At 45.4% G+C, this 69994-nt stretch overlaps 1 protein-coding gene across 37 annotated transcripts; it reads right to left on the bottom strand.

The window, feature by feature from the left end:
- Positions 1-9605: 9605 nt before the first annotated feature.
- TPM1 (tropomyosin 1) lies at positions 9606-38964 on the bottom strand. 37 transcript variants are annotated; one of them, XM_003827933.4, is made up of 10 exons: positions 38623-38900; positions 37732-37857; positions 37411-37536; positions 24427-24560; positions 21865-21982; positions 20606-20676; positions 19757-19832; positions 19269-19331; positions 18901-18970; positions 9606-10440 (listed from the first exon to the last, which is right to left on the bottom strand). In XM_003827933.4, exons 1-10 carry the CDS (start codon positions 38734-38736, stop codon positions 10358-10360), a joined length of 981 nt encoding a protein of 326 aa, XP_003827981.1. In that variant the 5' UTR covers positions 38737-38900; the 3' UTR covers positions 9606-10357. The 37 variants fall into 37 exon arrangements, with proteins under 37 accessions (XP_003827981.1, XP_003827978.1, XP_003827977.1 ...); XM_055098191.2 differs by lacking the exons at positions 9606-10440; positions 19757-19832; positions 37732-37857 and adding exons at positions 15449-15646; positions 17355-17481; positions 20272-20347 and having other exon boundaries at positions 38623-38934; XM_008953259.5 differs by lacking the exons at positions 9606-10440; positions 19757-19832; positions 37732-37857 and adding exons at positions 15449-15646; positions 17403-17481; positions 20272-20347 and having other exon boundaries at positions 38623-38934.
- Positions 38965-69994: the final 31030 nt, after the last annotated feature.

The raw sequence follows: 69994 nt of genomic DNA, 5'->3' as shown, positions 1-69994 counted from the left end.
TTCCTAGGTTCAATTGATCCTAGGCTCATTTCAGCCTCCAAAGTAGCTGGGACCACAGGCGTGTGCCACCACACCCAGCTAATTTTTCATATTTTTTTTGTAGAGATGGGGTTTTGCCATGTTGCCCAGGCTGATGTTAAACTCCTTGGCTCAAGTGATCCTCCTGCCTCGGCCTCCCTAAGTGCTGGGATTATAGGCATGAGCCACTATACTTAGCCAATGCCTTTTTTTGAAATATAACAAAATTCTGTCGCTGTGTCTCATTCTTTTGGGTGCCATGCTTTTGTCTATGCACGCAGTACAAACCCTCGTAGGATAATCCAGCTCTAATGAGTGGGGAGCTGACCTCCTGCTTCCTTTTAATCCCAGATCCGAGGCCAAGGGATGTTTGCTCAGCTAGTGGAGGTGGCAGTGACTCCTCCACCTGGAGCAGCAATGGTGTGCACCATTGTTAGGGAGGCGAGTAGGCTAAAAACTCACGTAGTCACTTCTCTAAGGTTAATTTCTGGAGTGCCCGCTATCCTCATTCCTGGGCTCTCAGTCAAGAATGTAATTGAAGCCCCAGGACAATGGAGTGTGAAAGGAAAGATGTTCCCTGGTGTCAGATGCCCTGGCCAGCCAGAACCAAAAGCATGGAGTAAACGCTTGGCTTTTATTCCTGGTGTTGGCTGGGTCCCTGTGTCCTGCCCTATTCCTGAAATCCTCTTTAAGCAAAAGGCAAAGCTAACTAGGAAGCTCCAGCTTGGGCCTCCTCTGGCATCGCCAGGACCAGCTGTGACAGAACAGCTTGCTTCCTCCTGCCAACCCCCTTGTTTAAAGGTTAAACATACAAAGGCAGGAGCCGCAAGCCCAACAGAGGGTACCGCAAAGCAGCCCCTCAGATGCTAACGATTTCACCAGACGACCAGGATATTATTATTGTCTGAACTCAACTTCTAAGTGCCCTAGGAAACCTTCTAGTGGCTGAGAGTACGATCAACAAGGAGGTGAGCTAGGTTTTCACAGTGTCATTGAGAAGTCCCCAGGAAACCTAACCCCAGTGGCAAACCCCAGTGTGCCCTGGGGAGACACAGGACCTGGGCACCTCTTCTGGATGCCACTGGGCAGGCACTTCCTGGAGAGCTGATGAGGGTCAGTCATTGGGGTCTACTCGAGGCCCCTCCTCCCACACTGGAGAGGGGCTGTTCTTACTGCTCACCAATGCCGGACTTTAGTCCTGATGGGCAGCTAAGTGTGCTTCCGTCAGATTTCAGGGGAAGATCCAGCTGGGCTATCAGGCTAACTCGCCACTGGCCCTGACCCATCCCGAGGAATCATCCTGGTGAAATGAACATCAGAGGCAGCCTTGAAGGAGAAAATGACAGCACACTAGGGCAGCCTGATAGGTGAGTAGGGAAGAGGTGAGGGGCGGCCTTGTCTTTGAATCCTGGGGAGCGTGACTTCTAAGGGCTGATTGCCGGGATCTAAGACTATTTAAAGAACAGGGCAATAGAAGTTGTCTATCACTGAAAGTTTGCTATGCCAGGCACCATACTAAAACTTTTCATGCAGTATCTTAGTTATTCATGCCCTGAACGTTATGATGTTGGGTACTATTATTATTATCCCCATTTTGCAGATGGGGAAATAATTGCAGAGAAGTTGAGCAGCTTACTTTAAGTCACACAACCAGTACGTGGCAGAGGTGGCTGTTAAATTCTGGTCTAATTTCAAAGGCTGGGATTGTACATACTATCTAGGCTGCCTCTTTAGCAGGGCAGTTATGTTTTCTATATGGCTGCTTCCTTCTTCTGTCACTGTTCATCATCCAGTAATTAAGGGTCTTCCCAGAACTGAGGCCCGAGGCAGTGCCTCTAAGCCCACACACCCATCATTCACTTTTATCAACTCTAGGTCTAGACAAGGGGTACAAGAAAGAGCCGGGTGGCTGCGGTGAAGGCATGTCTTAAAGCTCAAGTTTGTGTGTTTTTGTTGGGGGAGCAGCACAGATGAGGGAGTGGGAAAGGGATAACATGTGGAACTAGATTTCTTTTCCTTTTTTCTTTTTTTTTTTTGAGGTGGAGTTTCGCTCTTGTTGCCCAGGCTGGAGTGCAGTGTCTCGATCTTGGCTCACTGCAACCTCTGCCTCCCGAGTTCAAGCGATTCTCCTGCCTCAGCCTCCTGATTAGCTGGGATTACAGGCATGTGCCACCACGCCCGGCTAATTTTGTATTTTTAGTAGAGAAGGGGCTTCTCCATGTTGGTCAGGCCGACAGGCCAACCTCAGGTGATCCACCTGCCTTGGCCTCCCAAAGTGCTGGGATTACAGGTGTGAGCCACTGCACCCGGCCGGAACTTGATTTCTTAAAGGCTTTACCACACCAGTTTGGGAAAAGTTGTTTTGCTTCTCTTTTAAGAACCTGAGGCCTGGAAATCAAAAAAGGGCTATCCAGGCTGGAGTCCAGGCCGGAGCAGGAATCACTACATAGTTAAGAAACAACTTAACACTATATTTAGGGTATGTCTGTGCTTAAATGAAATAGTTTTTTTTTTAAGTGTATGTTTTCATTTCTTACATGTCAGAAAATATCCGTATTACAAAAAAATCTCCCATCAGTCCTAGTTGTGAGAACAAAAAATTAGAAAAACCCAGTGATCAAAAATAGGAGAACAAATTATGGCACATTAACCAGAAGACTAGGTGAAGCAACACAGGAAGATGTTTATGCAAAATTTTTTGAATAAAAACCAAAATTTTGAATAAAAAGCCTTCCATAAACACACAGGCAAAACATATGGAAAATAAGTTTTTTTTTTCCAGTGGTGACCTTTTTTTCCTTCATAGTTTTTCTCTATTGTTTTTATAATGCTTTGTGACAAATAAAAAATGTACACAATTATATGATGGCATGTACCTTATGTGTACATTTTGCTTATTTCCCTTGCAACCCTGTATCCAAATGTGCCAAATAGCTTTTCATTTGAACTTGCAAATTGCCGCGTGAAATTTAAATATTCCTTTAAATACACAACCCACATCAATTGCTGTTATACAAATTGGAATGAATTCTTCAGGTTCAAGTAGTTTTTATCCAAATTTAATTATCCATGTTTATCAGTAATACTTTATGTTTCTTGGGTGGGAACCAAAACAAGGAGAGCAAAAGGGGAGCTCCCAGCCCCCAGCAGTTTACATAAAAACAGCACTGAAACCCAATTCTCTCTCGCCCACTGCCCCACTACTCCTCTTTCTTGGAAGGCTGGAAAATGGGTTATCTGGAGACACCCAGGGCTCCTAGCCCATTAGGATTAGGGAGGCTCTGAACCTGGCTGAGGCTTCTGAAGTCTGGCAGCCTGAGCAGATCAGGTCGCTGTCTGCACTAGCGACTATAGCAATCAGCCTGGGGAGGCTTCGCGTGGGAGAAGTGAATGTTAGCGGTAATCCTCATCCATTTGCTTTACCAGAAACCAAAGGCTCCTTCAGACCTCCCTGGTGGAGTAGGAAGCTGATTTTATAGGCTCTAAGAGTATATGTGTGCATTCATTTATGCTCTTTCCTTTAAAGCTTAACAGATGCTCTAGGATTAAAGCAAAGGTATGGTAAGACCAAAAGTTTAAAAACAAAAAACAAACAAACAAACAAACAAACAAACAGAACACAACTACATGGCCTACAGCAAGGAATGAGAGGTGGGTAAGAGGGGAGGATTTTAAAATGAGAATTTGGTAGAAAAAAGCTACAATAATGAACAAAAAATTTCGTAGCCAGAGTAAGTAGTAAAACCAAAGCATTTTTAAACTAGCAGAGCTCTTGTTTCTAAGATTTGAGAGGCCGGGGTGAGTGGTGATTTGCCTGTGGCTGGAGTACCCCTGAGAAAATTATAGAGCATGCCCAGGAGAGCCTTTTCTACTGGTTTTAGATGGTTAGAAATCTACCAGGAAGGGGGCATGACATCTGTTTCCATGTAGTCTTGTATCATTTACTGTCTATTTGCCATGTAATCATATCCTGTTTTATTATTTTTTAGTGCGTTTGTGCACATATTCAGTTGCTTCCATAGACTCCTTGAGGGCAAGACGTCTATTATACTTTGTCTGTATTGTCCTACAACACCCAACCTTGAAAACAGACCAGGATTTGCCATCATGATGTTTGCTGGCTTCTCAGCCCCCAGCCCCACAGAGCATCCGCCAAGAGGAGCTGACTCTTCTACTCCTCCGGCCCATCTGAGCCCAAAATACAGTCCCCAAAATACTGTAAAACATTCTTAAATGGAAATACAATTTGTCTTGTAGGCAAAATTATGAATCTTAACTTTCATAATTTTAGTTACTAGAAGACAATATGGAAGCTCTGGGTCTGAGAGAAAGTGAGCAGAACAAGAGATTAGAGTAACAAAAAATTGTAGCCAGAAGGGAAGAACGAAAGCCAGAAAAAGGAGGCGTGGCGGATAGGAAGTTTTCAAGTAGAGGGTTAACAACTTAAGAGAGGTGAACAGTTTGGCCAGGATTTGAGCCTAGCAACTCTTTGTTGAGGCACATTTTCTTGACATTCCTATTCTTAGGCAAATTATTCTGCCTTTGCTCTTTTTAATTTCTCCGGAAGGTGCTAGGCAGACAGTCCCGGAGTGTTCTGGAAAGGAGTGCTTTGTGTGAAGATAGCAGGAAAACAAATCATGGGAATGACAGGCTTCGAGCTGAGTAACCCAGGGGTTAATCACTTCCCGCTGGCTCAGGCTTCTGAGATGCAGGTATGCTTTGGCCATTCCTAGGAAGCCAGCATCCCCTTCAAAAACAAAAGCCCCTACTGCCTGGGTGTGGGTTCCCATTTCTAATATTTATATCACTGGGCTTTGGGCAACCATACTTAATCCTTTTGGGAATAGTGATGGGGCTCACTTCAGATAAAGGCGTCCTTGACCACAGCATGATTCAAGCAGTTCCTTGGCAAGTGTTTCATTGTGAAGGGTGGTTTTCATAGAGGAAGTGGACTTTGGGGTGAGCTGGGGGAGTGGAGGTGCAGGATGTGGGCAGCCCATGGAATCCCAGCTCACCAGAAGGCCGAAGGGCTATATTATACCAGTGCAGGCATCTGGGAGTTTAACACTGGAGTCATGAGTCTAACCAAGAGTTCCACTGGAAAGGCAGCATTCCAAATCCTTTCTGAGTGTCTCTGGAGTTGAAAACAGACCAAGATTTACCATCATGATGTGTGCTGTCCCCTCTGACCCCATCCCCATGCAGCATCCGCCAAGAGGAGCCGACTCTTCTGCTCCTCCGGCCCCCCTGTGCCCAGCCGGCCCCTCCGGAGACACAACAACTGCTTCCCTGCCACAGACAAAGCATTTTTCACCTTCCCGGTCATTAGCTTCCCTCTGGAGACAGTGGATTCCACTGCTCCACAGGATCTGCCTCGTGGCTCCTCTAGAATAAATAAGGGCTGAACTGCCTTCATTTACGTCCGATGCCAGGCCTAAGAGCAGTGTTCTGTTGGCTTCCATGAAGCAACAAATCCAAACGCAGTTTGAGAATGGAGTAACAGAAACTTACAAAAGAGCCAGCCATTAGCTTCCATGTGAGATTTGAACCTACTACTTTGAAACATTCTTTGCCTCCTGTGCGCAGGTGATTAACAACTCAAAAACAAACTTCGAAACTGTGACTTGAGCTTTCTTTCCGGGCCACTTGTGGGGTACCATGGCCTTGCAGTGACTATCCTCCCGGGCAGTGGTATTGGGGATTTTCATTTCAAAAGGAAAAAGTTACTTTCAGTTTCCCTAAGGACCTAATGCAGGTGAAAAAAAAAGGATTGGGGCTAAGGAACAGAAGAGGGACTCTACACACATTGCCCCATTCGGTTCTCAGCCCTGAGGAAGTGAGTGGGCACGTGGAGAGGGGCAGTGAAACCACCTCCTTCAGGGATGGAGAAATCAACGCCCAGATGGCAACATTAACCTGGGCCGGTCTGTGAGCAGGGAGCAGATGCAAAACCAGTGCCTCTGGTTTCCAGGCCCCACGCTGCACTGCCCGCCTTGACGGGGGCTGGATGACTCTGAGCAAACCACTAAATCTTTCTAGGTCTCGTTTTTCTCTGTCCTCGATGATCTTAAGGCTCCTTCCAGTTGTGAATCAGCGTTTTCAGTTTAGGGCAACAGCCTTGGCAGGCCCTGATATGGCCTTGACTTGACCCTTGGTTCTCCATGGATTTGGTAACAAATGGAAAGAAAACTCTCACAGGCAGCAGAAAGCAGCCTTTTCCTCAGGGTTAATGCCCATTTGTCAAAAATTTGGCAAAAGTTACATTCATATTAGTGAACTCTCAACATAGTTTCATTCATTGTTTGACACACAAAATTTATGACATCTGTTGGAGGAATGTAGCTCTGAAAACCCTCAATGTCAAAAAGTATATATAATGGAAGGAACACTTCTTGTACTGCCCAACATTTCTATTTTCTTTCCAAACCTTTGTCTCCAATTCTGGAAATGATGGCTCCCTGAACGCCCTAGTGCTTTTTGTTTTGATTGGAGAATTCGGATTTTTTTTCTCCCTGTATATATATCTGACTGTAGATTTAAAAAAAAAACCAGCTACAAATAGTGTTGACAAGTTGAAAAAATGGTTAACACACATTCAAATACTTGAGTAAGACATATCTATATCTGTATCTATATATCTATATATATAAATATATATAATTTTTTTTTCCTGGAGAAAAATCAGGCCCAAAGTATTGAACCCTGGAGGATACAAACCAGCATATGCAAAAATTAGATTTTGTTTCTGTTAATGACATCTCTAGGAACAATAAGGAGGGGAATTGTTCTTTTCAATGTCAGTCTCAAAAAGTTCTGAATGTATCCACAAAGCGCTTTTCTTTTTTCTCTTAAGAACTGATTGTAGGCCGGCACAGTGGCTCATGCCTGTAATCCCAGCACTTTGGGAGGCCGAGGTGGGCAGATCACTTGAGGTCAGGAGCTCGAGATCAGCCTGGGCAACATGGTGAAACCTCGTCTCTACTTTTTAGAGTACTTTCTTACTCTATTTTTATACAAAAATTAGCCAGGCGTGGTGGCATGCACCTGTAATCCCAGCTACTCGGGAGGCTGGGGCCTGAGAATTGCTTGAACCCAGAAGGTGGAGGTTTCAGTGAGCTGAGATCATGGCACTGCACTCCAGCCTGGGCAACAGAGTGAGACTCTGTCTCAAAAAAACCCAAAAAAGCAAAAACAACAATGACAACAACAACAACAAAACAAACTGTAGAACTCTCATCATTATTTTTTGAAGATGCTTATGTTTTTGCCTGTGTCCTTTCTCTCTGGAGTTCCACAATGTTTTACTCTGAACAGGGCAACTGTTCAGCTGTTCATTCTGAAATCTGGGCCTGCTAAGTTTCAGCAATGGAATTTAGAACATGAATCTTGAATTCTCTCTCTACACCTCATGGTTCTCTAAATGGTGACCATCTCAGCTTCCAGCCTTGGCCTTTCCATATTCAAGAGTCCTAATCTCTGTACCTTGACCTCACAGAGTGGCATGTTCAGAGGTTATCACACCCGGTCATACCCCAGGCGTGTACCATGTAGAGACAGAGCTGTTCTCCTTTTTTATATTAATCTGAAAGATTAGGTAATCATTCTTCGAATTGGCATGATGCTTCGTAATTAACTGATCTTGTCTGATCCCTGGAACCCAGAGGGGAAGTCAGATGTTAAACCACTCCCACACGGTTGTGTCAGCTGCTAAATGGTTGACTCCACCTCCATCTTCCCAGCCTCCTCCTCTCCTAATTATACCTGCGGCTTCATCTGTTTTCATCTATTATCTAGAAACTGTTTTTCTTCTGCTGTAAAGCATTTGAAACAAGGGGAAGGAGATTCCAGACAGGGCTCAGGAGTCACACAGGGCCAGAGTTTGAAGCCCAACCCCACTACTTGGGAGCTACTGAACTGAGTATCTGAGCCTCAGTGATGTGAGGCTTAAGTGAAATAACCCTTGTGAGTACAAGTTCTTTAGCACACATAAATGGGATCCGAAAGTGTTAAAAACCATCATCATAATTTGGGGTAAGGTTAGTCCCCCCTTAGCTTCACAAGGATGGGTACTATCTTCTGTGATGGTCTTTGGAGCACAAATGGCAAGTTGAGGACCACAGCAGTTAACTTTTTTTTTGAGATGGAGCCTCATTCTGTCATCCAGGCTGGAGTGCAGTTGTGTGATCTTGGCTTACCGCAGCCTCCACCTCCCGGGTTCAAGCGATTCTCCTGCCTCAGCCTCCTGAGTAGCTGGGATTGTAAGTGCACACCACCATGCCTGGCTGATTTTTGTAACTTTAGTAAAGACGGGGTTTTGCTGTGTTGGCCACGCTGGTCTCATTCAAACTCCTGACCTCAAGTGATCCACCTGCCTTAGCCTCCCAAAGTGCTGGGATTACAGGTGTGAGCCACCATGGCTGGCCGAGCGGTTAACTTATGGAACAAGCCCTAGGCGCCTGGTACTGTGCCGTGTACTTGAAGTGGTTATAGATTAGACTCCCACAGTTATAAACTATGAGCTAGGTGCTAATCTCATCTCCATGTTAAAGATGGAGCAGCTCAGATTTAGGGACTTGACAGGTTAGGCGTCTAATAAAGGTGGAGTCTGGATTTGAAGCCGGATCTGGCTCTCCAAGTGAAAGAGGACCAGGTTTAGGAAAGGCTTCCATGACTAGAGTGATGCAGAGAGGGTTTTTTCCTAGCTGAGGACTGGCAGAGGTGAGGCTAGGGGTCCTGAAACTGTAGAAAGGTTGAGACCTGTGCATTTATTTGCCGTGAGCAAGGGGACAGCTTTTTGGAAGGAGACCTAAAACCAGGCTCCGGGACCCTGCTTGGATTCTTTGCCTTACAGCCTTTGTCTTTCTGTGGAGAAGAGATTCCTGATTAAGAGACATGGAAGTACAGTTACAGAGACATTTAATACTTCTGAATGAAAATATATCTGCATCCAAATGAGTTTTCATTTATTTCCATTCTGTTTGCTTTTGGTGAGAACATCCTTTTTTCTCCCTGCAGCACAGCTGAAGCCAGTACTGTTTGTAATCTATTTTTGTTTGCTTAGAGTCTTCAAGAGCTAGGGAAATGACTGATGACATTTTTAGTTTCCAAGTCTGAGTAAATGGAGACGTATTGGAATTGAGAACTCATGAGCTGGGAAGCAGAAATTCATAAAGACTCGCTAAAGCAGTAGTTTGAGTCAAATCATATCGCTGGGGGACAACAGCAGATTTGGCACATTAACCCATCATTTGTTCTTGTGTGGCTATGCCACTGCTAGAGGCTTAGCTAATATGTCAGGAAGAAAAATCCTCAAACCAGTAAAGCCACTGCCAAAGTCCTACATGTATGTGCAGGCATACACAAATAACATTGAAAACAACATTTGGAAAGGGTCTCTCCTGCTTGGTTATAACTTTAACAGACCAAAATAATGCTGCCTTTAATGTTTCTGAGAAGGTAACACGTGAAACCCAGTTTCCCCTGGACTGTGGGATATTGTTTTGAGAACCTATTTGTGGGGGAAGGCAGGTCAGTCTCATGATCAAAAGTTCACAAATTAAGAACATACAAATGACAGGACCACCAAATTTAGAAAATGTCCTACAATGTGCATTTTATTCCATATCATTATACAATGTTTACATATAGTTAAAACTCTCAAGAAAACGTCCTTTACCAGTTGTATGTGGTGTCTAAATCTTTCACTTTAACATGAAGGACTGAAAAGAGTGGAAATCCACACTGATTGTTATCCTACAGATTGTCATGAGCTGCACGTGTGCCAATCAGAAAGGAATGGAAGTCTCGGAAGAGCAGTGTGGCTTACAGACCCTTGGCTTTAGTGAATTCAGGCATGCGGGATCCATAGTCTCATCTTGTAGTAAAACTCAAGACAAAATAAATTAGTGTTGGACAGAGTTCTACATTGTACAATGTTGAACAAAAGACCACAGGGGGACCTTTTGTTTAAAGTAGCACCAATCCACACCTGATTGTGTTTCCAACATTCACCTTCCTGTTGACTCTATCATTGGCACTCTGAATGGAACTTTTCTGCTTTAGTGAGGATTCCTACACTGACTAAGCACACTGTGTTGCTAAACTCTCTACAAAGTGTGGCAACATCAACCCGGGAAATGGCACATTTAAACCATGATCGCCCTGACATGGGCTTGCCTTTTTGTATGTGTTTTCCCCACCCCCCGACCTAGCTGGTATCTTGTGGATGTTTCTGTGACAGTGGTAAAAGTAAATAAATTGCATTGTAGGGGTAAGCGGTGTTTAAAAACAAAACAAAACAAAACAAAATGAAAGAATGTGGTCGCAGCTAAGGAGGTTTTCACATGTTGTTTAACTCCAGTAAAGTCTGATCCAGCATCTGATGCATACTAAGGTTTTCTTCTTTGGCATGAGCCACTTTCTCTGTGGTGAGATTAGAAAATTAAGTCATGAATAGCTGTGCTTTGGACACAATGGTGGTTTGTACATTTAGGCAGGCAAACATCAATCACAAACACAGGATGAGATGATTAGAACTAGGCATGCTTGTAAGACATTACTCATTTCTAGACAAGAACCTAAGACGGAGGGGAGGGCATCTTTGACCCAAAGCAGCCATGGCACGGATTCTCACAGAGCAGTCAGGTGCACCTCCACCAACAATTCACTGAGGATAAAATGCACGTGGGGTTTGGTGAAGGTTCACTGACGGTGTGCCGTGGGAACAGGGAGAGGTAAAAACCAAATACAGCTGCAGCACTGTTATACAAACTGAAGAAGTTACGAACAGCAGACATTTCCGAGGTACAGGCAGTTAAAAGTCTGGGAGTTGTGCGGTAACACAAACTCACAAAAGCAAAGATGACATAAATAGGTTTTCTGAGAACTTTTTAAATGATTTATTTCTGTTGCTCATAAAAAACTGTCAACATGTTTCATGCACACTTCATTAGGACATTCTCTTAATATTTTTATAGTGTTCTATTTATTAGCATGACATTCTCCCCAGACTCCAACAGCACCATTAGACTGAGTAAAGCATACCTTTCAGACAACCAGGGGCTTCTGGCATGAGTTCCTGTTTTCAAAAGCTATTTTGCCCAAGCATAGGTACATTTAATCATATTTCGAACACTACACCAGATATTTAGAAGTTAGGAATATGAGTATCTGATAGGAATATATATACACACACACACACACACACACATATATATATATATATATATATATATACATACTTAAAGTAGGACTCATGGCTGTCAGGAAATAGAAAACATTTTTTGGGGGGGCTCCTCATTATTTATCAGTTCAAACAAGAGGACTTGCTATTTCAAGGAGCAGTGCTGAATTGATATAAGTATTCTACCATAAAAGCTGTTTTGTGATTAAAGAGAACGTAATTATTCCAGCCATATAGAGAAACAAGCAGGCAAGGCCAGCCTTTCAGCCAATTCCTTGCATTTGCATTTCTGCAGAAAGCAACTGTTTTCAACTCTATTAGTTGAAGGTAGGACAGTCTTAGATTTTCTGCACATGGGCTCCACGCCTAGAATTCAGCCCAAGTTTTTTCACTCTTAAGTTTAATCCTCATTCAGGGCCAGCTTTAGTTCATTAGTGAGGCGGCGATTTTGCTCAAGTTGCTGGTAGAGTTGATCTGTACAGGTCAGCAAGCAGGTTAGCAGAAAAGAGGCAGAAGGAAGAGAGGTTAGCAGACTCGGTGAGAGGCAGTTAATAGAGAACACGAAGAGACCTCAAGCAGGACAGCAACTGGTCACTTGCTGAGTAGTTTACTCTTACCCCATAGTCACCTGTCCTGTATCCAGGAAGGGTAGACCCTAAAAAGCTTGGTAGACTTAGGAAGTGTCAGAATTTCTCTCTTGGTGAGGAAAGGAGGGGAGGAGGAGCAACAGGATAAGAGGAGGAAGAAGAGTGAATGTTCCTCTTATACCTCACTAAACCACTTTGTGAGCTGAGCCATACATGGTTTCTGGCAATAGATTTGGGAATGCAGGCCTGGCTGGAGGCGAGCCCAGCGTGACATCCACCCCTTCCTAGGGCTCAGTGTTGAACTTAGGTGAAACATCAACCTGCCCAGTGCTGCCCACCTCTTCCAGAACCCCTTTCCTCTCCGTTCACAGGGCAGGCTTTCCCCTCAGGTAGGACCAACTGGGGGTTACTGCTTTTGCTGCACTGAAATTTTTTGAAATTTGGAATTAAGTCTCTGTCCTTCCCCCAGTCACCACGATACAGGGTACACATTCTGACTCCCGTCTAGCTTTGATAGTGTTATCCATTCAAACAGCAAAAGAACAAGCACTTGTCACCACTCAACATTGATTTAGAATTTATCTGCTTGCTTTTTTTTTTTTTTTTGAGACTGAGTCTCGCTCTGTCCCCCAGCGTGGAGTGCAGTGGCGCGATCTCGGCTCACTGCAAGCTCCACCTCCCGGGTTCATGCCAATCTCCTGCCTCAGCCTCCCTAGTAGCTGGGACTACAGGCGCCCGCCACCACACCCAGCTAATTTTTTTGTATTTTTTTAGTAGAGATGGGGTTTCACCGTGTTAGCCAGGATGGTCTCAATCTCCTGACCTCGTGATCCACCCACCTCAACCTCCCAAAGTGCTGGGATTACAGGCATGAGCCACCACGCCCAGCCCTATCTGCTTACTTCTTGAAGAGGATGGCATTCATGTGTGGTGCTAATGGATGTGTATAAAATGAACGAAACTTGCAACACCTACATGAAGACCAGCGTGACATACATTTTACACACTGACACGTGATCTGCTTACGGGGGAAAACAAGCGCAGGAGTCAGTCTGTATCTGATGATCCAGGGGACATCCAAGCTATGACAAGCAAGAGCCCGGTATGCACTGGGAACAGCTGGAGGATGCACGGTGGCTTTGAATGCTGGTGACAACTTGGACCTAAAAATACTTCATGATCTTGAAAAGCTAACAGACCTACCCCTAGGGAAAATGTGCCTGCAGCCCCCAGGTCTGTCAGGAGACTGAGCAGTTCTCACATTAACATTCTCTCATAAATGGTAGGACATGGGAGGATGCTATGCTCGTTATGTTTTCTTGCTTGGAATATCTGCTGCTCTGTCCTCTTTGCTCATCCACATTTTTTGAATATGCCAAACCCCAGTCAAATGTCCGCTACCTCCTCCAGGGAGCTCCCAGTCAGAATGGTTCTCTCTTCCTTGTTGCCTCCAAATACACATGCCTATTAGTTCGGACTCGCTTCACTCCTCTATCTCCCCACCAGATGGCCAGCTTATCGAGGACAAAGAGCCTTTCCAGCCCATCTCTTTACCACACCCCCACTGCTTCCCACGGTGTTTTGCACGTGACATATGCTTGGGGGTTCCAAGACATAAATCCCATTACTACATTCATACTATGGACATAGGAAGTGTCGCCATGGGTGGGGAGCTTGTCTCAGTTTGCTGAGCCCAAATGTTTGGCCAGGCTAGAATGGAAGAACTTTGGAGAAAATCTGGAGAATCCAGAGGGTCAGTATGAATTCAGCAGGAAGGACAGTGGTCCCTCCGACAGCCTCCTCTAGATCTGCTCTGCTTCAGCTGCTGTGGAGCTGGTGTGCATGGGTGGCCCAAAGGCAGGGACAAGACATGCTCATATCCTTGGAAGTGTTTTCCCTTCTGGTTCTATGGAGACTCCCAGCTGTCTGAAACTTCAAGTGCCCAAACTCAGTGATGCTTTTGGTTTGGCCCACCAGAGCAGCTGTAGCTATGGCCTGGCCCTTTGAACCAGAAGCCTGGTTCAAATCAACAGTTGAACAAGAAATCAACAATTTCTTGATAAACTTGAGTTTATCAAGTTTTCCTCTTGCACATGCATACCTTGGGCTACTCCTGACCTGCCCTCCCAGTCCATTAGTGCCCCACTACCCGTTGTAGAGTGTACTTATAGAAAGTGCAAAAGTCTCTGGAAGGATTTCCAAAACACAGATGTGCCTCCAGAATTACACGAACATCTGCTCAGCAGAACTTTCAGACTTGGCATTTTGTCTACATCAGGAAGCAGGATTTACTCAGAGAAGGGTACACTTCTCTTATTCTGAATTTAAAAAAGAATGAGGAAGGAATCATAGTCAGAAGCAGACCCAAGGAGCCTTAAGAAAAGAAAAACATGAAATCATGGAAGACTTTATAAACTCAAGGGAGAGACACTGTCCAGAATCTAAAAGTCCACCATACTATGACTAAAATACTTTAATTCACAGCTTTCTTTAAAAGAAAGTATTTCCTCTATGCTTTGAAGTCTCTGTAGAGTGAGAATGACACTATCTTCTGAGTTTGTCCAAATTTATTTGAATATGGTGGTATATCAGCCCTCTTGGGCTAAAAAAACTATATACAAAACATGCAGATCATCCGTGTTAAAAAAAAACAGGAGAAATATACAGCTAGATTGTTGAGGAAGGAGAAATGTTGGGAATTATAACACTAAAGTCCGTATTAGTTAAAGTTCTATTTTTTGCAATGTATTTTTTTAAAAAATCACTTAATTGCTGTTTGTGAAATAAAACAGAAGCCCAAATGAAATACACTTGTCTTCTGAACAATTTCCACCAACTATCTTTTTGGGAAAAAAAAAAGAAACTTTCATTGCTATATTTTAAAAATGTCCACAAATGAAAACACAGCCATTGAACACAAAGATTATGTACAATCCCTCCCAAAGAGTATGTGCTAAAAAGCACAAAACAAATCACGACTAAACAGAGTAATCATATTTAGAAAACCTAAGATGTTATTTTCATGATCAAAATAAAGGTGGCTGAGTCATGAATATACTTCAAAAAAGCTTGAACTTTTCTTTGTGCTATAAAAGGATGATCGAAAATAACCAAAACTTACATTGTTTGAATCCAAGTTCTTTTTCACCCTTCTCAATGTATAACTTCCTAGTAATATGGGACAGCTACAGAACCATTCATCATGAGCCTTTCATTAGTTAGCCAGGTTCTCCCAAGTAAGGCCACCGAAATAATCAACACAGAGGGGTCACTACATCCCGAGCTAAACCTCCAGCAAAGGAAGACACTGATCAAGCCAGACCTTTCAACTCTCAACAAGCAATGTCCCCTGTGTGACCCAGACTGCAAAGCAGAGCCATCACAATTCCCCCAAAACCCCCCCAAGATGTCCAGACCTCATTCTAACCTTTGAAAATCAGAACTCTGAGAGGGAATGCAGGCCTGGGTATTGTTCTGAAGTTCAACAAGGAACTACTGCTTTAGAAACTCCTGATATAATTCTGTATAGTGTTCAGAATTTAAAAAGAAAAAGCAGCAGCCAAACACTAACCCTCATATGTGTGAAGCAGCTTTGTAGTTTTATTCAATGTTGAAACTAAAATGTCAATAAATAAGAAGTAAAAAGAATAGCAAACAGAAATAGCTTACACAGTGTTTATTTGACACTGAAACGAAGAGCTTCTGTACAATAGAAAGCACAGTGTGTGCCTGGCTCTAAGGCAGGATGCTAAGAGAGAGAACCAGGGTCAGCTGGAGAACAGACAAATGCAGAGCTCAGAGAGGTGGGACATCCAGCTCGACGAGGGAGTCTTGGGAGAAGTGAAGCAAAGAAACTTATCTGCGTGAAGATAAAAAGGTGGGAGGAAAAAAAAAGTGGCACAATGAGAAAAAAAAAAAAAAAAAAAGGAAACCAAACCAATAGATGAGAGCACTTGAAACACAGACAAGAAGCAGTCATGCAAACCCCACTGCCAGCCACACCCTTGGAAGGACGTCCATCTTCCCACCTGAGGCCGTCACAGGCCGCCTTTCGGCAAGGGTCCATTTTAAGAAGACCCATGAACAGAATTTAAAAACAAAACAAATTTTAAGCTACACTCATCTTTCAGAATATTTAATCATACCTGATGCAAAAAGTTTTCCCCAAAGAATCACCACATTTTAGCACTGAAAAAGACCTTAGAGACAGATGATCTGCTCCACCCCCTCATTTACAAATGAGGGATGAGAAGACACATTTTCTCTGGTTTCCATGGCAACAGTCATGTCTCTAGAGGCTTTTTTGTTGAGTGTGGGGATTCTATAACCTCTAAGAGGCAGCAGGCACATGCCACTCTCTTCAAGTTACCATTTTTTCTGCATGGGTAAATGAATGACAGGTGGGCTTGGAAAATGACATTTCCAGCTTCAATGGAATTCAGGGTGATGATAGAATGAAGAACTCTGAAACATTCCAGGTTAGAATTTAAAGTAGTAGAAAAAGTTTAATGTTTAAGTTTGGTTAGTAATATGTAAATTAGTTATATCTGTTCAAGTTTCTTCTCATGATAACAAGACTACCTACTCCAACTCTTACTGCCTAACAGTAAAATCTGGGCCATTAACTCCCAAGCTCACATTGTACAATCTGTGTTTAATTTCCCATTTCTTTGACACAGGTTGTGGTAAATATTTATCGTGGGTATTTTAATTCCTTTCATAAAAACACAAAATTAAAGGCTTGGTTACTCAGCAGAGGGTTCTTTTTACTCTACCATTCTTTTTTTTCTTGAGACGGAGTCTCGCTCTGTTGCCCAGGCTGGAGTGCGGTGGTGCGATCTCGGCTGACTGCAAGCTCCACCTCCCGGGTTCTTGCCATTCTCCTGCCTCAGCCTCCTGAGTAGCTGGGACTACAGGCATCCACCACCACGCCCGGCTAATTTTTTTTGTATTTTTAGTAGAGACAGGGTTTCACCGTGTTAGCCAGGATGGTCTCAATCTCCTGACCTCGTGATCCGCCCGCCTCGGCCTCCCAAAGTGCTGGGATTACAGGCGTGAGCCACTGTGCCTGGCCTACTCTAGAATTCTTAAAAGTAAAAGAGATGATCTTTTATAGTACCACTGTTAAGGCTGTATTGGATCATGCCAATTTCCTTATCCTCAGATTCTCAATAACCTGACACTTTAAGGGTTCCTTCAAATTATATTTAACGAAAATGATTATGTTGTACTTAGTTGAATTTCAGGAAACAAATTTTGATATTTTTTGAGAAGTTCCTGTACAACAAACGGCATGGCCTTCTAGTTTTACTTGAGTTTAGCTTAATTTCCCAAAAGGACAGTGCTCAAGGTCACTCATTCTAGTTCACTGCTCTAGTTCAGCGTTTACAAAATAAACGGATTCTGAAAAGAAAATGGTTTGTATAGACAGACTTAATCTAATTGGCCTTTATATTAGTAGAAAGTGAAAAAACAATGACTATTCTAGGTTATGACAAAAAGGGTGAACACAAGAGTGCAAAGATGGAGATTAGGGAGCAAGGAAGGCATGGTGGTGAGTTTATTACATTAGCATGAGGGCAGGGTGTAAGCAGGCAGAGTGGATGAACGTTTACATGGAAGTCATATCGTTGAGAGCGTGGTCCAGCTCCTCGCTGATGGCTTTGTACTTCAGTTTCTGAGCGTACAGCTCGTCTATGACCAGGAAGTGGAAGGCAGAGGTGCAAGAACATGGAGAGTGATCAAGAAATGGAGGGTGAGTGAGGGTGGTGCGCGCACCATCCCAACACAGCAGCAAGAAAAGGGCAATGCATGAAGGGGTTGGTGCCGCAGCAGGTGGCCAATGCAGGAGGCGTGCGTTTTGTTTTAAGTAAATTGAAACAAAAACAAAGAGAACAAAACCCATTAGAAAATAAAATGAGAAAGACTCAATATGAAAATCATAACAAATATGGTAGGTATATCAGTAAACCATGTTAAATCCTAAACGAAACCACAGAAGGCTGTCTCCTGGTGAGGGGAGGCAGGGGCTAATGGAACATCTTTCTTTTGCAGAGCTATATTTTAATTACACTGGAGTAGTCAGCCATCTGCAGCTATAAACAATGGGAAAAAAATGCAAGGGCAGTGTTTTGGAAGAACAATTTGTGACTACAGCCTGTAGTCCTTATCTGGTTCCACCTTCAAACCACTGACTTCCTGACCACACTAGACCACTGGGATAGCAATTTCTTAGTGCCATTTAAGCTACTCCTGTGGTCTTCCCACTCAAGCTGCCTATTACTGGTCCAGGAGGCTTGAAAAGCAATGGGCGCCACACTTTATATGGCAAGTCTGCAACTTAGTTTTTGTAATGCTGCAGGTTTCATACTTTGCTGCACTTTGGCAGATCATTTTGCAACCATTTGTCATTCTCTCTTCTCCACTATTTTGGTTATTATCTGCACCAAACACTAGTTCCTTCTCTAATCCCTTCTGTGATGTAGATATTTGTCTTTTTTCTTTCTTGTTCACAGCTAATCCTTCACAAGCTTCAAAGCTCAACATTTAGGATATCTGTGAGATAGAGTGGTTATTACTAAAATAAAACCTAAGTGCCTTAGGGAAGAAATGCTTAAGTATAATTTTTCCCTCCTCCTTCAGGATATAAAGTATTTTGATAAGATAATATATGACTTAAAAAAAACCCCTAAATCCTTACTTTGAATTCATACTTGGAAGAAGATGGGTTCTTCTAAAAACAAGACCACAATCACCACATCATTCCCAATTTAATTAGGAAGTAACACTAAAGATATAAAATATACTAGAGTCATTCTCACCAATAAGCACCTCATTCACAGTGAAAAATAAACCTGCCACACTTCTAATGAGCATGAAGTCAAGCTGGATGGCATTTGCCACTATGGCTGGTGGCTAACTAGTCACCTCGTGAGCAGAAGACTTAGGTTCATGAGTTCAAGAGCCACAGAGGAAAACCCCAGAGGACAGACAGGAAGAATGTGCAAGTGCAAAGGAGCGTATCAATGTGGATGCCCTTGAATTGGAAAATTGTTTTGCCAGATTGGTATTCAACCATAAGGATTAAACTAAAAACACTACTTAAGATCTTACCTTCTAAGTCATCAATGCTTTTCTCCAATTTAGTTACCGACCTCTCCGCAAACTCAGCCCGAGTCTCAGCCTGTAATGATTTATTTGAGTTAAAGTTGGGAAGTTTTATGTTTCCTGTAGCTACAAACATAGGGAAAACTAGAGGATGAAAATGAAGCACATCACCTATAAAATGGATCAGAAACTACTTGTCAGTTTCAGTCACCTCTGTGAGAAATGGCAGTTAGCACAGTACATAAACTCCAAGGCGACCTTTGAATATTCCTGACTTGGATCATTGGAACTTTAAAATGAAAAGGCCCTGACCGGTTCCATGAAAACAAACTCATTTAAAATCCAGTTGGCTTCATCCACAACTCTCATATTACCTCCTTCAGCTTGTCGGAAAGGACCTTGATCTCTTCCTCGTATCTGTCTTCCTTCTGCGAGTACTGTAATTAGAAAGAGCATTCCAGATGTCAGGCTGCAGCTCAATCTACTCATGGCTTCTCATGCAAAGAACTCGCCAGCCCAGCCAACAGATGTTAAGGATCTCTTAGGAGGTAATGGAACCTCTGATATCAAATGGCACACTGCAATACATTCTCTGCTTTCTTGCCTATTGTTTTACATGGGATAACAACAAGATAACTTATCCACTTGGCACTTGGTTTAAATTAAATTGATGCCTCATATCCCTAACATAAAATAAATTCTCTAGTTAAAAAAAAGAATTTGTTATCTAGTAACTCTCCAAAAATCACCTCACAATATTGCCATTCACTAAAATGTCTACTGTAAGTGTTGCTTTCTGGCAGGGCCTCTTTTGAGCAGCTCTTAAAAGATGCCTTTCCCCCACACCATCCTCCTGGCCTACCTTCTCAGCCTGAGCCTCCAGTGACTTCAAGTTGTTCGTCACAGTTTTCAATTCTTCTTCAAGCTCGGCACATTTGCTAATGTTTTCGATCAGAGGCAGAAAGGGTGGGAGACAAGCCAAAGGAAGGAGGAGAGAAAAAGGAGAGGGATGGGAAAAAATGAAAACTGAGTCCTAGAGACGAAGGGCTGCCTTAAAGTAGCCAAATCATCAGGTATTAAAATGTTTAGTTTTGCCAGGAACACTGCCCCCCAACCTCGCAACAGCAGAAGGCAGGGTGACCAAATCCAACAACTTTGAAGTGCGATAATTTGGCTCCTTTTTTGGCTGCCCAAAGAGCATTTATGAAGGGAAAACAAAGGAGCATAAAGGACCAAGGGAAAGCACTTAAAGCAAGATATAAATAGCAGAGGGTGAAGTGAAGGTGCAGTCGTTATACCAAACGAACCAGGAGGCATTGGAAGCTGAAAGATGTCTGGGTTGCAGTTAAACCTAAAAACCACACGAGCCATCAGTACCTTATCCTCTGCAGCCATTAATGCTTTCAAGGTCTGATCCATTATTCTTAATTGTTCTTCCAGCTGTCGGACTTGGCTGTTAGTGGACACAGGAAATGCACAAGGCCATTCACAAAATCAGTGTGCAGGTAAGGCATGCAGTGATACACGCATTCATACATAAGACACCCCACACGAGTCCTCCATGTTCCATACTCGTGGCTCATCCACATCAAATGAGCACAAAAGGAGCCCGGAGCTGAAACAGGTAATGTGCAGCTGCCAGAAGGTCATGCTGTTTAGTCACTGCTCTGCAGCACCCCATTCGTGGCCTCCTGGCGCCGGGCCCGCTTACCCTTCTGAGAGCTCAGCCCGCTCCTCTGCACGTTCCAGGTCGCTCTCAATGATGACCAGCTTACGGGCCACCTGCAGCAGGAAAACACAACACACACACCATGGGTCTTGCAAGCTTTGTGTAACAGAAGGGCATGGGGGTAGAGATCAGATCCCATCAGGCCCTAAGGGTTTTGTCTACAAACAATATGATCCTCTTTCTGGTAGACCAGAGAGAAGCAACTCTCTATTAGGAGTGCCAGCAGAGAGGAGATCAGAGGCTTCTGCTTTGACTCAGAATGGTTAGCTGTGATTGGGCAGTCTCAATTGGAAGTCTGACCTAGGTGAACCGGCAGCCAGACCAAAATGCGGAAGGAGGGATAAAATACACATTCACAATCTCAAAAACAGCAGTAGGATGAGACATGTACTAAAAAGGTGGGGGCTGCCAGGAAAACAAAGTAAACCTAAGAACTCCATCAATTTGATGGCTGATCTGTGCATCTACCTCCTTACTGCAGTGGAAGAATACAAGAGACACTAACGTGAGACAAGTTGGTGAGATAACTGACAAAATCAAATTTGTATTTAGTGGAAGAACCAGAGAGAGGAAGGGAGCCTCTGAAGCAGATCAAAACTTGTGAGCATAGTGTAATCTGAAGGTAATAATGGTAATAAAAAGGAGGGGCAATGCTGTTTCAGGATAGCCACAATGTGATCCAATAAGGAAAAAACAGAAACCTTAATAATCATGTTGCCTCTTATCACAGGAGGCTGTTTTCATGGGGACACGACCAGGAGCAAATTCTGCTGAAAACCTGCGTTGATAATAGTTTTCTACCACCCTTGAGGAGAGAGGCCTCTGTGAATCCACTGAGAAACTGTCTGTGGTCTCTAAGCTGCCCAATCTGGATGTGCCAGGTCACTCTGGGAAGAAATGACTTGCACCATGACAGCATGAGAGCCTCCTTTCACAAGACACAGGGCCCAACTCTCCCTTCCGGCCAAAGATCTTTTGTCCAGGTCTTTGTGGTTGGGGGAGAGGAGTTTTGGTCCTTCTTCCCAGTGCTACTGATCGGCTTCCTGAAAAAGCCTGGGATCCCCTAGCAGGATTAAAATTAGAACCGTTTTCTGGACACAAAGGAACTCTGCTTCTCAAAACCACCCATTTCTGCCAACAAAGCAGATGGCCTCACTCGGGAATCAAGACTGTGCATTGCTCCCTGGCTTCCTGAAGGCCACTGCTGGGAGTCCACAAGGCTTTGGGCCCCAGGATCTGACCTCTTCATATTTGCGGTCGGCATCTTCAGCAATGTGCTTGGCCTCTTTCAGTTGGATCTCCTGAATTTCCATTTTTTCTTCATCTTTTTGGGCTCGACTCTCAATGACTTTCATGCCTCTGAAAAGAAAGACAAGCAAGAAAACCCAAGATTTAGAGCTGAACTTCCCAAATGCACACTGCACTGCTGTGGCCTGTGAGGCTTAGTGTAAGTGGTAGACCAAAATAGAGCACAGAGCTACTTTTATTTTCCAAACCAGGAAACAACAATTTCCAGAGCTAAAGGTGGAAAAGAGAGACACATTTCTCTCTGTTCACTGTGAGTGAACTCTCTCACTTTGAGTACTGATGAAACTATCAGGTATCTAACATTAATGATGATGAAAGGTACCATGTCAGGAATCTGTCTGAATCTTGGGGGTATGAAACCGGAAAAGCCAATATGCTTTACTATTAAAAAGATAATGAGATTTCTTGCCTTTCCTGTGGGAAGCCTCAGCTTGCACATGAACCAAAGCTAGAACAAAATCAAACTTATCTTTATATACCTCTTTCTACAAAGAATCTTCTTACCCTGCCACCCATAAACAAAAATATTAGACTTAATGTTAGATTTAATAAACTATTAAGTCCACAAAAAATGCTGATATTTGACCATTTCAGACAAGTAATAATGGCAATTTCCTATGGTTCAACTGAATGCTTCAAATTAAGTTTTACCTGTAATGGAACCCTTTCATGACAGCAATGCTGGGAGACAGGCCTGACACTGTCCTCTACACTGAGTGTATTAGGGTCCTATGGCATGGTGTATATTAGGGTCCTATAGCATGGTGTAATGTTTCAGAAAAATACTAACTGACCTATGATATTTTACAGATATATGGAATAACAAGTCATGTAAAATGGAATTCATTTATCAAAATTTAAGTAGGCAGTATAAGTGAACCACTATTTTTTTATTTTTATTTTTTGAGACAGAGTCTCGCTCTGTCACCCAGGTTGGAGTGCGGTGGTGTGATCTTGGCTCACTGCAACCTCCACCTCCTGGGTTCAAGCGATTCTTCTGCCTCAGCCTCCCGAGTAGCTGGGATTACAGGTGTGCACCACCACGCCTGGCTAAGTTTTGTATTTTTTAGTAGATTTAGGGGTTATGCCACGTTAGCCAGGCTGGTCTCGAATCCCTGGCCTCAAGTGATCTGCCCGCCTCGGCCCCCTAAAGTGCTGGGATTACAGGTGTGAGCCACCACATCTGGCCCACTATCTCTTGATGAAGCATTGGAATACAGTTGAGGAGATCTGGGTCGGAGTCTTGGCTTAGCCACAAATATGCTGTGAGCCTTGGTGCAAGTCACATCAGCCTCTGAGCCCTACTTTTCTCATTTGTAAAACTAAGGGACTAAATGATCCCCAAGTCCCCTTTACTCCGAAGTCTAACATTACCAGACTGCCTTTAAGGCACACTAACAAGTATATTTCAGAAAGAAGTCAGCCACAAAACTGCTCTTATGCGTATACTGTAAGATGCTTAGTCATCTTAAAGAAGTCCAAAATGCTTGGTTAGCGAAGAAACACTAAGCAGCGGTGAATAATGGCCTAAAAAGTTTAGCTAAAAATCTTCTTTAATCCTAAAGTCTGAAATCACTCTTTATACCTGGTACCTGGTGGTAGGGTCACTTCAAAGAGTAAGAAATGGACAAGGTGACTGACTGCATTCACTTGCCCAGGTCACAGCACAGACAGATACACATTCAGTGCTCTGAGCCCCTTCATGCTATGCCATCCCTCAAGCGGCAGAACGCTCTCTCACCTCATGGAGTCTCTCTTGAAGTACTTCTATGCAATATGGCAAATCCTTACTTCCAACAGTTGAGCATAAGGGAAAATGCCTTTTAGACCACACAAGGCTGTGCTGGTCTATACGAACCATGCTTTCCTTTACTACCACAAAGCTGAATCTGAGTAATAATTCAGCTACAGCCAGATTACAGTGGAGGTGGGCTCAGAACACACGAGCATCTGACTATTTGTGTGCATGTGTGTTGTGTGTATTACTAACACCAAGTCCAAAATATTTTACTTTTGCAGACCATGTTTCTGCTTTGTGTTTTTTCTTCCACCTATTTGTTAAGCTATTTTGACAACCGATAGTCCACAGTTCCTTTATTTACACCTAAGCCTCCTTGTATATTATAAAATAAAGTTACACTTTAAAAAATGCACAATTGCTCTGTGGTCAGTAGGAGTGAAAGGGCCAACTTGTATCCCTGACATTTCTCCTTTACATGTCTGTCTCCCTCATTAGATGGTGAGTTCTGTGAGGGCAGGAACAAGATCATCTTCTTCCTTGTAACCTTAGGGCTTAGGACAGTGCTTTGGACATAGTAGGTGTTTCACTAATGCTAAATGAACAAAACCAACCGAGTTATACCTGGGATCAATAGAGGAAATGATCCCATCACCAGGGGACTGAAAAATTCTTAAACCTCAAAGATCACAGGAGCCCTCCGGTTTATTGCACCAGGAAAGGCAGCTGCAAAAGATGGCTGATGAGGCATTCTCACCTCTCACTCTCATCTGCTGCCTTCTCAGCTTCCTCCAGCTTCTGCAAAGCTGTTGCCAGACGCTCCTGGGCACGATCCAACTCTTCCTCAACCAGCTGGATGCGTCTGTTCAGAGAAGCTACGTCGGCTTCAGCCTAGGTAGAGAGTGAAAAGCATTTCAGAGTTGGGGAGAAAGTGAGGGTGGTAGCTTCAGGAAATGGCTGGGACTGCAATGCTGATTTCAGATAGGAAGACTGTCTTGTGGTGAGCTACCTTTAAGTGCATTACAAGCCCTCATCAACTCTGGAGTTCTCGGACACATTTACACATTGATTTATACAGTGAACATCCATATTTGTGTATACACAAATCTATACACACAATTCTCATCAGACAGACAGATCATTAGCAAACGCTCTTTCACATGGTTCCTTTCTTCCGTAGATTTTTTTGTTTTGTTTTGTTTTTGAGACAGGGTCTCGCTCTATCACCCAGGCTGGGGTGCAGTGGCACGATCTCAGCTCACTGCAAACTCCGCCTCCTGGATTCACGCCATTCTCCTGCCTCAGCCTCCCGAGTAGTTGGGACTACAGGCGCCCGCCACAACGCCCGGCTAATTTTTTTGTATTTTTAGTAGAGACGGGGTTTCACCGTGTTAGCCAGGATGGTCTCGATCTCCTGACCTCCTTATCCACCTGCCTTGGCCTCCCAAAGTGCTGGGATTACAGGCGTGAGCCACCGCGCCCGGCCCACTTCCGTAGATTTCAACACCCTGGCTTTACTTGCCTGTTAAACAAGAGTGTCATCACAGCCACCTCACTCACTGGGGGCCTGAAGTGTGAACTGAGACAAGACTTACCCAGGCTCAGCCATGTAAGACAATAGCAGTACAGCCAGAAATCGGACTCAAGAGTTTCACTCAACTCTTTCCTTCAAGCCACTTTATCATAGGATCCTTACAAAGGAACTTAAATAGTTTAAAATTCAGTGGTTCTAAAATACACCACATGAAGGCCCAACACAATCCAGTAACCCCTTTTAGAATAACTGGCCTCATTGGAACACAGCCAAGACAAATTTCCCAAGTGTTTTTGATGTAAGCCTATGATTTTTCTTTGAAGTCAAGGTTAATACAAGAAAAGTATCAAACTCCTAAAAAGAAAAATAATACAAGTACTGTTTTTACTTGGTATCTGTCACTGAAATAAAATGTTGGTTTCTTTGAGAGGCAATGATTTTTTTCCTGTCATAAGAAATTGTTGCTATGAGCCTCAGAACACTTATAAGACTATGATGGTCCATTATACACACTTGCACTGGTGGCTGTTTAAATATTGTGCATGGAAGTGGGAGATGGAATTTACTAATCAGGTAAAATATCCTCATCCACTTTGAATGTATGTTCACTAAGGGGTGGTGGGGTTTTCAGAACACTTAGGAGTTTTCTAGAAATTACAATACACACTTAGGGACCCATGGTAATAGGATAACAAATTTCTCTACACACAGCCCTGTCTTTGTCATTGAACTGTAAGCTGCTCACATCCAGAGAACTCACAGTTCTCTGCACAGAGTATGGGCTCAGTAAGATGAGTAAAACCAACCTAATTTTAATAAAAGCAACGTTCTCAGCTTATGGATCCACAATACAGAGTTGGAAATGCAAATGTAGTTAGAAACTGTGGTCATAGTCTTTAATCAAAGGAATCTGAGAACCTTCAGCTCTTTGCTCACCTAGATTTGTAAGATTTTAAATGCCAAGTCTTATCTGGGAAGAGAGGTGAGTAGGGCATCTCCAACCACGGTGAAGGACTCTATAAAAACATGTAAATACACTTTTATCTTGACAAAAATGTAGTAATTGGTTGATGGAGGCAGGGAGCAGGGCAAATGTGAAATAAATCAGAGGAAGAGCATTTACAACTGTACTGCCTACAAAGTAAATGATTATCAGTGCACAGCTGGTAACTGGACCCAGCTAGGAATTACTGGCAGATGACTGTTGTTTCTGGTGTGTGTGTGTATTGAAGGGTGAGGGTAATAGGATAACAAATCTCTCAATTATAGGGAAGTGTCTTTTAAAAACCATTAGGCTTTTTTTTTTTTTAATTACTATTACTGGAAGGATGTATATATTAAGGATATACTTTTGGGTCAGGTAAGATTTCTTCACTTTTTTATATTTTCATTTTCCAGTAAAATTCTATTCCTTTTGAGGGTGGGGGGGAGACTCAAAGCGGAAGCAAAAACAAAGGGCAAACAAAACAAAACAAAATTTAAAGCCACACAAAAAAACCAAGCACACAAACCAAAAGCCCTACAACAACAAAAAGCCTCCATAGAGTGTCTAGGTTATGTACTCAAAAGCACTGTACACTTTCTTTTCTTTCCCCCTTTCTTATCATTTTCAATATGATGGCAAATAACCTTGTTACAGAGGCTATGGCCTATTAGAGAAATGCCAGCAAGATTTTCAAAACCTTTTTGAAGCTACCAAGTTCCAAGTTCTCTGCTCTGCTTTAGATCTGGGCCTAAACCTCAAGGACTTTGTACTCACAGAAAGACGACTGTTTATGCTTTGGGGAAAGAACCCTCTGGGTGACAGGTCTCTATCCCCAGCTCCACACACAGCCGAGTCACCAGAAAGGAAGGAGACAGCACCTCATGTTCATTCCAGCCTTGCACATGAGATCTTCCTACCCAAAGGGCCCCTACCAATCCATCCGTGTCTTCCCTCCGATCACCCCCACCCCCATTCTTTCCCTTAGCTCTTGGCACTGTGTTTACAGAATGCTGTTGTCTAAATGCCACTCCTGTTTCCCCAGGGGCATTCTGTAGAACCTCAGACTCCTGGACATCAGAGAATATGTCCTACAGGAATACCAGCCAGCAGGGCTTCATACAGGGTGCCCCAGCAACGACTGGGCATGGAGACCAGTTTCTAGGTGCCAGTTTGTGATATAGTGGGAGGAATGGTAGGCCACACACAGCAGACCTGAGAGTGGCTGCCCCTTCCTGAGGAGGCCCTGTAAATCCAAAAAATAGGGTCTCAATTTTTTAGCTAGAAGGATCCCTAGGCATTGTCCAGATCAGCAATTCCCACAAGTGGCTGAGTGTCAGAATCAACTCAGAGATGAGCATTAAAAAAAAAACTTTCAGCTGGGCGCTGTGGCTCACGCCTGTAATCCCAGCACTTTGGGAGGCCGAGGCGGGCAATCATGAGGTCAGGAGTTCGAGACCAGCCTGACCAACATGGTGAAACCCCGTCTCTACAAAAAACACAAAAATTAGCCAGGCATGGTGGCACATGCCTGTAATCCCAGCTACTCAGGAGGCTGAGGCAGGAGAATTGCTTGAACCCGGGAGGCAGAGACTGCAGTGAGCCGAGATCATGCCACTGCACTCCAGCCTGGGTGACAGAGCAAGACTCTTGTCTCAAAAAAAAAAAAAAAAAATTCAAACTTCCAGGCCCTGTCCCTAGAGATTCTGATTCAGGAGGTCAAAGGGGGAGGGCAGGAATCTGTACTATAAATAAACAATCCCCTTTGCCACCACCCAAAGAAGCTGGCTATTCTTCTAGCTCTTGACTAAAAACAGGCGGCAGGAGGGAACTCTGACCCTGGGCACAGAAGTATGTGGAGGCCATACAGCCATCAGTGGGAGACAGGATTAAAATCCAAGTCACTAGGCTCCCAGCATGCCGGCTCTCCACTATGTCACTTCTCCTGGCTTCCCGGAACATCACGGAAACCTTGGAACTGGCAGTTCTCACTCCTGTGTCTTTATCTCTCCTGAGATCAGATTGAGATGTTCTCCGGCCCCCACCCCAACTCCCCAAAAAAGGCCTCAGGCACAGATCCTAACCAGGACTGGGAGAACAGTTGCTGCAATGCAAATCATCTGCTAAAGTGATTATCACAATCTTTTTGAAATTAGGCAGGATATAAAATTGAAAACTTCATAAAACAATGCTAATGGGTAATAGGAAGCTCACATAAGGACACGGAACATTTACTCCCTAGCCCAGAAGTCAATGCCTACTGCCCCAGAGGTTTCAGAGCAGGACAGGCAGAGGGGCTTTGAGGTTAAAGCCAGGACCTAGGAGTAGTATCTGAGGTACACCTATCTTTATGGGAAAACCCTGAACCCATGACAGGCTCTGCAGGCCCTATTATACTGGCCTAGCAGAATTTTTGTTTGGCTCGTTAGAATTCAAGATATGCTTAATTTTATAATTTAATCGGGGCCACTTTTTTCTCTTTCTTATTTTTACTTTTTATTCTGATTTATTACGCTCTATGTTCCAAAAGCCCCACACCTCTCACCTTTACTAGCTTTTATTTCTGGTATTTTTTTTTTTAAGTTTTGAGATTATTTCAATATTTTCTAAGGTTCTTTTCATCATGGCACTTGGGGAGTCTTAAGGACCTGCTGTTGCCTCTGCCGGTACAAGCCCATAGACACATGACCATCTGCTATCTAAAAGCAGAGATATAAATAACAAGGCATTTGGGGAGGGTCAAGACCCCAGACACAAATTATTTGCAGGCATGTAAATCACTCTTAGTGTACTGAGTTAGCTTTCTTCTTCTTCTTCTTTTTTCTTTGAGATGGAGTCTAGCTCTGTCTCCCAGGCTGGAGTGCAGTGGCATGACCTCAGCTCACTGCAACCTCCACCTCCCGGGTTCAAGCGATTCTCCTGCCTCAGCCTCCCCAGTAGCTAGGATTACAGGCATGTGACACCATGCTCGGCTAATTGCTGTATTTTTAGTAGAGATGGCATTTTGCCATGTTGGCTAGGCTAGTCTCGAACTGCTGACCTCAGGTGATCCACCCGTCTCGGCCGCCCGAAGTGTTGGGATTACAGGCATGAGCCACTGCACCCAGCCAAGTTAGCTTTCTTCTAACAGCAGCCCATGTGCTGACTGCCAGTGAAGTCTTTCAATCTGGGATGCTAGTTTCTTTTATTTCAAAAGTGCTATTGTGTTCTAACAATTAATGAACTACTCAAAAAAGAGACTGCTGTATTAGTAAAGGCTACCAATGTCCTCCTGCAGATGTTTTTAAGTAACTTCCTGGTGCTCTGTACTTGAGGTGCCTTACAATGCATATGACCCTCCTCTAAGGGCAGGCACCCCATTCCCCCACCCCAACATGGTACTATATAGAAATCAAGGGCATGCCCACCCCACCATAGTATAATATTATCCCAAATCAGATTTGAAAAAAAAAAAAAAAATTTTATGAGGCCTAGATTTTCATGAAATCCAGATGTTTTAGCCAATACAACAACAGAAAATTAAAAATGGCAGTGACTTTTACTTTTTAAAAAAGTATTCCAGTTAAGGTTATTAAGAAAAAATACTGGTGGGAGAATATTACACTCTAGAAATCAATCCTCTGGAATATGTTTCCAAAGTCCTGACTGAACTGGAGTGGAACTTGGGATGATCAAAGGTCAGGTCTTTCTATTTCATGCAAACTGTAGTTATACGAAGAAGGTTTCACCCAACTTGCTGTGTAAGACCAAGTGACCACAGCCAAGCTAAACTTCTGCCCTTATATGGTAAGGAAAGGGGGGGAAAAAAAAAACACTGATGACATTAAGGGGCACTCCCATGGATAACAGATAAACACAACCTCCTGTGTGTGTGCCAAAGCCCATAATTTATGAGGCATATTTGTATAATGAGGGAGAACAGACATGAACAAGGCATTGTAGTGCCTCTGCCTTGCCTACATATGAAAGCGGAAATCGAGAGTATACATTCCAGTTACAGCCACTCTGGGAGTGCCAATGCAAGCACAAAATGCACCCTCGGTTTTCCTATCCCGGAAATATTTACCAAGTGTAAAGAGGGAAAGTGCTGGGAATTTTTGTAAATTGGTTATTTCCCATGATTTAATCATGTTACTAATTAAGAACCTTCTGGCCACAACTCCCTGTCTCCTTGTTTGCTGGATACTACTCAGAAAGGAAGATTCTTCCTGCCTTTTTCTTTAAATAATGAAAAAAAGCAAACATAACCCTAGTGGGTCACAAGATCTGGAATCAATCATGTCAAGCAAAGTAGCCTCATTCCAATATTTTGAAGGATCCACACACCTTGGAAACACAGACTAGGAGGAAGTAAGGGATGGCTGCTTTTTCCAAGGTAAGGGCTGGTTTAATAGGGCCTATTAACTACAGTCTGAGTATTTGAATTTAGGCCAACTCTCTGGTCAAATATTTTTTGCAGTGGCTCATGGTTTTGTCACTAAACCTTTATCTTGGCTGCCAAAAGAAACTGTTACTGCTAGCTTAACTCACAGCCCAAGCTACATCTAAATACCTAAGTTAGCTACATTTAAGTTCCAATTTCAGAAGTTAGGAACAACTTGCAGCCTGAAAGTCTCTCTTCAATGGTCTGATCCAGTCCTCAAGTTGCTGTCTTAAAAGGTTCTGTGTTCAATCAATCACCCAGGTAGACTGTTTGCAAAGATTACTTAAAAAAATTGAAACTACTTAAACCACTTTTGATATAAAGCCGTGAAAAGAACGAAAGTATTATCTTTAGCCAACTGGCACAGGAAGAGTTCTGTTATAAAAACGATGTGCAAAAGAGAAGGTAAGAATAAAAGTAATAATGTGCCCTTCATAAAATTTATCTTTTGTGTCTAACATCAATCACTAGGCCAGGAGCCAATACAAGGCTCTCCCGCATAGGGTCACACATACTCTTTCTTAGCAGGGTGAGGAGACCTCAGACTTCTACCACTGATACCACTTCAACCTATCAAACATGCCTACCAGCCCGCCCACTTCCTCTTCATTCAAGCCCCCCGCCCCAACAAATGTTGATTAAAAGCAGTAAATGAAGTGTTTTATGATGTCATGAAATGAGCAGGCCATCTTTAAGACCCCTTGCTGGGTAGGGAACTGAAGGTGAAGGAGCACTGGGCTGCCAGGGCTGTGCAGTTTTAATGACAGCGGGCACACAGCACTTACCCTTTTGCGCCAAGCATCAGTGTACTGTCTTTACATAGTAACTCCTTTAACCGACAGGTAGATGCTGTTACTATCCACACTTTACACACAGGGAACTGAAACACAGAGATTAAGTAACTTGCCCACTGCTAGTAAGTAGTGGAGACAGGATTCAAGTTCTGACAGTCTGGGTCCAAAGTTCTTGTTCTTATCCATCATATTCTATATAGTTCTAATGGTTCAAGGACAGCTACTAGCCAGTTAGGGAGTCGGAATTAGTTTACCACCCAGCCAAGTTCAGGGATATCCACAGGACTTTTGCTGACTCGCCCTATAAAGCAAATACTGAGAATTCTCTTTTGCCTATTAATTTTCTTATTCCTGCTTGTATTTTATCTGAAACTTTCTCTAGTTGAGCTTTCCTCTGAAGAGGACCATTTCAGGTCTTGAAGTTTCTGTGGCCAGCCATACAGCCATTTACAAACACTTAACCAGAACGATTTACTCAACTCAGAACAACCCCGTATATTAAGCACAGCAGGACATCATACTATCAATTGTCATAAAACTCCCAAGGTGTTTGTTTCAGTATCTTCATTAAAAACACACACACACAAAATCGACAAATATCCAATACTAGACTACCTCTGAAATCCTGTTCGTGTTTGCTGGATACATTTGCCTTAGAAGAAAGGAAGGAAGCCAGGTATTACATTTAACAAGGGGGAGGGGAAGCCCGCAAGAGAATACACCCAATAACTGTTGACATTTCGCCAACTTTTTCCAAGACTTGGTAACAAAGGATTATCTATCTGTATGAGAGAAAAGGGAAGGAGGACTGCTGAAAAAAGGGACGGGTGAAGGGTTTTGCACTATATGTTAGCTCTTCCAGCAGAACGCGGCGCTGTCAAGCTGTCAATGTCTGTCTACCGCCTCGGAGACACAGGCCGCCGGGAAACCACAGGGTCGACGGGAACGGCGGAGTGTAGCATCCCCGGGCCCCAAGTCCACAGTGCCTCTCCCACTTGACCTGTCGGCGCCCCTTCTCAAAGTACGGATCTCCAAGAGGAAGGACCTCCTCCCTCTCCACTCTCAGAGTAAAGCAAGCCAGCAGCGCAAAGTGCACCTCCCGGGGACGCACAGACACGACCGAAAGCCACCACCCCAGAAACAGACCTTCCCTGGGAAAATGCTCCTTCCAGAACCTTCTCAACACCACCCGTTTCCCCTGGGAGCGTTTACTTTGGATCAGCAAGATGGAAAACAAAGGCTGAGGAGAACAGGCCGGGCCCCTCCCCAGAGCCCGCCGCCAGCTGGCCCAGGTGCGCCAGGTGCGCCCTGGAGGCGTGGGGACGAGGGACCGGGGCCCGCAGGGGGGGGGCATGCAGGAGGGCCCTGCGGGGCGCCGCGGGGCTGCCCGGGGAGGATGCGCCTCTGGGGGCTGCGGGGTGATGGGTGTATCCCTTACGGTCTCCCTCAGCTTCCTCTCGTGGTCCAGCTCGCGCTGCAGGGTGCCCGCGCGCTCCTCAGCGGCGTCCGCCTGCTCCTGCAGGCTCCGGATCTTCCTGCGCACCGCCTCCAGCGAGCTACTCCCCGCCATCGCGCCGGACGGTAGGCGGGCGGGAGGGCTGCAGTGGGAGAGGCCGGCTGCTGCCCTGCGGACCCGGCTGCCGCGGCTGTCCTGGCTGCCTAGCGCCGGTCCGCCCCGCCCAGGCCTCTCTGTGCGACGGCGGCGCCCCCTGCGACCAGGAGCAGTCCGGAAGTCGCGGCCTCCAGGGCTGCGCAGACAAACCGCAGGCGGGCGCGCGCGGCTGGGAGGGGCGCGCGCCGTGGATCCCGGGACTGGCTGGGGGCACTGCGCATGCTCGCGGCGGCGGGGAGAAAGGCGCTCCCGGCGCGCTGCGGGGGTACCTGGTGAGCTGGGCGCTCCGGGAGGCCACTGCACTAGGGCTCTGGCTTCCACTTCTAGGGCCCCTCCGCGGCGCCGTGGTGACCCGGGGTAACGGAGCTGGCTGCTAAGGGCAATAGCGACTCCTGCTGGCCGCGGGAGCGCTCCGCTCCCGAGTCCAGATTCCCATGCCCAGGAGCCAGAGAAGCTGAGCGGCGGGTCTGGAGCCGGAATATGCCCTAAAGGGCCTGATCCCAACCGCAAGATTATAACCCCAGCACTACCCCCATTCCCCAAAACTTCACGAAGTGAAAACCACCCGCGTGTAGAGCACAGTGGTTAGACCTCCTGTTCTAAATGCAGTTTTCCTAGGTTGACTCTGGCTCCTAGTTTCCTGCTGCGTGACTTCGGACAAATAACTTGTCTTCTCTGGGCGTCATCTGTAAAAGTGGGAATAATAATAGTACTTTCCCCATGGGGCTGCTATGAGAATTATGAAGGACTATAAAGCGCTTAGCACAATACCTTGTACATAGTTAAAAACTCAAATGATAGCTACGATTAAGAAATACACAAGCATTGTTTTAAGAGTCAGGCTGAGGCCCATAATCAGCTGTGTAATCTCAGGCCAGCCTCCCTGGGGCTCACTTTCCATGAAAACAGTCATCCAAATGGTCTCTTCTCTTTACAGCCTTCTTTGGTGTCAGACCAGCCTCTGAGATCTCCTGGAATCCAATCAGTCCTGGGCTGGACTGGGATGCCTTTAAAAGGCACCCCAAGGAAAGCCACAGAACCCTATGAGAGAGCCTCTGGGTACAGGTGGAGAAAACCACCGCAGATACAGTCTCCACCGATTTCCCCCTTGAGCTGTATTCTTAAATGCCTTCTAAGTCTCAGGGCTTTTTCTCCTCAGGTTTGTCACAGAAAGCTCTTAAAGCCAGCTCCCTTATGTGTGGGAATAATAAAGAAAACATGCTTGACAACCCTCTCCTCCTCCAAGCCCTAACAAGGAACTTTTGCTTTCCTGACTCACTTTCTGTGGAGTTCCTCACAGCCTCTGCTGAGACTCTCACAAATCCCAGCTTGGGTCCTTGCATCCTGTAGGTGGGAGCTTCTCGCTTTGTTTCCCCGCGGTTCATCTGGTCAGGTGGGGAGGTTACAGCTGGTCCCCTAAGTGCAGAGACTGTGGGCCTCCAACATTGAGAATGGGGGAACCGGGTGTCTGGCAACCTCCAGGAGCAGCCAGGAAACTGCTGGACACTGGCAAGTGCCATAAGCAGCCAACTAGTGACTTAATGTCCTGGGAAGGTCAGTTTCAGGTGAGTTCATTTTCATGCCGATGTCATTATACAAGAGTTTAGGAGAGTTTTCTCATCCTTGTCTGTAGGTTGGAATCACTTGGGTATTTTTTAAATGCTGCCGCCTGGGTTGCATCCCCAGGGATTCTGATTTAACTGGCTTTGGGTGCATCCTAACTTTGGGTTTTAAAAGCTCCCTAAGTGATTATGTTTAGAGAAGGTTGAGAATCCCTAAGTTAAGAAGTAAAGACCTACAAAGGGATAAAGACTCATATGCTATAAATATCAGATATATCACAGTTACTGGGGAAGAGATTGGGGGCCAGAAAAAAATGGAGTCTTCGATCCCCTCTTCAGCCTCACTTTTGACTTAGGTGGAAAGACAACACAAAATTCGAAACAAGACCATCAGGGATACTACTCCTGAATGACAATCTTCTAAGCTAGGTAGAGCCCACTTCCAGAATAGGATTTGTAAAGTACATCGGTAAAGTAGTAGAAAAATGTTTTTAGTAATAATAGTAGAAAAATGTAAAAGTGTTTTACATTGGTGAATAATGACAATGAAATGTCCTAATCCCAAAGGTAATACGATTCCACCTCAGGAAGCTGACTTCTCCCTTACCGGACTTCTCCCTTTTTCTAGTGACATCTGTCTCTTCCTCCTCAAGTTTTGACTATTTTTTAGTAAATAAAAAACTAATACTCTCAATATGGTCATGCACTGCATAATGATGTTTTGGTCAATGAGGGGCTGCATATATGAGAGTAGCCTCATAAGATTACAATAGAACTAAAAAATTCCTATCGCCTGGTGATTTGTGTTACAATTGTTGACAGTATTCAGTACAGTAACACACTGTACAAGTTTGTAGCCTAGGTGTTTAGTAGGCTAAACCCTCTAGGTTTGTGTAAGTACCATACACTCTATGGTGTTTGCACAATGAATAAATCACCTAATGACACATGTCTCAGACCTTATCCCCCTTCATTAATCAACAAATGACTGTATAGCATTTCTTCACTAACTTCTTCAATATTCCTACGGGCTCCAAACTCCAGACAACCTAAAGTGTCCTAAAAGGGAATGTGATCAATACACTACCAAAAAAGCCATATATGCCAGATTTAGGGGCAGTTTCCCAGTGGGAAAAATAACCAAAACAAGATTCAAGAAGCTCCCTCCCCTGCTGCTTCCCACACCAGCTGACTTTAAATAACTTCTTTCCCATTTCTGCCCCACCCCATTCCAGTGCTCCCTTCAACAAGACTTTTCAATAAAGACATGTTAGCACTACATAGTTACAATAATTATTATCCTATTTTTTCCCCTTAAGAATTGTAGTAACCTTTTTCTCCCTCTTTTGCCTTCAGTCTTACTGGGCTATTTTCAAATTCTCTGCATTCTTTTCCTTATAAGGAATATCTTTCCTTGATCTATTAGCAGCTCTTTTGAAAAAGCTAAATAAACGTCCTGCTGGAGAATTTGCGGGAGGCAGGCATCTTCCATTTAGCCATATATAGAGCAGGCATCTGATCTGCATTATACAAAGTAGGCTCAGAGTTATATATGGTTTTTGGCTCTTTTTCCAAAGCCAGGTAGTTTAGAATTTAAATGTTTTAGCGAAATCAGTGCTTCCCCCCAAATCCCCTTTCCAGGAAGCTTGATTTTCACTGAAAATTTCTTTTTGTCAGATCCTAAATGTCCTCTCTGGAGTTCTCATTTACAAAGCACACCTGGATATACATCTCAAGCCTTTCATGCTACAAAAGACTTTGCTAATTTCAAGACCTGAGACCCTTCAGTTATTTGCATGTTACTTTCATATAAAAAAGTCTGCTGTTGCTCTCGGTGTTTCAACTGCTGGCATAGCTTTCCCTGGTGCTCACACATTCTTGGAATTGTTACCAACTTCCCAAGGAATTCTTTTCTAATTGGGCCTCTAGGCTTAATTAGCTTTTAGAATGGAATCCAATGGTGTGAAAAGAAGTTGGTCCTTTGGCTTGACTTTCCGAGGCAGAAGAGGCAAGCCCTCAATTAAAAAGCTTCCAAAGGGCAGTGGACAAAGAGCTTAGGAGAGCCTTAGCTGTGTGCATCACCCCTGCAACTATGTGGTGGTTGTCAGAAGGCTGACAGGTGGGGGCGGGGCCAGCAGGAGGGGCAGGGGGCAGCTAGCTCACTATACCATATAAAGCACTGAGCTATATATAACTCACAGCTTACTTTCTGGATCTAGTGCCTTCAGACTGCAGACCCAAGCAAGTATCATCTTCCCAGGCAGATCTTAAGGGGTGGATTAAGGCTTACACTAATGAGAAAGGAAGCCTCAAAGTGTCTCTGTGCCCCACCATGAAGTGCAGCCATCTAAGTAAAGGTACCGCTGTGTCATTTCTTTCATTTAGAGGCCAGGTTCTCTGAACCCTGACTAGCCCCACCACCAAACCCAGAACTTCCCACCCACTGGAGACGGCAAAAGGAAAGAAAGTGAAGAAAACCTGGCATTCTCTACACAAACCTTGGTGATGACACCTCAAGGGTTTTCTGCCACCAGGGAGGTGAAGTTCACCTCCAGAGTCCAATTTCAGCTGCTCTATTCTCCCAGCCTCTCATCCACCCACCTCCACCCCCAGGGAGGTAAAGGAAAGGAGAAGAAGAGAGGAGTGGATGAAATATAAATGAATGTGTGCAGTAGCAGTCAGAGGCGGCATCCAATGCTCTGGGCCATGGCAGGGCTGTGTGCAGGTGTCCAGCAGGAAAAGGTAAACTTCCTCCATTGCTCTCCAGCCCTGTGGTGACCCCGGAGTGGCCACGCAGGCAAGAGGTGAGGGAAGCAGTGTGAGCGTGCACTTACGTCGGTGGCCTTTTTCTCTGCCAGCTCCAGCTTCTCCTGGGCATCTTTGAGAGCCTCAGAGTATTTGTCCAGTTCATCTTCGGTGCCCTTGAGTTTCTTTTGCAGTGACACCAGCTCATCTTCCAGCTGGGAGTTGGCCAGGGGGTACAGGGAGGGAGGGGGGTGCAGCAGGCAGCGTGATCCCGAAGGGGAGGGGTGTGGGTGCACAGAACCAGAAGGACAGGGACAGCGGGAGAGACAGAGGGAAAGACAGGGAGGGAGAGAGAGAAAGAGAAAGAGTTAGCCATTCGTGCGCCACGCCGTGCCGCGCGCCCCGGGTACCTTGGCGGCGGCCTCTTCGGCGGCCAGGAGGCTGTCCTCCGCCTTGTGCAGCTCCTCCAGCACCCGGTCCCGCTCGTCCTCCGACACCCGCAGCAACTTCTCCTTGGCCGCGATGTCCTCCTCGAGCTGGGGGCAGCGGCGGGCGGGCGCGGGCGGCCGGCACGGACCGGGTGTTAGACACACACAACACACGGGCGTCGGGTTGGCTGGGGCCCCTCGGGCTCGGGGCGCCGCCGAGTTGGAGTGCAAAGGACCCGAGGTAACTTCCTCTTTACCCGAGCTGGAACCGCTCCGCGGCTCACCCCGCACACCCACCTGCCCTGGGACGAGACTCCTGCCGAGGTCTCAGCGGGCTCAAGTCCACTACTTGGGGACACAGAAGAACGCCACTGCTGGCCTGGCTTTCGGGCTGTAGCCTCCATTCCGCCCCATCTTTGTTCTTAGGTAACAACTCCAGGACTCCCCTCTCCTCCCCAAGTTTAAGGTTCCTTTCTCCCCAGTCAAAAGTCAACGAACTTCTAACACTTGAGTTACTCGACCCCCTTTCTCCATCCCTCGCCCTTCCTTCAAACGTCCCCGGGAACCGGGTGTCCTCCTCCCTCCCCCAAACTGATTCCCAGTCCTGAGAATAAAGCGCCTCTAGGACTTGATTTCGCGGGCCATGGGAACCAGAGAAGGGAAATAAGCGTCCTCAGACCAGACTACAAAGTTAGACTAAGCCTGGCTCTTGCGTTTCCCTTCCTTCTTTCCAGACGCGCGCCCTGGCCGCCCTGGGTGGTGGTGGGGGTAGGGTGGTGGCTCCCCGAGTCCTCGGGGTGGGGATCCAGCCGGGGGTGCCAGGCCCGAGTCCCGGCGCTCTGGGCGCGGGCGCAGGGCCGGGGAGGCGCAGACCTGCTTGCTCCTGTCTTCCGCCGCCTTCTTGTCGGCCTCCGCCTGCTCAGCTCGATCCAAGGCGTTCTCCTTGTCGAGCTTCAGCATCTGCATCTTCTTCTTGATGGCGTCCATGGTGGCGGCGGCGAGGGGCCCTGGGGCTGCAGCAGGAGCGGCGGGGCGAGCGCGCGGTCGGGCGGAGGAGCGGGAGTGCGAGCGCGGAGCCGCCTGCTGCTCCCAGATATGTACTTTCCCAAGGGGGCGACCGCATTCCTCAAGACAGCCAATACTTTTTTGGAAAAGCTTTTTTCTCCTGCCCCCCTTCCTCCTCTCCTCCCTCCGCCCCGTGCCCCCTCCCCGCTCCTCCCGCGGGGGCCGCTCGCCCATTCGCTGCCGGCCGCCGGCCTCCCAGTTGACGGTGGATATGACTATATATGGGGACCCGAGCCGCCGAGGCGGCGGCCGGAGAGGCCGCCCTGTTTCTAAACCTGCGCGCCAGGGAGAGGGCGTTGGGGCCGAGCCGGGGCCGAGGCGCAACCCTCCGCCCTCCGCGTCCCCTTCTCCCAGGGCCGGCACCCAGCCATTAGGGTCCCCAACCGAGCCCGCCCTGAGCTGCCGGAGGCCGGGAGAGCGCGGACCAGGTGGCGGATGCGCGTCGCCCCCCTGTGCCGTCCTCCGGCGCGCTTAGCCAAAGGCCCGGGGGCTTCCCAGCCGTGCCGCACCCCGCGTCAGGGTCAGTGCGCTCTCGGCACCCGCCAGCGCCTCCCCGGCAGCTCTCAGCCAGCCAGGTGTCATCCTGCGCGCTTACGCTCTGGAAACTCAACTGCAGCAGAGAAAGGGAGAACGTGGGAGAAAGCCTGGGGCGGCTCTTGAGACTTTCTCTGCGGGCGCGGGTCAGAGAGGCAGGGGGCGGCACAGCGACAGCACACGGAGTCTTGTTTTCTGCCTGCCCTTTCCCCCAGCGGAGGGACAGTCAAATACTTTAGGGACACAGGACTCAGTGGCCTACTTCTGTGCTTGCTGTGCAGTGCCTCCAAAAAGGTGTGCATGTGTGCGTGTGTGTGCGGGTGGCAGTCTAAGGGGAAAGAACATTGAGTTTAGACTTAGGCAATTTGGTCTGTGGTCTCTACTCTGCCACCAGCAACTGTGAGACCTTGTTTGCTGCCCGCGGCTTCCTCAACTTTAAATCCAGCGGGTAGATAATCCCCGAGGTCCCTCCGGATATAACTTGTTATCATTTTTCTTGCACTGATTTTAGGGAGTCGGCCTTCCATGTGAGATGCTTAGGTGCCAGGTTTCGGAAAACATGGGATCGGCGTTAACCTGGCTAAGTCATTGCATCCGCAGCCGCAACTCTGAGGAGGCTCTGCCGGGTGAGCTGTGCTTGGAAGGAGGAGGATTTCCCCCAACACTTCTTATTTTTAACTACTCCTCCCATCCCCCAAGGGGGAAAGGCTGCTTTTTTTCAGAGCTTCAGTGGGAGGGAAGGAGAGGGGGCTGCCCCCAAGCCCTGAGATCAGCTGAGGCAGGGTTGGTGAGGGTCTTGTTAATAGTCCCCACAGAATAATTCACAGTCTGTACTGCATGGTTACCGAATATTCCCCGGACGGTATCTGAGCAGATTAGGCAGGCCAAACAACTTGTAAGTCCTTCAGAGAATGATCAAATTCCTCTCCAAGATTTTATCGGGTTTCTTCCACTAACCTAACTGCCCAGGAGGGAAAAGATACACTGACCTAATGGTCAGAACATTAGATCTGACCATTAGCATAGGGGCTGCGTGGCACAGAAATTGACCAGAGCCCTTTAATCACGGTGTGTCAACCCAGCCACCGGAACAGTGACAAAGTTCCAGGCATGTGGACGATATCCAGATGCGTGGACTCCAGGGAGCTGACTCCCCAGGTTGGAGCTCAGCAGAGGAGGCAAGAATAGGGAGTTAGGAGTCAGTTCCAGGGATCCAGACCTGGCCTGGTCACTTCCTTGCAGTGTGACCTTAGCCATGTTACAATCTCTCTAAGCCTTTTTTCTCACTTATAAAAAGAGGCAACTGAACTAGAGAAACTCCTTGCGGGACCACATGTTACTGACTTTTCTTTTCTTACTGTGCCATATGTAGCCGAGGGACTCATTAAAGTTTCCTTAAATGAAATCATGCTACAAGCAATTTATTAAACACACGGTTGTTGAGTACCTGCTATATACTAGGCAGGTACTAGGCTCTGGAATCCAAAGAATGAGTAGCACAGGTCTATGTCCTCCAGGTGTTTGGCATGAGAAAGGTGTTAAGAATTCACACGAGGAAGAAATAGAAATGACTAGGTCAGAGCAGATGGGAAAAAATTCTCTGAAAAGGTGATGGCTTTTAAACTGATTTTAAAGGAAGGGTAGCAGTTAGCTAGAGAGGAGGGCCGTTGTATGCGCCAAGGAAAGAAAAAGGAATGTTTGGTGGTGGTTGGACAGTAGGATTTTGGGGGTGAATGGGGGCATGAGACTGGAAAGGAAGCTTGGGGCTGTATGATTAAGGGCCTTGAATTCCAGATTCAGACATTCAGACCTTATTGTATAGTTTAAAGCCATCGATGTCTCTTCTTTTCACCTCTTCCTCTCCCAGACTCCCTCACCTAGGGCCTATATTCAGAGGTCGAAACCTATGGTGTCAAAGTATGGAAATGGAGCTATACAACGCTAACTTTTAAAATCCCTTCGTACCACATCATTGATCTCTAGACTGATGGGTTAACATAGCAGGTCCTGAATTCAATCATTTCTTTTAACCCGTGTTGAGATTCTGCCATGTGTCAGGCCCAAGTCAGCTTCATGGGCTATACCACCCATGACCTTTTTGTCACCAAGGGCTAAGACAAAGCTAGGACAAGCAAAACGTCATGACTTAAATAACACATTCTTCTGTAGTGAACAGGTCTCCTGGTCCTCTCCAGAGGTAGGCTGGACAGTCACAGGCTGTATGTAGTGTGTATCCCTGTTCTCTGGCTGATTGGCCACGACTCAAGGACGGATCTAAATACTAACCAGGGACTTGGCGTTGTGGCTTGTCAGGCAATGATGAACTGCGCCACTCAGCTTCTTTCATTGCAGTTTGAATTAAGGAACGTGAAAAATGGGAATCACTAGCTGTGGCTGCTGAAACAAAAAGGGATTGCAGTGTCGGGCTGGAAATGCCACGTGTAAAAGTGATTCAGGTTATTCACAATTTTTTAGGCTTTCTCCCCAGTCAATGTCGTGGTAGCATTGTACATCCCACCCAATTAAGTTGGCTGTGGCCATTTGACTTGCTTTGGCCAAGGAAACGTGAGCAGAAATGACTTCTGGTGGATACTTAAAGAGCTCACGACTAACCATGTTCATTTTTCAAGACTGTGGAAGAGCTCACGACTAACCATGTTCATTTTTCAAGACTGTGGCTGCTCTGTCATTGTGGGTTTTCAAGTGGCTCCCTCTTTCCCCCCAACTAACCCTTGGTGGACATGTAGTGAGAATAAGATATAAATCTTTGTTATTTTAGGCCACTGAGATTGGGGGTTGTTTGTTACTGAAGCATAACTAGCTTCTCCTGACTAATACAGCACAATAGGCATGCATCAGCTAAGTTATGAAAAAGCAGAGAGGTGATTATAGAGAAAGAATGAAGCAGGCATATCAAGATAAACAGAAGCACCATTTAGAGAAAGAGATTGGGAGAATATGACCAAATTTCAGTTCCAGGGGTCCTTATAATAACCCCCTGTATTTCTTGAGGTTACATAAGCGAGTCTATATTCCTTGAAAGTAAAAAGCTTACCAAATCATGGTGGCATGACAGCCTGCACAACATTCAACATTCTTGGCCTAGAGGCTCTACGTGATCACCACGAACATGCTTGGAATTTCCAGATTTCTCCAGTGCTTGGTATTCAGTCATTTCTCAATGAATGTTTGTTGAACAATTTTTTTTTATGACTGACAAGTCCAGCTTTCTTACTGACTTACAAGAAAGTCTGGGAAGGTAAGGTAACAAATCTAGGTTCAAAAGATCTTGTTTCCATTCAAAATATGGGCTCTGTGTCTTATTTCATGAAGAATGAATATAAGTATTGTGATAGGGTAAGACAAATGTCTCCAAATATTTATTGGACACCTTTTGTGTGCAAGACATTTAGGGCTTATGGGATCCAGGGAAGCAGACAAAAGACATGGATCTTTTTCTGTAGGAAAAGTGTTTATGTATGATGCAGGGAGAACCCTCTCTTTGGGAGTCATTTAATGTGTATTTCCCATGGCATGACCATCAGCTCAGTTGGTCACCTGGGGCCCTCTATAGTTATGAGGATCACATATCTCGGGTTTTCTAGGAAAGCTTTAATATTAAATATACTGCCTTTTTCCTTCCATAAAACACTTGTATGTGTCATACTACATTTATCAATATTTGGTTACGAAGGAGAGTCAACATGAGCATCATTTCCCAATGTGACACCTTTAACAGGAATGCTCACTTGAATATGTACATCAGGGTTTGTTTGTTTGAAAAAACAAAATGAAAACCTCATTACCTGATAGTCACCCCTTGTTTAACAGCAATAGCCCTGCCGGTGTACTGTGACTCCCCCAGAGTCAACAGTGCTGACTGAAGCAATTAAGGGAAAGTGAAGAATCTATAATTAAACGGAGAGACGACTGCTTCTTCGTCTCTTTTGGAATGCAGCGTTTTATGCTCACGACTCAGTGTCCCTGGAACAAGATACGGCATGCTCTCCTCAAACACTGGGGAGTTGTGTTTCCCAAGGGTTTGTGATGCTACCATCAAGGCCTCACAGAAAATATGCTATGCTTCCTGGGGGCGGGGGGTGGGGCTGGTTTGGATCTCTGAGAAAGGTCTTTAGGCCATTTTCAAGGCGTGCCTGCCTTTATTGTTTAGTAACACACAGCTGGTCCTGACTCTTCGGACAGGCCCTTGAGCACGCTTATTACCTGGAATGTTTGCATGGGCAAAATGATTGTCCCAGTACAAAAAAAAAAAAAAAGGCATAGGAGTTTTCCTGCCTTACCTCTTATTGTCTGTCTCTCAACAGTAGCAACTCAGTGTAGATTTAATCAAGCTCCAAGTGTGGCAGATTTAGCTGTCTTAAGAAAGGCGATATTCCTTCATGTTTGTATAGTTTATAAAGCACTTTCAAGTTCATTACCTCCTCCTCCCAACCTCTTATGACAGCATCAGGATGAGTTCTCCGATTTTCACTCTGTACATGAGAAAACCAGGCCGAGCACAGTGGCTCATGCTTGTAATCCCAGCACTTTGGGAGGCCAAAGCAGGAGGATCACTTGAAGCCAGGAGTTCAAAACCAGCCTGGGCAAATTTGTAGAGCTTCCCCCCATCTCTACAAAAAAATTTAAAAATTAGCGGGGCATGGTAATTCACACCTGCGGTCCCAGCTACTCGGCAGCCTGAGGCAGGAGGATCGCTTGAACCCAGGAGTTTGAGGTTGCAGTGAGTGTGCCACTGTACTCTAGCCTGGGTGACAGAATGAGATCCTGTCTTGAAAAGAAAAAAAACCTAAACCAAAACAAAACCACACACACCAAGGGCAGTAACTGGTTCAAGACCACTCAGCTGGGAGGTGGCAGTGCAGGAACAAAAATGCAGATATCTGAACTCTCAGTAACAATGCCCTTTTCATTCATTCATTCCCAGCCTGTCTTTAGGTTCAGTTTGATTTCATATTTATTTTATGTTATTTTTATTATTTTTGAGACGGCGTCTTGCTCTGTTGCCTAGGCGGGAGTGCAGTGGCACTATCTCCGCTCACTGCAACCTCCACCTCCCGGGTTCAAGCGATTCTCCTGCCTCAGCCTCCCGAGTAGCTGGGATTACAGGCATGCGCCGCCACACCCAGCTAATTTTTGTATTTTTAGTAGAGATGGGGCTTTACCATGTTGGCCAGGCTGGTCTCGAACTCCTGACCTCAGGTGATTTGCCCACCTGGGCCTCCCAAAGTGCTGGGATTACAGCCGTGAGCCACCGCGCCTGGCCTTATTTCATATTTAAAAGCAATACATTATAAGGGGAAGGGGGGGGCGCTAAGGTCGTTTCTACATGCAGAACGTGGTTAAAACATGATACTAATGAGGCTAAGATTGAAGGGTTGCCCTGACCTGCATGGGCCAGCTCACAACAGAAGCCTGGGCTCCTAAACCCTCCCACCCACTCTCAGTGATGGGAGAACCTAGTGAGAAAACGTTGTTAAGCCAACAAAATCTTTTTCCACTCTTGTGTTTATGACCAAAGGAGGGATAATAAGGACATCTTGAAGATAGAAAGGTGAGTATGTTAATTTTATTCCCAGTAGCTTTAATGGAGATTTGGGGTAATCAATAGATATCTACACTTGATTCCCTTAAAACCCTTGGGTTTGCAAAGGAATGAGCCACCAGTTAACCCAGGCAGTATGTTTGGGGGGAAAATGAAGAGAAAATTTGGGGCAAAACAGCAACTAGTGCCTCCTTAAGACCCAGCCTGCACAGAAACGAAAGCGTCTGTACAGACTTCGCAGTCCAGAGCCTTGAAGGCCACGTCGGAGCCTTGGACTGGTTTCAATCATGACTTCCCGGCAAACCCTGCATTCTTTTCCTATTGAATGCCACCTGCTCATTTTTATATTTTTATACTTGCTTCTCAAGTTTCTGCTGATGTCCTTAACAGGAACATATGTGGAAGTGACCTTTGCAACCTCCTGAATGGCAAGTAAAGCCCCACCCTTACTTTGCAGACCATGAAATTCGATGCAAAAAAAAAAAAAAGCCCATGGAGGCGGATGGCCCAGGTGCCTCTCCTCTACTTGAGGTCTCGCTACAACCCACTCAGGCTCTAGGAGGCAGCCGTGTTAGATAAATTCAAAATTAGGATTTCTAAACTTTTGTTTCTGCACCTGTGCCAGACCTAGTGCTAACAGCTTAATTCTCAGTGGAAGTTATTTGATTTAGGGGCCTATGGGTGGGCCTAGGTTACTGAAAGTAAGCAATGGGCTTTCTTTTGGTTTTGTAAAGACCCTTTCTTGGCAGACTAGCAAAACCCATTCCCCCAAGGTTTAATTGGTTAACATGTAGGTTTATTCAAGCTCTGTATGTGGGGGAATTTAGCTGTCTGAAGAATGGTGATATTCTCTTATATATGTGTAGTTTACAAAGCACTTACAAGTTCATTACCTCCTCCTACTCACCTCTCATGACAGCATCAGGATGAGTGTGCTAAAAGCAAAACCTTGTACCCCAGGGTTTAGCACTTTCTTCTGGGACCCTGAGTTCTTAAGAGAACCTGTTTTCTTGCTTTGATAGAAATCGCTGTTCCTCAATAGAAATGCTTCTCTGAGTATTTTGTCCTGAGGACCATTCTACCTCAGGAACTTCAGTGGAGGAAGGAACCAGACTTTTCTTACTGCTTAAGGCGGAGGAAACTGTTCTTTTGCTGAGGTACTGCTGCTTGAGGAGGGAGCTCCATCAGGGCTGCCGGCAGAGTTCCAGAAGAGGCCTGTATTTTTAGCATGGCCTTCTTCACTTCCCAGCACCTGCCGTGATCTGTAACCCAAGGGGCTACTTAAATGCCACTGAGATGACTGAGGACAAGGCAGCCTGAGCTAATGTCCTAAAATACCACCCAAGGGAGGTTTTTCTTTTGGGAGCCATTTCATTTCTACCTCTTCTTGTTCCTTCCTAAGCTGAGGGGCTATTATAGATCCTGGCTGAGAAGTGCGACATCTGCCCTGGGAAGAAGTTAGAATAAAACCACTGGATCTATCTACCTTGATGCCAGCCATCTACCCTTGGCTCACAGTTTCTTTTTCTGTTGTTTGTTTGCCTGTTTTATTTTATAGTTCTGTGGTTCCTTCTTCCCCAAGGCTTCCAGTTTCCATCTTTCTACTGTCCTTGCCAGATGGAAGCAACAAAAGCATGTCTACACATATTTTTCCCAAAGCAAAGTCCTCTTTTGATATCCCTGAAAATAGGTGAAGGTGAGAGACAAAGGCAGGTCAAATGTTTCAGATGAGATGATAGTAAAGGGAAGGAAAACCCCTCTCCTAGCAAATATAACTCATGGAGCCCATTAGTCCATAAAGATGGTACAAGCTGGAAATAGAAATATGTTATCAAGAAGCTTGATACATTTGTGGAGGACAGATGCACCGTGGGTCATGAAGGATAATGAGAATGTCTTAGGATGTCTCTAATCCTGGAGTTTGACATCAGCCCATCCATCCACAGCATTCCTTGGCACCACTGTCAGATGTACAATGCTGGGCTGCTAAATCCTAGGGCTGACCCAGTGTGGAAGTTCTTACGTGCCTCTGCTAATTTCTCTGGCAACTCTAAATTCTCCCAAACGCTGTGGAAGGCCTGGTATGAAATCAAGAGTTTATTTTAAAAGGAAGGAAATCAGAACTTATATATTGAAATGGATTTTGTCACCATGATCAGTTTTGCTTTAGTTGGGCAAAAAATATAAGCAGTAAAATCAAACATATGGTAATATAACTTAGTTAAAAATGATATGTATTTTTTAAAATATTTTTTATTTTATTTATTTTTTGAGATGGAGTCTCATTCTGTCTCCAGGCTGGAGTGCAGTGGCGCGATCTCAGCTCACTGCAACCTCCGCCTCCTGGGTTCAAGTGATTCTCCTGCCTCAGCCTCCCGAGTAGCTGGGACTACTGGCGTGCACCACCACGCCCAGCTGATTTTTGTATTTTTAGTAGAGATGGGGTTTCACCATGTTGGCCAGGTCGGTCTCGATCTTTTGACCTCATGATCTGCCCGCCTCGGCCTCCCAAAGTGCTGGGATTACAGGTGTGAGCCACTGCGCCCAGCCCAATATGTATTATATATATGCAATATATGTCATATATGCGTATGATTACAAACGCACACACACGCACAGACACACACACCCGATGTGGGAAGTTACTGTTAATTTGATAACTGAATTCACTTCTTTTGAAGAGGTAGGAGGGGTGCTAGGATCAGATATGGTCTTCAAAAAGGAGTATAGCTATATCTTTATGGTTTAATTTTTAAAGTAGAATATATTTGTGAATTATATAAAGTATTAATAATCTCCTATTTTCCCTTCGTTGTTATTTAAAAATATATTCTTGAGTGTATTACAGAAAATTTTGGAGGGTTTATAATTGCCTGAGTCTCTTAAAGGAAGAAGAATCCACTTTGGCGTGTACATAAGCCAAAGCCTCACAGCAAGTAAAAACTAATATAAAAATAAAGTAGTCAATTTCCTTTGGGACACCCAGCTGTTTTTCAGTGCCTACTATTTGTCAGGCATAAAACTTGGCACCAGAAATTTAAAAGTGAACTACCTGGAATTCTGGCCCTCTGTGGGATCCTTTATTTCTAGGTTATTGCCTGTGGCAAACCCAAATTTCAAACGACCTACTGGAACTGTTGTTAGTGGTCTTTTACAAGCCACCCAGTAAAATTAGTTTCATTGCTTTACCATCTTGTGTTTGGACCAAAAGCAACATGCCCCCAGCTTGATCTTTTATTAAGTTTGCCACACCTGGTTCCTGACGACTTACGGATGTTTCCAAAACTCCAACCTACCTTCAAAGGATAAAGAAGATTTGCTTCACCAGGCAAAGTCAAAAGAATGTGCTACAGGCTGGGCACAGTGGCTGATGCCTGTAATTCCAGCCCTTTGGGAGGCCGAGGCGGGTGAATCACGAGGTCAGGAGTTCGAGACCAGTCTGGCCAACATGACGAAACCCCATCTCTACTAAAAATATAAAATTAGCCAGGCATGGTGGTGCGTGCCTATAATCCCAGCTACTTGGGACGCTGAGGCAGGAGAATTGCCTGGACCCAGGAGGCGGAGGTTGCAGTGAGCCGAGATCGTGCCACTGCACTCTAGTCCAGGCGACGTGAGACTCCATCTCAAAAAAACAAAAACAAAAAACAAAAAAAGAATGTGCTACAGAGTCTAAAGGAATAGCAGCTCCAAATGTGGAGCTAAAAAATGCTTTTGGAAACAAATCCAAATAAAATAACAGACAGCAAAATGTTGACTGTCATTGTTTTGCATGATGGACTTGTTAGTAATTTCAGAAATTCTTTATTTTCCAATGTTTGAAAAATGAGCATGTTCTACTTTTATAATAATAATAATGTTAATAAGCTTGCCTAAAAGCTCCTTTAGCCATCCACAACAATGCTTTACATATAAATAAGAGGTCTCCCAAAGAGACAGTTTTGAAAGGAATAGTGCTTGTGACTCTGAATTACCTGTTAGGTTACATGCCAGATTCTACCTGTTCTGTCTTCACCATCACAGGTGCTTGCGTACTTGTCCTAAAGCCTCTCCTAGAAGGCATGCTCCTCACCAGCACTCACCTTAGGACTTCCGCTGAGTCATAACACAAGTAATCATAGCCGCAGACCCCCACTAGACGAGGCTTGGATGAGGCTAGGACTTAACTCTTCAGACAGGCAGCAGAGTCCACGTTCTTAACCAATAGACTATGTCTCCCCTCCCGATGACTGATGGGAGTAGGCCCACCACACATATTTACTGAGTGAACAATTGTTCCTAAGTGCGTTAAAAAAGTACAGTCACGATATCTTGTAGTTGTACATTGTTAACAGCAATAGGAAGGCCAGCAGCCAGGATCTTCTCAGCTTGAGAAGAGAGAAGGCAGGGGTCACCGCGGCCTTACCTCTGCTCCCTCTCATCAGCCTTGAACTCTGAGTAAGGATGGTGAGCTCATGGCTGGAATGATGTACTTCTCATGTCCTTCTCCCTTCCGAGGTAGCTGGTTTGGTTTGTGACTTCTCCGTCTTCATTCAAATTTCTCCAAGGCACATGTGCTGATGGCTGTTCCCTGGGTTCGTGGGTTCCTCCATGACAGGGAGCCCAGGGTGGGTTTTCTCCTCAGTGTCATCATTTCTGGGCACCTGCTGAGCTGGTCGGCCTGAGCACCCTGGTATTGCCAGAGACAAACAGAAGCCCTGAGAGTGACAGCCCAGTCGCTGAGCATGCCTGGCCTGGCGCGAGGCCCCATCATACATGAGCCCTCCTGCCCAACCCAGTGACACAGTGGGGCCAGTTCAGAGGTTAACACAAGGATATAGATTGCCTTGTTTGGGAGTGAACATGCCTTCTTGGGCTTTGGAGTCACCCAGGCAAGGGTCTGATGAAGGCCCTTAATTGCATGCAGCCTCAGTTTCTCCTTCCGTAAACTTGAGATAAGAATATGTACCTCATCAAATTGTTAGGAGGGTTAAGTGTGCTAGCAGAACCGCCGTGTCTGCCGCTTCCTCTCCAACATTCACATATTCGAAAATGATCGGCAAATGAGCCGTCTCCTATTTACACCTTGAAACAAACAAACTCACTTGTCTTGCTGTTGGATGTGTTAGCCGTAGAAGCCATTGATGAATGAAATGGAACGTATTCTGTCTTATATTTCACACAGAAGCGCTGAGGTACCAATATCTGTGTCTGTATGTTTTTGGGGAGTTGGAAAGTGTTATTTTAAAAGCATGGGTTTTGCAGTTAGACCAACCTAATTTACCCATTTATTACCAGGGTGACAGCCAAGTCACTACCTCTTTGAACCTTGATTTCTTCATCTGAAAAATGGGGATAATAATAGTACCCATTTCAGCAGGTGATTATCATGATTGAGCTATTTAATGAATGTAAAACACAGTGCCTACCATGTAGAAAAGTTAAATATTCTCTTCATAATGGTTATAAATTTATCAAAAGGTCCAAGGCATGTGTACACATGGACAAATATGTGTGTTTGTTTGTGGGTCTGTGTATAAAACATTAGCCCAAACACATTACTGTTAACGCGTCATTTGGGATTGTCTCCTTGGCAACGAGTTCTTTTTCTACCCCCTGAATTCCTCTGAGCACACTGCTGCCCTTCTCTGACTTGGCTTTCTGATTCCTATTTTCTTCCAGGCCACTTTGGTTATTTATTTTAATCAGATATTGCTTGTATGAAAATGCTAGGGAGATGGAACCTTGAATTCCTGCCAGGACTGTATCAGGTGGGCTCTGGGTAAGTCAAGACCTGACTCCCGTTTGTTGTACCATTAAACTTTTTATTGACATATACCATATGTACACAGATGTGCATATGTCATACTCATATAGCTCACTGAATTTTCACAAGCCCAACAGGCCCTTGTAACCAGCACCCAGAACAGGAATCAGAACGTTCCAGAAGCCCCTTGTGCCCCCTTCCACATATTATCCCCCCTACAGCTGACCACCATCCCGGCTAGTTTTTTCCTGCGTTTCAGCTTTATATAAACCTGGCCCCTGATTTTAAGGAGCTCAGTGGCTCTTTGTTTCTCCCTCAAATCTACACTGTGATTAGATCCCCACTTGTTTTTGATTATTAGTGAATGTCAATAAACTTGAATTTAGTAGCACCTATGTGTGCAAGGCACTCTGTTACTTCACTAAAGTGATGAGGCAAGAGAGGTTTGTGTCTTCAGTGAGTGGTTTTTTTTTTTTTTTTTTTTTTTTTTGCGGTGTTCCTCATGCAGGGCTGCCTGCTTGAGCTGTTTCTCTTGGAATGAGGCATGCGTTTCCCATACTCTTCTCTCTTGTCTGGCTTCCAGTCTGTATTCCATCCATGAAAGTGAGTCTTCCTGGGTGAAGATCCCAATAGAAGCTGACCAGTGTCCAGTTTCCAATTCCAGAATTCCAGGAGAGAGAATTTGACTGGCCCAGCTTGGTCCACTCTCAGTCACGTCAACTGTGGCTGGAGGGTTTAGGGACACATGATGCTAAAAGGGTGTGGGACCCAGCCCTGAAAAGAAGAAGAGAAAGGGGGGAAGGGAGGGGCTTGGAAGTTTGCAGCAAAGATGTTGGTCTGAGCTGGTTCCTTCTAACTCTGATAGTTTATCATTTCCTTTTCTTCTCAGATGCAGATCCTTGACCCAATGTCTAACCTGATTTATTATTCACCTTCCCGCACCAATGTTGCAATTCAGTAACGTGGCTCATGGAGCACTAGGGCTGATGCTTCCCAAACTGCCTCTGTGGGGCATTTCTGGCTCCGATGCCGCAGCTGGCCACTCAGGAAGGCAGCTCTTCCATCTGGCTCTGAGGATTAGCTGTGGTTTTATAGACACACATGCTCTGCAGTCTCTACCTCTGAGGGAGGGGCATGTTCCCTCACAGCACAGACTTGGCCCCTAAAAACTAATTTCCTGGATGCAGGGACCACCAACTGTTTATGATGATGATGATTATTACAGAGCATTGGAATTCCTGCCCAGGTTCCAAAAGTCACCCCCATGAAAGAGTGTTTGCAGCAGCATCCTAAATCCTGTACAACATCGTGGTCAGAGTGAAAAATATAATGGGGGGTCTCCAGTCCAAGCTCTGCTATGACATGGACAGGGCCAGAGATGGAGGCGGGGGACTATGCTCACTTTGCCTTACATACACGACCTCATCGAATCCTCACGGCAAATCCAAGCGGGAGACATATCACTACACGTGTTTTCATGGACGCGCCAACTGAGGCAGAGAGAGGTTAAGCATAACATGAGTAAAGCCCATTATTGTTTATGAAGTGCTTTCTCTTTGTTGTCTCATTTTATCCTCATGAAACCCCATTTTATAGATGACTTTCTTGTGGCTCAGTTTCCCAATTTTGCATGGGTCATAAGTGCCAGAGGTTGGACAGACTCAGAACTCTGACTCCTATCCCCTAAGACAAATCTGCAAATATGCTTCTGTAATAAGAAGCAGATAGAGATGAACACTTTTAGATGATCCACTTGTAATTTTATGGTGTTTCAGAGAAAGGCAAGCTCATATATGGATGGAGAAAATCAGGAAAGGATTGAAGGAGGAGGTGATATTTAGGCCTAGTTTTTGTAGTCTGAGCAGTAATTGGACAAGCATTACTTGAGAGAAGAGCACTCCAGGAGGAGGAAAGGACACGCTCCCAAGCCTGGGGAGGGGGTATGTTCAGGAAATAGTGGGAAGTCATTTGATCTACTGGGAAGACTGAAGGGCAGAGTGGGGGATGACGCTGGAAAACCAGAGCGCCTCTCACATGGGCTGTGGCAATTGTCTCCTTGACAGGTTGGGGCAGAAGGGTTGAAGGGTCGACCACCCATGAATGGAGGTCTGTGACCTCAGAAGAATCCCCGGACTGAGTTTCCTCATGGGATTCTTGTTGCTCCCTTGTTGGCTGTTGGATAATTACCCACTGGGTGCCTATGATTAGGGACAGGGCAGAGATAGGGGCTGGAGCACACATTATTTACAAGTGCTAGGGAGATCCAGCAACTTTCTAAAAGAAGGAACAATAAAACCTTTATAGATCATTACAGAGTCAGATGTTCCAATAAGGTAGGGTTGGAGTATGTGTGTGTGTGTGTGTGTATATACATGTGTGTTGTGAAGTTTGCAGGTCACAGAGGGTAGGGAGCAAGACAGCAGGGGGTAACAGCCGGGCATGACCCCCTCTGGCCCCAGGTTAGTTTCCCCCTCCAGAGGCAAGTCTTATGGGAGGATCGTATATGCCTCAGTTTCCTCACCTACAAAATGGGAAATTGTAATACCTGTCACCCAGGATTGCTCCGAGAATCCAATGAGATGTGCCAATGTGTCTTGAGGTGTTACTTTCATTGTTATTTTGTACTATTATTAACTTTAAACCTTCCCATGGGTACTTACCTTCCCAACTAGAAAATAAAAGTCTTTAGGAGTAGTGGCCATGTCATCTATTTCTTTTAATCTTTGGTGGTGCCTAACAAGCACACAACAAATTATTTCAACCATCAAAATAGACAAATTAGTAGTAAGGTACATTTGCCCATGGGATGAGCATGGCCATTGTTTTTGGGAGCCGTATTTTAGTTTCTGAAATGGTAATGAGCCAGATGTCAGATAGCTGAAAGAAACAAGGTGGGTTTCACCCAATCCATCAATACTTGTACAACAACCCTGCGCTGAGCTCTGTGAGGGTGGCAGAACTGGGGGTGGGATGGCTGCCTGAAAGCTTAAGGACCATGGCACCTGTGGAGTTGGCTTCTGTCCGTGGTTGAGCTTGGCATGCTGGTTGTGGACATATTTGTGGAGCAGCCTACCTTTGAATGGACCCCACAGCTTGGATCAGGGACTAACAGTGACCACAGTGGACCACAACTAGAGGTCTTGCCCCCATTTTCTCATGGGTCATAAAAGCCTTGGGGAGAGGGAAAGGAAGCCACAAAAATGGACCAACATGAGACATAACACTGAGCTTAGCTTGTGAGGAATTGAAACCCAGCTGATTTAATTCAGAAGCATTTCCAGTAGAGACAATTCTTATAGCTCCAGTGAGGTGCAAAGATTCATGCCAGTTCTGCTCACAATGGTGAACATTATGTAGATAAATTGATATTGAAAAATTGTCCCAGGACCTGAACATTGGGGTGATGAGGGTGTTCTGAGAGGCCAGAAGCTGACGTGGAAGAGCTCAGGACCAATCTGCATAATTTTTGGGTGATGTATGTCCTTTTTTTTTTTTGGAGAATTTACTTTTGGGATGAATGCTTGGAAAATTAGGGTCTTTGATATATTTGAAAAAACTAGGAGATGCTACAAAATCACAGGTGGTCTCTGAAAGTAATAGGATGGAGTTTGGATTTGAACCTGTCATCTCACATTGTGTTATACTTTCGTAGTTAGAAAGTACCTGCTTTTGGAGAAGGCAAAGGTATTTATGGAAAGTGAGGGCCTTATCTTGGTTACTCTGTATTTGATTTCCATCTTATTGTCCCCAGAACTCCTGTGTTGACTAAGTCCTCCTTTTGTCAATAAAGTTTCCTGCCTTGACTCCACATTGGAGTCTCACAGTCTAGTGTCATCACTGTCATTGTTATCACCTGTTTTGGAGATAGTGTTTATTATCTCAGAAACCCAGAGACTACAAAAAGGAAAACTGTGAAGGTGTAGTTAAGGAGAGGCTGCTTCTCCTGAGATTTCAATATGAAGGACTGTGTTGCAGCCCCATCATCCCAAATCAAAGTGAATTCCAGACTTTAGAGCTGTACACCTTTAAGGCAAGTTTGTGGGGAGCTCCACAGCTGAGAGGGGTGCCCAGCTAGGAGGGTCCAGGTGCCAGGTGAGGGGGAATCGGTGTTACCTGTGGCAGCAGATGAAGGATGCCTTTCCAGATTGAGGATAGTCTCGTATAACTAAAAACTGGTATTTGTTGCCTGACAATCTTCATTTGGCTGGAAGAACTCCCATAGTACCAATCATAGAGTTGGTGTTCTATAAACACTTACTTGTTGGCTCTTGGATTCATGACTTTAGAACTGAGGAGCACAGCTATGGGGCTTGCAGCTGCAATTCTGCAGATGCTCCTTGAGTCAACCTGGGCCTCTGCAGCCTTGCTGCACCCTCAGCTCCACCTGGGCCTGAGCTCCAGGGATGGGCTTCTGACTTGCTTACCATTTCTACATTGACCTCCTAATCCTCCAATACTGGGCTCCTCTATCTTGTCCCCCACGCCCATCTTGGTCTGAAGTCTTGCTGTTGGGCCTCAGTACCCAAGTACTGTCTTTCCATGATAACCATTCTCCCTCCAATCCAGACTGTCCATCAGACCTGGATCTGCACGAATGCAGTGCTCTGACTGACCACCGGGATCCTGCCCCTCAGGCCATCCTGAGGGTCTTGTCTATCTGGATTCCTAGGATCACCTGTTCCTGAGACCATCCTCACCTACCCCCGGCCCTACCTGGGTGGATCTCTCTATGCCTTAGCCAACTTTTGTGTGACCTCATCCCTGTCCACCAAGCCATAGTTGTGCTCATCAGCTCCAGAATCATGAATCCAACAGCCAACAGGTAAGTATTATGGAGCACCAACTATATGATTGGTACCCATGGCAGTTCCTCAACCAAATGAAGATTGTCAGGCAACAAATATCAGTCTGTAGTGATATGAGACCAAAGGTGGAATTATCTTCCTTTATCCTTTTGGAAGAATTATGTAATGAAATATATTAGTTATATATTGCTGCATAGCAACTTACCTCAAAATGTAGTGGCTTATACACTTTATGTATAAGAATAAATATTTATTACCTCTTACATTTCTATGGGTCAGACACGAAGAAGTGATTTAGCTGGCAACTGAGGCTTGAGGTCTCTTATGACGTTGTACTCAAGATGTGAACTAGATTGCAGCCATCTGAAGGCTTGTCTGGTGCTGGAAGATTTACTTCTAAGGTAATACATGCCTGGCATTTTGGTGCTGGATGTTGACAGAACACTGCATTTCTCCTCGCCAGCCTCTTGGTGGCTTCTTGAGTGTCCACATGACATGGTGGCTGGCTTCCCCAGAGCGAGTAATCCAGGAGGCCAAGGATGAGGCAGCAGTGTCTTTTATGGCCCAGTCTTGGAAGTCATAGACTGTTGGTTCTACCATATTCTCGTGTGTAGGTCAGCCCCAATTCAGTATGGTGGGCACAACAATAGGCGGTGGGGTCCCTGGGGACCATCTTGGAGACTGACTACTGTCCCAAGGGCTATTCACCTTAAAGGCTAGGAGGAAAATACATTTTATCTCTTAAACAGATAGTCATATTTGTTTATTTCTCTATCTCCAATGCTGGAACAGTACCTAGCATATAGTCGGTGCTTAATAAATATTTAATGAATGCATGATTTTATGAACAAAAGACATTACTTTCAAGAAGTGCTTTCTAGTTTGTGAAGTAATTTTCCAGATGTTTTACAACTTGATTCCCATACCTGTGAGGTATAGAGGGCTAGTATTATGAATACTACTATAGAGAAGAGTGAACATATAGTCACGTATGAAAAGCATTGTCCTAATTCACCCAGCCCAGAATCTGATGCTCTTTCCTTCATGCTCTACTCATATCACATGATCATGTCATGACCCCAGTTCCCTGGGCTTCTTCCATGCTCACTGGCTGTGAGGTGGGTATCTTGAAGGGTAGGTAAAATGACCCCTGCGAGGCTGGGACAAACCATTTTAATGGTTTGCAGGGCAGGTCTACTGTGAAGCCGGGGACATTTAAGCATCAAAACTCACACTCGCATGGACCCTTCCAGGACAATTCCTAACTTTTTTGCCAAGTGTGAGCCATCTATGTGTGACTACATTTGATAAACTGATACAAATTCTAGAAGATGGTAACCAGCTGTTTAGCAATATCCACAGTCATTAATGACAGTGCAGCTGTAAGCGTCCCTTAAAGGCATCAATAAGTTCTCAGAATAGATGCCATGAACATATAGATGATTTACTTAATCTCACAGGAGAAATGTTTTCAAGGATACCTGCAGTCATTGACAATTTCAGTATTTTCCAACAGTTATATTTTTTTCCTTTTTAATGTATTTTAGAGATGAGATCTCGCTGTGTCACCCAGGCTGGAGTGCAGTGGCACGATCTTCACTTACTGCAGTCTTGAACTCCTGGACTCAAGTGAACCTCCCACCTCAGCCTCCTGAGTAGCTGGGACTGCATGTGGATACCACCATGCCCGGCTACTTATTTAATTTTTTTGTAGAGATTGGGTCTTTCTATGTTGCCCAGGCTTCATAGAAGAAATATTTTAAACATAGATACTAATTTGAGTTTTTCTTTAGCTAAAGAACTGAGAAAAATCAGATAAAAAAATTAGTAAGTTATGCAACTGATAAAATCAATCTAAGTTATTTTGATTTTAAGAAACAAGTTGTAGCAAAAGAACTCTTAGTGCCAAAGGCATTTATTCATTAAGAAGAGGAGGCACATTTTGAAGATAAGTAATGAACAGGGTCTTGGACAGTTGATAGTCCCATCTCTAGGGAGGGCTCATCTGGGTATGCGGGGGATTCTGCAAGAAGGCACGTCTCCCTCTCAGCCCAGGCCCTGTGGGACACAGCTCCTAACAGGCTTGGCCAGACAGGGAGCTCCAGTGAGCTGGGGCTTCTCCTGTAGGCTCATGCCCACCCAGTTTCTCCTCTGACCCATGGGACCCGGCCTTTCTCTAAGGAGCCAATTAGGGGTTCTTAGGCATGAGCAAATAAAAAGAAACCCAGAAGAAACATTCTGTGGGGCTGGACATGGTGGCTCACACCTATAATCCCAGCACTTTGCAAGGATGAGGCAGGAGGACCACTTGAGCCCAGGAGTTTGAGGCTGCAGTGGTCCATAACTGCATGCCACTGCACTCCAGCCTGGGCAACAAGTGAGACTCTGTCTCTAAAACAAAGCAAAGAAAGAAATATTCTGTGTTTATTTAAAAGAAATGTTTGCTCCCCTCCAATTCTATCCTTTTGCAATTTCAGAAGAAGCTTTGTCTCTGGATTAGTCAAGCTGAAGTTATTTTTCTTGCCATCCGTGTGGGGAATTTTTCCATTTTTTCCAACAAGAAAATAACCCTTGGGCCAAAGGAACTGTGAAAATGTTTAGTCTCCAGAAAGGCATGCAGTCTCTCAGGGCAGCGGAAGCCCTGCAACTCAACTTTGGAGCGTGCCATTGTGTCATTTATGAAACAACCTCCCTTGCTTTTCCTTTGCACACCCAGCATCCAACTTCTGCCCCCCACAATTCACAATAACTGCCCTATGGGATGTCATGTGGAGATTGATTAGGGTGGGGAGCTGCTGGAATGCCACACAATTATCTGGATATGTGGCATTTTGGAACCAGAGTGTGGATGTGGGCTTGGAGCTTGGAGACTGGCTCTAGTTTCAGTTCACTTGATGGGTGATCATGGGAAAGTCACTTCCTCTCCTTGTGTCTGAGTTTCTCCAGTTGTAAAAAGACAGTGTTTGAACTGGATGATTTCAGTGCTTAATGATTTTTATGAATTATCCTGAAGGGCAGAGGGTGAAGCTAGGATCAGGGTAGTTTCTACAATGATTTATGTGAAATGAGTGATGAAGAAGGCCATTCTCTGTATATTCTTGGGGAGTGGGTAAGGGAGAGGGGAGAGCTCTGATTTTTGAAGTATATATTCATATTACTTCATGTTCTTTAATACATTAATTTTTGGGGGTGTTGTGATATGTGATACCTGTTAAAGCATGGGCTCAGAGAAGGGGACCCTTTTGTCTGGGCCTTGCCCAGATGGTGGATGACTCATTTAGTAGATGCCAGTGTGGATGGTTGATGGCTAAAGATTACACAGTTAAAATAGAAAATAATTTGAATCACAGATAAAGTTCCATTTAATAAGTGTTTCTCTGGGAAGCCTTCCCTAATCTCTCTTCCTTCCTTATTGACAGAATTAATAACCACCCTTTGATTCATTCCTACACATAATTTTTATCATTACAAATATCACACTGTAATGTATAATTCAAAAACATGTTAATATTTATTTCCCTGTATCATTGCAGGCCAATGGATATCAGGAAATACTTGGTGGGGAGGAAGGAAGGGTTGTGATGGTCAAAGCAAGGTTGACAAAGACCTGGCTCAAGAGATCAGTGACTGAAGCTATCCGTCAAAGCAGATCAGGAAGCCAGATGAATAGGTAGGTACCAGGAGACAGTCAGAAGGCCCAAGTCAAAGCAAGACAGAGTGAGGCACTGAGCAGTATACGTAGTAGCAGTGAAAATAGCTTGCAACAGAGGCCCCTCCTGTCCTGGCCTGGGGGCCTTTTACATGCTTCCTGCTGAGCCAGGTGCTGTGGGTGAGGCTCTACACCTGGCCAATCTGCTGTTTGCTGGCCCAGAAGGGATCCTGAGGGAGATAAGTGAGTGAGGCTAAAGAGGGGAGCAAACCCATCTGTCTCAGTCAGTTTCAGTTGTATAACAAAGTCCCATAGATTGCTGGCTTATCAACAACAATTTATTCCTCACTGTTCTGGAGGCTGGAAGTCTGAGATCACGGTGCCAGCCTGGTCGGTTTCTGGTGAGGGCCCTCTTCCAGGTTGCAGACTACTGACTTCTGGTTGCATCCTCATGAGGTGGAAAGAGAGCTAGCCAGCTCTCTGGGATCTTCTTATGAGGACACTAATCCCATTCCTGAGGGTTCCACCTTCATGACCTAATTACCTCCCAAAGGTGCCACCTCCAAATACCATCACATTGGGATTAGGGTTTCAACATATGACTTTTGGCAAGACATAACACTCAGTTCATTACACCATCTGATGTTTTTCTATAACTGAATATTTATGTAAATAAAATTTGCAAAACAATCTATTGAAATTAAAAGAAAATATAATTTATAATAAATTCATATCAACTTTAAAAATCAACATCACTTAGATTAAAATTACTTAATCTTTTGAAAATGTAATTAAATCTTTAAACATATTTTTATAAAATAAAACCTATTTATTAATACAATTCTAGCCTTTGAGGTCTGCCGGTGGCCAACATAAAGAATTAATATCATGCTTTTTGTATGTTACGGATAGGCCTGCAAATACACAAATTAAAAGTATTAGGATTTGTTTAATATTGCAAACTATTTCCCAACCATCATGTGTAGCTGTTGTGAATACTGCCTTAATTTTTGACTGCTTCCAGAATCACAGATTGGAGCATTGAGAGAAGCAAGAAATAGACACTCAGCATTCCTAGGAAAGGACACTGCACTTTGCATGAATCTGTGCATTCATGCAATCTGTGAGGAAGAATAAGGTAAGTTAACTAATTTGCCTAATTCTTATCTGAGTTCATCTGGGGCTCACATCCTGCCCATCCTCCAAAGGGAGGTGTCCATCTCCAGCGCTGGCAGCGGCACAACCCACAAATCTTCATGGATGGCATTTGGACAAGGTTTCCCTTTGATTCACAGACATAGGACAAGAGACGTGGAGAAGCGTTTCTCTGGGGCCTGAATGGTGTTACTCATCCGAGTGGTGTTTAGGGTTATTGGTTGTGCTGTGCCGATGCTGAGTTCTGAATCCTGAATGACAGAGATGCTCTCAAGTTCTTTAACACATTAATCTATTTTGGGTTTGTGATATGTGAGACCTATAAAGCGTGGGCTCAGAGAAGGGGACCCTTTTGCCTGGGTCTTTCCCAGATGATGGATGACTCATTCAATAGATGCCAGTGTGGACGAATGATGGCTAAAGATCACACACTCAAAACAGAAAAGAAATTGAATCATAAAGTTTCATTTTTTGAATGTTCCTCTGTGATGCCTTCCCTAATCTCTGTTCCTCCCTTATTGACTGAATTAATCATCATCCTTCCATTCCTACATATAATTTTTATTATTACAAATATCACACTGTAATATATAATTAAAAATTAAGCTAATGTTTGTTTCTCTGGCTAGGTTGGAATCTTGAGCAACAAGGTGGTACCTTAATTGTCCCTATGTCTCCAGCAGGCAGCACAGTGATTGATATTTCATAAATATGTGGGTAAAAGTGGACTGTGAGCATTAGGAGTCTGTGCTTAGAAGCCAAACGTTCCTGGGTTTGAATCATGGTCTTACCACTTCCCGGTTAGGTGACTTTGGAAGTTTCTTAACACCTCTAAGCCTCAGTTTGCTCATCTGAAACTGGGGATAGTGACATTCCCCCCTTCATATGGTTGTTCTGAGGCTTACTTTTTTGTAAAATGTTTAGTATAATGTTAGCCGTTGTAGCATTCCATTATTTATCACTCAGTACATCTCCAAACCAAACAATCCCCATGTCCAGCCTCACAGTATTGACATGTGGGCAAACCAGGCAGTGCATACCAGGCCACTTGCAAGGACATTGCAAGGAGGCATTATTGTTAGGTCAATTTCTAAACTTAAAAGGGGTACCGAGTGTGTGGAAGATTTGCAACTCTTTGAGCCTATGGGTAGAGAAGAAGGATTAAGGAATTCATCTAAGCTAAAAGAGTCCTGGAACAGATGAAATATAGACCTTCAGTTGTTATTCTCCTCCTGGAGGGTGACGCTCTCTGGCAAATATTTCCTTCACTAATGGGCTGGTGGTGATGTCCCTGTCCAGAAGCAGCTCCCATCAAAAGCTGAGAAGCTGAGGAGTTGGTGTAACCTGAGACCTCACTCCAGCAGGCCTAAAATCGCAGCTGAGCTTGCAGGAGCATTCTGAGCAGCAGCCTTGTGGGGGCTCTACTCCGTGTGTCGGGTGGCTGTGTCTTGTCTATCAGGAATGACCTGGCTGTGTCCTGCCAAACAGGTACAGGCTGTGTCCTGCCTCTCCAACCTGGACAAAAATGCACAGGCTGTTGTGGGCTGATGCGATCCTATCTCTCGGCCAATTTTCTTAATCATCTGCTGTGGCCCTGGGAGGCACCTCAGGTTTCCATGGCCCCATGGCCCACAATATTTGCTATTTTGGGCCAGGTAGTCAGGGTCTGCAGCTGTGTTCTGTGTCATCCATGGAGCAGCCATTCGACAAGTATTTCGTCAGCTCTGATTCATCTTCAGGCAAGGTGCCAGGTGCAGAGGACAGGGAAAGTGTAAGAAGGCTGTCACTCCAGGTGGCTTATACTCTTGCTAGGAAAAGATAGAGGCTACTACTCAGCTGCTAGTCTAACAAATATATATCCTAAGCGGCAAATCAGTGCTTTGGAAGACGAATGAGGGGCCTGTAGGGTTTACTGGGTTGTTCAAAGAGGGAGTCTTAGAACAAGAGATATTTCTTTCTGTGTTAGGATGATTTCCTGATCTTGCAGTTGCCCATTTATCTGTAGTGCCCACATAACAAGCATAGGTGCCACCTCACCCAATGCCATGATTTGGGGTGAAGGTGGGGGTCAGACTCTTTCCCAGACTGGTATGAGGGTATAATTCTTAGAGTAGCATGGGATGGGGTTTGCAAATTACTTCTCATGAACACCCTAGACTCTGGAACAACCCTTAGAAAAATGGAAACACTATGCAACAGCTCTGCCAGCTCAGAGATGGGATGGGAGAAACCAGGGCTCCTGCTGGAGCACAGTGTCTTAGAGTGTGGCTTGCCATCCAGGATGTGTCTCTAGTAGTTGTGAGGCTATGTCAGGCTGTGAGGCCAGGTCAAGGGTCTGGATGACCTGAGATCAGATTGCAAGCACCACAGTGGGGCTTGAAGTTGCATGCCCATCTTAGATGCTCTAGGATCTCAGGGCAGGCCAGAAAGAGCTCCATTTGCAAAGCATTGAAGATAGGAGGGGTTGGGGGTGTGTCTCTGAATCATGCTCTGGGCTAGTCCCCAGGGGACTTATAGCAAGTTCCTTATTGAAAGAGTTTATTCAACTCCATGAGTAAGACCAGCTTTGAGGGTTCTAAAGAGCAATTGGTACTGAGAGGACAGACCATTCAAGGTAGCTCCAGAGACCTGTCATCAAATGGAAGTAGCTTTGCCTCTGTAATAAACCCTGGACGGGGTTCACATCAGGAGAAACTTCAGCACATGTCCATGGTCATCATCATCATCACCATCATATTTTATTATACAAGAGCAGTCACTAAGCACCTACTCTGTGCCAGGCACAATGCTATGTGCAGATCCTCATAGCAGTCTTTCAAGCTAAATATCACTTCCCTCATCGTGCAGGGGAAGCAACAGAAGTCCAGAGGTGTTAAATAACGTGTAGAAAGTCACACTGCATTAAAGTGGCAGGGCTGGGACTCAAACCTAGGTCTGTCTGACTCTGAAGTCTATGCTCAACTTCAGCAACTGTAGCCACAGCAGCAGCAGAGATGTAGTGGCTTTGGCACCAGGAGAGCTTTGTCTGAAAGTAAGTGCTAGAGACTCAGAACCTGCTAGGATTCTAGGTTGCAAGAAACAGAAACTAATTTTCTTTCTTTCTTTTTTTTTTCTTTTTGAGATAGAGTCTTGCTCTGTCACCCAGGCTGGAGTGCAGTGGCGCAATCTTGGCTCACTGCAACCTTGGCTCACTGCAACCTCCACCTCCCAGGTTCAAGCGATTCTCCTGCCTCAGCCTCCTGAGTAGCTGGGATTACAGGCATGTGCCACCATGCCTGACTAATTTTTGTATTTTTAGCAGAGAGGATGTTTTAATGTGTTGACCAGGCTGGTCTCGAACTCCTGACCACGGGTGATCCGCCCGCCTTGGCCTCCCAAAGTGCTGGGATTACAGGTGTGACTGACTAGCTAATTTAAATAGCAAGAGGATTATTGGAGTGACATAGGGTCAGTCAAATACTGACAGAAAGACTGAAGAACGGGGCAGGGACCTGCCCTTACCAAGAGTCACACAGTGAGAAGTTCCTCTAGGCAAGTGTCAGATGCTGGGAAGTCAGAACAGAATGACAAACGTCCACTGCAGATTCCTAAGAATGGCAGAAGAACAAGGAAGATGGGATTGAAACCCCAGCAATGAAAACTTGTGGTCAAATGTAGCTAAAAACTATAGCCATCGGTACCTGAGTATCAACATCTCCTATGAACAATTCACCTATACAGATTTGAGCAGACAGGTGATAGAAGGCCGGGCACTGTGGCTCACGCCTGTAAGCCCCAGCACTTTGGGAGGCCAAGGCAAGCGGATCACTTGAGCTCAAGAGTTTGAGACTAGCCTGGGCAACATGGTGAAACCTCGTCTCTACAAAAAAATACAAAAATTAGCCGGGCATGGTGGCGTGTGCCTATGGTCCCAGCTACTTGGGAGTCTGAGGTGGGAGGATCGCTTGAGCCCAGGAGGTCGAGGCTGCAATGAGCCCTGATCGTGCTACTGCACTGCAGCCTGGGCGACATGGCGAGACTTCATTTCAAACAAACAACAAACAAACAACAACAAAACAGGTGTTAGAGTCCTTCCTCACACAACTACCAAACTTAAGTGGGTGAGCTTTCCTAGTGATCACTCCCATGGAGCACTAACCTCAGGACCCACTCATTCTACCCAGCCTCCACGATGGGGATCCTTGCCTGCTGGTATCCCTGTCTTTGCATAGTCCGCTCTCACACGGAATCAGGGCTGACCTGTGTGAACAATGGGACAGTAGATGTGATGACGCGTGACTTCCAGAGCTAGGTCGGAGAGGCATTGCGGCTTCTTCCTTGGCTTCCTGGATAGGTAGTTGCGGGGGAAGCCTGTCACCACACTGTGAGGACACCCAGGCAGCCTCATGGAGAAGTTTGTGTGGAGAGGAACCAACCTGCCAGCCATGTGAGTAAGTTATTGAGTTTCAGGGTTCATTTGTTACACAACAATAATTGCAGGTGAGAAAGAAAGGAGGATATATGTGTGCAAGCAGTAACTGCTGGAGCAGTGTCTGGACATTGTTGCTCCCAGAGTTGAAAGAAACCTTCTAGCTGGTGTGGACATTTCCTTAGTAATATCCCTCACAGGTGCTCAGACTCTCAGCAAACCTGGAGCTCCCTTAGCTATCTTCATATGTGGTGGTTGTTTGCAAGAGATGATAAATATCTTGGCTTCCTGGGGCAGAGGCAGAGCAATGGTGGGGCCAAGGGTAGGGCAGTTTAGGAACAGCTTCCCCTCTATGGGAAGTGTCCTGTGGGCCCTTTAAGCCTGCCTGGCCACAGACCTTCATGGACTAAGTTTTTCCTTTCTCTAAATCAGGGATTAGCACAGTATGACCCTTGAATCAGCCACTTGATTTTGTAAATAAAGCTTTATTAGAATCAGCCATGCCCATTTGTTTATGTATTGTCTAATGCTATTTTGGCGCTTTAATGGCAGAGTTGAGTAGTTGCAACAGATACTGTATGTGGCCTGCAAAGCCTAAAATACTTACTACCAGACCTTCTAAGAAGAAGTTTGCTGGTAGAAATGGACAAGTATTGTTGGCCAGCACAGCTGAGAGCCAGAAAGGCAGCGTCAGTTGTCCACTCTGTCTCCAGCTCTATGGAGGACAGAGGGTCACTACGGCCTCTCTCTTTCCTTGTCTCATGACGAAGGACTTTCCAGCAGGACAGAGAGTAGAAATGTCAGAGGGAATGTCCTCAAATCCTGACACATGAGCCAATAGATGTTTACCCTCTATTAGTTATTTATTGCCGTGTCACAAATCATCTCAAAATGTAGTGACTTAACAAACAATGACTATTTCTCATGGTTTCTGTGAGTCTGAAATCTAGGAGTGGCTTAGCTTGTTGGTTCTGGCTTGGGGTCTTTCATGAGGCTGCAGTCAAGATGTCCTTTGGGCAGAAGAAATGGACACTGTGCTTCGTCCCTGTGTGGTGGGGTGAAGAGAACTATGAGTAGGCAGTCAGGAGACTTGGATGTCAGCCCTTGCTCTGTGCCTGACCTCCTGAGTCTTTGATTGAGTCATATTTCCTGTTGGAGCTGTAGTTTTCTGATCTTTTGAACTTGGGTCAGTTTTGCTTAGGGGTCCAGGCCCCAATACTTAGCAAGTTCCTTCATCCCTGTGGACTTGTTTTCTCATCTACAAAATGAGGATAAAAACACCTTCCTCTTAGTGTATGAGGAATAAACAAGCTAGGCCATACAGTGTGCCTAGCACATAGAAAGTGTTCAATAAACTTTAGCTGTCATTATCAGCAACAGAAATAGCAATATTAAAAGATCTGATGCCACAATTTGCTCTGAGCCCTGAGAACAAGGGCTTCTGCATCTTCCCTTCTCCTTCATCAGTTCAGCCTCTTGCTGATACCCTCCAAGGCTGGCTCTAGGTGGTTATGCTCAGGCCTCTGGCATAGGCCGGGGTGTCTGTTTCCTTTCTCAGCCTGTGGTGGTTAAGGCACATTTGTATACAGCTAGTTGAAATTACAAATTAAACAACCAGCATATCTCATAGTTGGGTCAACCTTTGGGACAGCTGTGAAGTATGTGATCACAGGTGGCAGTGATGGAATGGACTTCAGAGCTCATCTAGTCCCTGATCCAGCCACCCCTCTAGCCTGTGGTGTCATCATCCCTCCTCACAAGTCCTATTTGAGCAGTTAACTGAAGCATCATCCACCATGCAGGGTTCCTGGAAGCAGCCCTTTGGTGCCTGCAGACCTGAGGCCTGCCAAAGCCATCGCAGCTGCCTGCGCAGACCCACTCTGTGGCCAAGCCATTGTGTGAAATCTTTAGCCCCAAGTCCTCACCCCACTGTAGAGACGCAGTGGATGAAACCCATTGGGCCCATTCCCATTCTTTTCGGTCTCAGCCAGCATCCCAGGCCTCTTCCTGCACCCATTGGCTCCCAGACTCTATCCCTACACTGCTCTGTTCTCTTCTCGGCTGCCCTGGCCCCCATCCCCCTTTCCCTGACCCCTTCACTGCTCCAAGCAGCACATTTCTCTGTACCCTTAGCCTTTCCTGGAACATTCCCTTTTCTTTGCCCTCTGACCCTTCAGAGAGGGGCTGCTTATCCTCACATTCCCCTCTCAGGGTCAGCAGGACAGGCTGGAATCCTCCTGGCTCCCCAGGCCACTCCTAAACTCCTCTTCATCTTGTGAAAGCTCAGTTCCTTTAGAGTAATGTCATTCAGTCCCCTCCCCATCCCTAATGCTCATTTATAGTCAACCCCTTCGATGCACTGACCACCTTGGCTCCAGGGTTCCTGGATCCTTTCCATCCCAGCTCCCTCATCATCGCGGGGCCCTTTATCATCTATGAGGATGACTTTTCCAGGATCCCAAACATGACCTCCTAATTGCCAAGAACAGTTTCAGACCTTAGCTATCCACTGCCTTCCCATTACCAAAATGACATTCCCTACAAAATCTCAAACCCAGATATCTCGCTCTCAAGATTATCTCTTGATCTCCCAGCTTGCTTCTTCTAGGCCCCTTACGACAATTTTTCAACCTCCTCATGAACCCAGACCTACTGAGCCCAGTTCTTTCTCACTGTCCACCAGTCTTCTTCTGGCTTCATGTCCTTTTTCTTCTGTCTTAGATTCCATGGTTCTTCACTGGAGTTACTCTCTTGCAAACACCTCCAATTCCTTTGCTTTTCTTCCTCTCCTTCTCACTACCCTATTTATCATAAAGCTTGGCATTAGTACAAGGCTCTTGAGTTTGTAGAGCTTTTGAAAAGGCATGGCTTTGTTTTGATATTTTGGTGGTCACGTATGATGCAGGGCAGGTAACAGGGAAGGTATACCTATTTCTGGCTGACAGATAAGTTATTAAGTGGCTTTTCCAGGGTTGCCCAGAGCTGAGCTTCAAACCCATGTCTTCTGGCCTTCAGTTCACCTTGCCTCCAGAACAGGGTGGGCTTTGGATCCATACCTTCCTCACCAAGTATCCAAAGCCCAGCAGAGGGAAGAGTGTTCCCAAAGTGTGCCCAAATGATGATGGGGGCAGGAAAGGCGGCATCCAGGGGGAGTGTGACTCTTCACAGGCCATGGATTGCTGAGAAATCCTTTCCAAGAGGCCGGCCTCCTAAGGGACGCCGGCTGCCAAATGCAAAACCAGATGCCATTGGTAACACACACACTGTCTGAGACCGAATTCCTCCCGCTTCCCAGCTTTCTGCAAATCCCATTTTCTTTCCTTATTGGGGCTCAGGGGGCCGAGGGCCCCACATCACTCTGCACATCAAAGGCGTCACCAGCTTTCCCAGCACAACTCCCAGAGGCTTTTAACCAGCCTTAGACAATAAAATCACTTTTAAATAAAAACCAAGACTCAATATTCGGCAGGAAAGGGATTAACAGGATCAGTCGAGAGATGACATCATGCTATTTTTGTTGGCATTTCCCCAACTTAAGTGTGAGGAGTCTGGGTGTGGAGAGAGAATATATATATTTTTTTCTTTTCAACTGCTTTGGCCACTCTAAATCTAGGTCTGGAAAATGCAAGGACAGGAGGCGGCTGGCACAGCTGGAGGTGGCCTCCAGCACAGTCAGGGCATCCACCGGCCTGAGGGGTGAGGACACGGGACCTGCATGGGAAGAGCAGGGACTGGGATGGGCTTTTTGCTGAGTCATTCTCCCTGGGCCTCAGGCAAGGGGAAAGGAAAGGCCCCTTTTGGTGATCAGTCCCAGAACTTGCAGAAAGGTGCCCTATACAGTGGGCAAGCATCCTGGTACAGCTCTCGGAGACAGAGTGGGCTAGAGCAGAGGTCCCCAACATTTTTTGGCACCAGGGACCAGTTGTGTGGAAGAGAATTTTTTCATGGACCCGTGTGGGTGGGAGGGATGGTTTTGGAATGATTCAAGTGCATTACTTTTATTGTGCATCTTATTTCTTTTATTATTCCATTTTAATAAATAATGAAGTAATTATACAACTCCACATAACATAGAATCAGTGGGAGCCCTGAGTTTGTTTTCCTGCAACTAGAGGGTACCATCTGGGGGTGATGGGAGACAGTGACAGATCATTAGTCATTAGATTTTCATAAAGAGTGCACAACCTAGATTCCTTGCGTGCACAGATCACAATAGAGTTTGTGTTCCTGTGAGAATCAAATGCCACTGCTCATCTGACAGGAGGCGGAGCTCAGGTGGTAATGCAAGCAATGGGGAATGGCTGTAAATACAGATGAAGCTTCGCTGGCTCACCACCACTCACCTCCTGCTGTGTGGCTGGTTCCTAGCAGGCCATGGACCAGTACCGGTCTGTGGCCTGGGGGTTGGAGGTCCCTGGGCTAGAGAATCTGGGCCTGGCTTATCCATATACCAGCCTCTGGGTGATGGCCACTAGGATAGAACAGTAAGGCCCTTTGAGGACACCTGCTCCAGTGGCTTCCAAATTTGTATTTTTTTAAGTTAAGGAACTCTTGCTTCAAATGAGATAATATACATACACTGCATACAGATGGCTGGAGGAAGTGGAACTACCACATTTGGAGCCTCCTGGCTGGGCCTCCCCAGTGCCTGAGGCTACCTTGAATTCTAACACCAAAAATACAAGTTGAAAATCTCTGACCATTAATTAATTTAGTGACCAGTCACCAAGTGTCTGCTCCATGCCTGGCACTTCTCCAGGTGAGCCAAGTCAGGCACAGTGCCCCTTGTCCTCTCGGGGCTTACAGTTTCATGCATGAGATAGACGTCAATCAAATAAGGACACAAATAAATGTGAACTCCCCCTCCCCTCCCTTGACTTATATATAAGGAAAGTGAGTCGTGAAAGTGTCAAATTCTTAGCCAGGCACTCAGGCTACCATTACTAAGCTTCAAGCAGCCTTTCCAACTTTGTTTCACTTTACTTTCCCACCTGAACCTCCAGCACCATCCGGAGCCTCAACTGATGCATGTTTCCCAGCTATAATTTACCTTTTCTCACCTCCAATTTCCCTGGCCTGCCCGGTGCTCCCTCCCATCTTTCTCTCTGCCAACCATCCCTAACCACCACTGGGAAGTCCACTGACAACCCCACGTGTCCAGAAGTCCCCTCAGTTGGAGATATTCTGCCCCTGTCCTCAGCCTCCCTCAGCACCTATGCCTGATCCAGAGAGGAGGGGAGCTGCTGGCATCCATTAAGGAGGAAGAAACCTTGGCAGCATCCTCATCCGGCTACCGAGACCTTAGATGAGTCTCCCAACC

Source organism: Pan paniscus, chromosome 16 (genome assembly GCF_029289425.2).
Source record: "Pan paniscus chromosome 16, NHGRI_mPanPan1-v2.0_pri, whole genome shotgun sequence".
Classification (NCBI taxonomy): domain Eukaryota; kingdom Metazoa; phylum Chordata; class Mammalia; order Primates; family Hominidae; genus Pan; species Pan paniscus.
The sequence above is the reverse complement of the archived record's forward strand: the minus strand, read 5'-3'. Positions and strand labels throughout refer to the sequence as shown.

What these genes read in the sequence shown, in the direction of transcription:
- TPM1 (XM_063596701.1), bottom strand. Translation starts at nt 38,736, where the DNA reads ATGGACGCCATCAAGAAGAAGATGCAGATGCTGAAGCTCGACAAGGAG. An exon ending in TTTCCGACAAGCTGAAGGAG is followed by an intron (nt 18,971 to 19,268) that starts GTAATATGAGAG and finishes AAATCATTACAG; the next exon opens with GCTGAGACTCGGGCTGAGTT. An exon ending in AAGCATTGATGACTTAGAAG is followed by an intron (nt 17,482 to 18,900) that starts GTAAGATCTTAA and finishes TCCTGGTCATAG; the next exon opens with ACGAGCTGTACGCTCAGAAA.